Source organism: Sesamum indicum, linkage group LG6 (assembly GCF_026168435.1).
Source record: "Sesamum indicum cultivar Baizhima isolate 11 linkage group LG6, ASM2616843v1, whole genome shotgun sequence".
Taxonomy (NCBI): Eukaryota; Viridiplantae; Streptophyta; class Magnoliopsida; order Lamiales; family Pedaliaceae; genus Sesamum; species Sesamum indicum.
This window is the reverse complement of record NC_142662.1, coordinates 17,566,327-17,638,415: the sequence shown is the minus strand read 5'-3', so window position 1 is coordinate 17,638,415 and position 72,089 is coordinate 17,566,327. Positions and strand designations below refer to the sequence as shown.

At 31.6% G+C, this 72,089-nt stretch overlaps 5 protein-coding genes, 1 long non-coding RNA gene and 1 pseudogene across 10 annotated transcripts in view; 4 read left to right on the top strand and 3 right to left on the bottom strand.

Moving 5' to 3' along the window:
• The first annotated feature begins 2,632 nt into the window (after nucleotides 1-2,632).
• APT3 (adenine phosphoribosyl transferase 3) lies at nucleotides 2,633-7,607 on the top strand. The gene is made up of 6 exons (XM_011082914.3): nucleotides 2,633-2,987; nucleotides 3,183-3,293; nucleotides 5,271-5,363; nucleotides 5,814-5,963; nucleotides 6,968-7,026; nucleotides 7,374-7,607. Exons 1-6 carry the CDS (start codon nucleotides 2,906-2,908, stop codon nucleotides 7,425-7,427), a joined length of 549 nt encoding a protein of 182 aa, XP_011081216.1. The 5' UTR covers nucleotides 2,633-2,905; the 3' UTR covers nucleotides 7,428-7,607.
• A 5,513-nt stretch (nucleotides 7,608-13,120) lies between these two features.
• On the bottom strand, nucleotides 13,121-14,584 carry LOC105164293 (sulfated surface-like glycoprotein). The gene has a single exon (XM_020694509.2). It carries the CDS (start codon nucleotides 14,178-14,180, stop codon nucleotides 13,278-13,280), a length of 903 nt encoding a protein of 300 aa, XP_020550168.2. The 5' UTR covers nucleotides 14,181-14,584; the 3' UTR covers nucleotides 13,121-13,277.
• Nucleotides 14,585-39,632: 25,048 nt separating this feature from the next.
• On the top strand, nucleotides 39,633-40,371 carry LOC105164429 (uncharacterized). The gene is made up of 2 exons (XM_011083082.1): nucleotides 39,633-40,211; nucleotides 40,336-40,371. The coding sequence occupies exons 1-2, from the start codon at nucleotides 39,633-39,635 to the stop codon at nucleotides 40,369-40,371; spliced, it is 615 nt and encodes a 204-aa protein (XP_011081384.1).
• A 31-nt stretch (nucleotides 40,372-40,402) lies between these two features.
• LOC110012084 (uncharacterized) lies at nucleotides 40,403-43,096 on the bottom strand (annotated as a pseudogene).
• A 623-nt stretch (nucleotides 43,097-43,719) lies between these two features.
• Nucleotides 43,720-46,380, top strand: LOC148787870 (uncharacterized). Its single transcript, XM_088881423.1, has 6 exons — nucleotides 43,720-43,773; nucleotides 43,864-44,001; nucleotides 44,050-44,175; nucleotides 44,573-44,801; nucleotides 45,149-45,407; nucleotides 45,495-46,380. The coding sequence occupies exons 1-6, from the start codon at nucleotides 43,720-43,722 to the stop codon at nucleotides 46,378-46,380; spliced, it is 1,692 nt and encodes a 563-aa protein (XP_088737549.1).
• Nucleotides 46,381-63,646: 17,266 nt separating this feature from the next.
• LOC148787869 (uncharacterized) lies at nucleotides 63,647-64,543 on the bottom strand. Its single transcript, XR_016066015.1, has 2 exons — nucleotides 64,371-64,543; nucleotides 63,647-64,107 (listed from the first exon to the last, which is right to left on the bottom strand). It is a non-coding gene; the product is annotated as an uncharacterized LOC148787869 (long non-coding RNA).
• Nucleotides 63,764-72,089, top strand: part of LOC105164295 (oxysterol-binding protein-related protein 2A) — a 9,976-nt gene continuing 1,650 nt past the window's right edge. For 2 of the 5 annotated variants that reach the window (XR_016066014.1, XM_011082915.3), the window contains exons 1-9: nucleotides 63,764-64,138; nucleotides 65,383-65,742; nucleotides 67,131-67,227; nucleotides 67,806-68,248; nucleotides 70,297-70,452; nucleotides 70,836-71,003; nucleotides 71,108-71,248; nucleotides 71,346-71,567; nucleotides 71,673-71,786. Coding sequence is in view for 4 of the 5 variants with exons in the window: in XM_011082915.3 (XP_011081217.1) it covers nucleotides 63,764-64,138; nucleotides 65,383-65,742; nucleotides 67,131-67,227; nucleotides 67,806-68,248; nucleotides 70,297-70,452; nucleotides 70,836-71,003; nucleotides 71,108-71,248; nucleotides 71,346-71,567; nucleotides 71,673-71,786 (2,076 nt within the window). In the remaining variant the exon portion in view is untranslated. Of the gene's footprint in view, nucleotides 64,139-64,308; nucleotides 64,386-65,382; nucleotides 65,743-67,130; nucleotides 67,228-67,805; nucleotides 68,249-70,296; nucleotides 70,453-70,835; nucleotides 71,004-71,107; nucleotides 71,249-71,345; nucleotides 71,568-71,672; nucleotides 71,787-72,089 lie in introns of those variants that run through there. The other 3 variants (XM_088881928.1, XM_088881926.1, XM_088881927.1) reach the window with 3 other exon arrangements.

Sequence of the window (72,089 nt, the reverse complement as noted above, 5' to 3'; positions counted from 1 at the left end):
TTATATTAAAAATTTTTATAGCTTTTTATAATTTATGTAATACAAAAAATATTTACAAGCTAAATATATTTTACAAAGTAAATTATTTATGTTAAAAAATACATGTAAATATGTGTAAATACATAATGCATATAATTTTACAGAAAAAAAGAATGTTATATAACTTATAACTTTTATTCAATTACATGTACAAATAATTAAAATATATAATATTATTACTAAAAACTACAACATATTATAGATTAATTATATTATATATTTGTATATTTTACAGTGTATATATAGATGTTCAATGTAATATTTTGATAAAGACTATACTGATAATTTGTTTTTGAAAAAAGTTTAATATATATAATAATACAAGCAAAAACTATGTAAATATTGAACACATATGTAAAATATATAAAGATTGTAAATTGATAGAATTTATACAAATTCTATACTCATTATAAAAATCATAGATTTTGAATAGTATTTATTTTAAATAAAATTTTAATAATAATTTAAATTAAATTTTAGGGGTGTAAATAATAAAAATATTTTTATTATAAAAAATTGATTCATATCATGAATGGACATTTTATCATATTTTATTATTTGTAGAGATAAATACACTTAATGCAATATTCATGGTAAAAAATGCATTCAACCCTTCTTTTCCTCATAGAGAGAAGATGAAATCTGAAGCAATCTCTTTTCAGACATCTCATATTTATTATCAATAATATGGACATTTATAACACTTTAATTGATAAGAGTCACTGATTGCTCCAATATTTCTACTTCTAGGAAAGTAAACATTTAGGCCTACACGTAACGTGCTTTTTTGGGAGGCTTAGAGTTAATAACACGCTTCTTAAAACACACAACGATTTTATGTTTCAATGTGAAGTAGATTATTACTATGTACCATTAATAGAAAATTTTTATTAGCATTAAGTTTGATCTTATCCCATCAATTATGTGGAGAGTTATATTCACACTGGTTCTTAATGATATATGATAGGGAAAAATACACTAAATTTGTAAAAGGGCATAAAGACTTATGTGTGCATTAGACGGTTGACCTATTGATATGCGTCTGTATGAATTCTGACATATAAAGACTTATAAATATTTATAGGGTTCATTTAACAGGTATGCATTTATCGTACGAGAATGCACTCTCTAACGAGATCCCATTGTGAGATACTTATAACCCAAACCCCGACTAACTTAAGCTTCAAAGAATTTTAATTGAGGGACACTGCGACTAGGCCATCGATTCGTGTGTGCAGGCCAACCATTATTAATTCAACTCGGAATGCTCGTCGAACGTAACTTTCATATCGTTGTCAGGTCATCATCCAAATAAGCTCTAAGTAGCGAAGGACCTCGATTCAGGTCAATAACAAATTATGTCAATTATGTTGAGACCCGTGGTTATGAGGTTATGGGTTCGGATCCTATAAATATGAGTATTTTTCTATTTTAATGGTAGCTACGTATCTACTTTAATGGCAATGTTGTAAATGGTTTGAGTTGAACTAAATACATCATTGTTCAAGCTTGAAATTACCATTGAGCTTCAAAAGTTGTGTTTGAATTTGGTTTGTTTCTTAATCTAATTGAACTCAAACGAGATGTAATATGAATCGAGCTCGAGTTTTTCAATATTTTTATGTATATTTCATTTTTTTTGCACTAACTGTATCGAGTCGGCAAGTTTATCGAACATTTTTTTTTTCAACTTTTGTTTGTTAAATTGACATATTGAATTCAAACGAGCTTTTGTCGATCGATTTCAATCGAGTGTCAAACAATTTGATTTATTTTCAGCCCTGTTGTGATTTATGATATTTTTTTAGAAGCAATAATTATAGAGTTACATCAATATTTTAATAAAATTTGATGAACACATCGGTTCAGTCAATACATTAATATAACAAATAACATCGAAATAAATTATAATAAATTTCATAAAGTTATACAAATACTTACACAATCCATGGACTGAAACTCATGATTTTGAACGTGTTCGTAGGGCTTCATCCTCTCATTATATTTGATATATTAATAAAATAATTATAATTGTCTCTGATCGGGATTATCATGTCATTTTAATAAATTGTCTAAAAAATTCTACATAAATTGCATAATAAGTACAAGATACTCATCATATAATGAACTTTGCATTTGATCAAACTTGATTTAGACTAACATTTTTCAGTCTTAAAAAAGTTTGTTGAGAAAACGAACGCCCGATAAAATATTTATTTTAAAAAAGAACCGATCAAATATAATATTCAGTAAATCAAGATATTAAATGCTTATTAATAAATACATTAAAATAATTAAAAATACATCAAAACCTAACAAGTGACAACAAATATAAAAAAAATTTAAAAACCATTATACAAATAAGAAATACATATATATATATATATATAGGGGCCTCAAATTTAAAATTTCAATCAAACCAAGAATTTCGAGACTTGAACCTTATTATCGAGGCAAGACTTCGTTGGCCCATTAAAATACTATTTACTACTTCCACAAATGAAATTTTGTTTTAAATTATTTTTTTTGGAAAAGAAAAAAAGAAAAGGTAGAATTTCTTTGGAAGAAAAGCTAGTTTAAAAGAACATACGAAGTGCGAGATTTTACTATGATCCGGTTTGCTTATCGAGTAGATTTTTGCCTCTCTTGTGCAGAGCGCCCCGAAACACACACACATCTCCCTCTGTCCTATAAATAATTCCGAGTCCTTCTGAGGCTTTAATCTCCCTGCACCTACTGTTCTTTCTTCCATTTCATTCTTTACCTCAAAACACACACAAACACACAGAGCAGGGAGAGGGGATACAGCAAACACCACAACATTCAAAGAAAGCAAGTGAAATTAGCCTCCTTAACAGGACTCACAATGTCAGTTCTCAAAGCCGATGATCCACGTATTCCAGCCATTCAATCAAGAATCCGCGTTGTACCCAACTTCCCGAAACCAGGTTTTCACGCACACCCACTGTGTGTGCGCGCGTGTGTTCTTTTCTTCATATACATGTCATACACCCGCTCACTCGTACGGGTTGTTTTGTTCTTGAACTCTTCTTGGTTCAAGATTTTTCTTTTTTCATCCTTTTTCAATTCTTGAGTTCTTGTTTTGATTCTTATGATGTTAATTTTTTGTGGGTTCTTGACAGGGATAATGTTTCAAGACATCACCACACTCTTACTCGACCCAAAGGTCTTCAAAGACACCATTGATTTGTTCGTTGAGCGTTATAAAAGCAAGAACATTTCTGTTGTTGCTGGTATATATTTCTTTTATCTTTGTCTTCTTGCATTTGTTACTTGCGTATTTTACTTACCTTTGTCTTTCCACAGTATATCTTTTACTGTGTGGTCCCGTTTAATTTATTTATGCTGCTTTCTCTTGGGCTGGATGGAAATTTCATCTGATTCTGTCATTGTTACTGAATGAAACTGCTCTACATGTGGTCTTTTTTTTGTCTTCTTTTCCATTCTTAAAATGGACAGCTGAGCACTACTGTTGCTACATGGATGGGTTTGAAGAGATGGTGTAAAAAGACTCTGAATTTGGGAGTAATATTTTATGGGATTGGATTGGAGTGGGGAGAGGGGGAATTCATTTGTAAAGGTGGGGATGGGGGGGGGGGGGTGTTTTAGATTTCTTTTATGGAAACATGAATATGAGGGTTTCAGAGTGATGAATGTTGGCATGTGCTTCTTAAGTCCCATTTGGGCATCAAGGGTTAAATTGTGGTGATGGTGGTGGTTGGTGATGGGTTCCCACAATCCACATTGTTGTTTAAATAAGGGCGTAGGGCCCATCGGGCAAAATGATGGGCTTATTTCTTTCATTGTATCCGTTTAATTCTATTAAGATTATGAAGTCGGTTGGGGGTATTCACTGTTTGATGCATTGGTGTGAGCCTCATCGGAGTAACAAGCGAGCGACCGATCTGTGTATCATGATTATGAAATATGATTGTATGTGAGTGGCATTGGGTTTTTCTGATAAGCAATGATGAAAAATTATTGTAGGAAAGATTGTTTTTTGAGGTCCAGAGTCCACTATGATCGGTAGCACCTTTATCTACTTCCACTGGTATTGGTTTCACTATGTTATGTTATGGTTGTTGAAACTTTATTATACTACTAACTTTATGAAAGTGGGAATGAATAGTGTCCTTGCTGTTGCATCTTTCCGTTTATTCGGGATGTTTTGTCAATGTGATATTTAAGTGAACAAAGAATACAAATTTGATTTTCCGCAGTGCCAAACAATTTACCAAAAAACACGCCTAAGATAAACATATTATATGGCTTGATGTTTTTACACTTATTTTTGTTTCACCAGTAGAGTTTTTGTCAATCATGTATGTCGCTGTAGTGTCAATATATGATACCTATTGTTCCTTTTTTCATGCATTACTTTCGACATATTATGTGAACATTTTATGTTGGCGATTCTTTTTCCCTTTTTCTTTTGTTTGGGTTTGGGGGACCTTGTTCAACATGTTCTTTTTATAGATTTTATGAAAGTTGGAATTTCTGTATCTACTCCTTGTTTTGTCCTTTTGCGTTTCTCGATACATCTCATCTACTTTTTTCAACTGCAGATTACCATCTTCTTGAATTCATAGAAGTTTCATAAGCAGTTCTGGAATCTTTACTTGCCAACTTTTTATTGTTGATATACTAGTATCCTGCTGTGCACATGTCCGTTAATTTGATATATATCTGGTACCTTTTAAAGCAAACCACACACATACACACACACACACATATATATAGAAGAGTTATTTGCTGACTGTTATAATCGTCCGCAGCATTTTCTTGTTCAATGTATTAAGGGTGTTCAAATGATTAGAGGCATAGTGAGTGATATAAATGTAAAATATGTCTGAAATGTTGAACTGAATCTCATACCTTGTTAATGTAGGTCCATAGTTACTTTGATCTTCACAGTACGCTTTTTATTTATTTTTTGCTGCGTTCTAGATTTGCTCATCTCGTCAATCACAAACTTGTGTGTTATCTAATATTAGTATGGGTTTGTGCTGGTGCTTTACAGTTCTCACAAGGTCTGTTGCTCATTTTACATTCTTAGAAGAGCATGTCTAAGTTAGCAAAACCCTGACTTTTCTCTACTGGATATCAGTATTAAATATTTAAGAGAAAAACATTATAAGGTCACTTGAAAAAATTACTGCACATTCTTCATTTATGATTTTGATATACTAATTGTCCATTTCTGTACTCAGGTGTAGAGGCTCGCGGCTTTATATTTGGTCCTCCTATTGCATTAGCAATTGGAGCAAAGTTCGTTCCATTAAGAAAACCAAAGAAACTTCCAGGTAACCTTGTACTCTTTTATTGAATTTTTAATTCAATATTTAAATGAGTGAACTGCTTGACCAGTTGAAACAAGAACATCAGTCAACTTGTAGTTTGCTGCTGCGCCATGCCATTCATTTAGTTCTAGAGTTATTGATTTTCTTCCTCTCTTGACCAGTTCAATATAGTTTTTACTTACATTCTTGTGTGGTGAAAATTGTTCAGGTGTTTGATATTACCACCCTTCCTTTCTTGTACATTTTACCAGTCTTAATCAAGCTCAGTCCCCTTCTTGCGCCAATTAAAACTCTGCAACCCATAATAATCTCTGTTATTATGCCAGTCCCCTTCTTGCATGTTAATGAAAACTTCGCAACCCAAATAATCTGTATTCACGCATTACTTGCTGGATTTTTAATTGCATCATATTAGAAGCTTTACTCTTTAATTGAATGTTTGTCATACTACAGGTAAAGTTTTCAGACAAGAGTATGACTTGGAATATGGAAGCGATTGTCTCGAGATGCATGTTGGAGCGGTGGCTCCTGGTGAGCGTGCCTTGGTAGTTGATGATCTGATTGCTACCGGAGGCACTCTCTGTGCAGCCATGGACTTATTAGGTACTCTATTTATCTCTGGAGCATGACTATAATAGACAGGCCTTTGAAAATCAATTGAGCTGGAAAAGTCTTCTGTGGGCCACAGATATAGTTTTCGACGCAAGTACTCTTGGAAAAATATTGCTTCTACGAGTGTGGGAGATGAGATATTAAAGTATTAGTTGCTGTTCCTTTGTGCAGAACTCTCGAAATGGGAAAAATAAATAAATAACGGGAGCTTTCTTTTTGTTCCCTCTTGGACTACGTATTGAGATATTATCACTGTTTATTTGGGACCCGATCAATAATACAAAGATGGCTGTAGAAGCCTTAGGGTAACTGGAGTCTTTCATTTTATCATATTCATCGGTTAACAGAAAGGCCTTTCTTCGTATGGCATTTCTACTGCCCTTATCATAGATGTGGATAGAAAGAAAGGAAACTGTTTCGATGGCAGGCAACGACATATGTCTTCCTCAGTTCCTCCAACCACCCCACCTGGAGAAACTTTAGTCTGATTGGAACTTTGGAGGATAGCATGCAAGAAGCAGGTAATAGAGAGTGGAGAAACCTTGTGCACAGTTGGGGTTGAGGAGAAGTTTGTGTCAGCGTCGAGGGTGTGGCCGTGCTATATTCGAGCAAGAAGGAAAAAGAGAATCAGAGTCTCATTCTAGTTACCTGATCTCATTGCCCATGTGGCCTCTGAGAGCACTTAATAGACTTGAGTAGTTCCTCCATATACAGCAATGTTGAGCAATCGGCTCAAATTTAAAAAAATGGCGTACAAGCTTCTTCATTGAAGTGGAAGCACATTCTGCTAAAGTTATTACGTATATTTAAAAACGTTCCTATATCTCCATTTTCATTTCCCTGTTTGTACCAAATTTGGTTTCTGAAGCAGTTGAATCCATCCATGAAACACTCCATAAGCATAGTGCATGTCATAATCTAGCACTCTCTCAGTATTCAACCTTCTGAACCGTATGTCAATAGATATGTTTGATCTTTAAATTTTTGTTTTTCAGAACGTGCTGGTGCTGAAGTGCTCGAGTGTGCTTGCGTCATCGAAATACCAGCTCTGAAGGTCTGCTTTTCTTTTTCCCGTGTTCTCATTTAGTTCCAAGTTTATACTCGTTCAATCTCTTACAGCAGTTTCTCATCCCGCCCATTCCTGGCCAATTCTTGTTGTGTTATTTTGGTCTTCCAAGGTATTACTGAGATGTTACCCCCATAACTCCACTTGAACTGTGCTGACACAAACATCTGAACTGATCCGACGCCCAAGTTCTTCTAACTCACCTGAAAGCTTCTCAGAAATACTATAGTTTGCTGAAACGAAAATCTCCAATATAATACGTCTTTATGTTGCTGTTACTGTTTACAATACACTGTTCGACATTGTCTCGTGTCCTTTCCTATTTTCTGTTACAGGGACGTGAGAGATTGAACGGCAAGCCGGTATATGTACTTGTGGACTCGCAATAGTACTCTCAGACGGGGAACGTGACGACATCTGTCTCTATACATGAGAACTCTATTGTTTGGACTATCATCTGGAAATTTTCCATTTTTACCTCTCCATTTCTCTGATTAATTCTCATTATTCAGACAGTTGATTCTGCGTATCAGTCTAGGAAATTTATGGCGAAAAGGCTTCTTATTGAATACATTTCCTCAATATTTCTCCCCTATCTGTCGATGATGCGACGCTCACTGGTTCTTTGTTAAGTGATTCTTTTCCAAAGATAAGCACCGGTTTAGTGCTCGTGTCTGTCGGTGTCGAGTAACTGACTCCTCGACTTAACCAGTGCTTGCAATAGCTTAATTTAAATGCTTATTAGCTTTTTGTTAAAATTAAATTGAAAATAGTGTTTTTTTTTTTATTTTCATTTTATACTTTTGAACAGTTTAAATTAAAAACTCGTTTAAGTCAAAAGTTATACTTGGCTGCTTTTATTTAGTAACACTTGTAAAAATCATGACCAATAAACGTTACGTTATGTAACCGTGGTCATTAATTATTGATTATGCTTATTTAATTTTAGGGTAAATTATAATGACTTCTCTTGAAGTTTGACATAGTTACGAATAATCTCTTATTGTTTGAAAAATTATTAATACTTCCTTAATTTTAACAGTCGTCCAATAATTAGCCCATCCTTTAGATTTTCATTCATTTTTATGGTGAACTAACCAAAATGTCATTGTGGATTAAAAATTATAATTTTATTTATTTAAAATAAAAGTATATTTTTTATGAATTAAGTGAATAATTTTTTTATAATGTTTAAATTTTTTTCATCTATTCTGTTTGATTTTTTTTATAAGTTTTTAACTTTTTTTAAAAAAAAAATACAGTAATGGCAAGTTGATAATTTCATACTTCCATCTAAGGATAATATAATTTCATCAAACATTAGAAAGGTATTTTTAATTTTTCAAAACAATGAGGATATTCGTAATTATATCAAATTTCAGGAAAAGTCATTGTAATTTACTTTTAATTTTAATTAAATGCAATTATTCATGGTTAAATATTATACCTTTCGTAGTGTATGCATATTAAGCCCGCTATTTGAGTGCAAATTCCTTTTTTTTTTTTTTTTTTGTCCTTTGGGTTATTTTCAATAATCACTTTTTGATTTAAATTCCGTTAAAACCATGTTTCGATAAAAGTTTTGATAAAATAACAATTCTCTGCACTCCAACACAAAAGGCCTCCCTCTGTTCTGATTCATCGAGTTAATAATTTATTTATTATTAGAAAAGAAAAATTATAAAAATAATATTTTTTTTAAATGAATTAAAAAATTTATGTCGAGTTATGGATGCTGTCTACGACTCGACACATTTTTTTTTTTTTAAAAATATTCAATCATCGAATCGTGGTTGCCATCTACGGTTCAAGGGGTTTTTTTTTAAAAAAGAAATTTGGCCGTCTGTCCACAACTCGATGGCTGATTTTTTTTTTAAAAAAATTATGTGTCGTCCACAACTCGACATCAATTTGTTAAATTCATTTAAAAATTACAACCTAATATTGTCTCACACAACGACAATCTAACATTTGTACACAGCAAAAAAAGAGAAGAATAATTACATCTAAACCTCCTGGCACATAGTCTATTAACATTAGCCGTTCTTATGTTTTGAAAAATTACACTTACTCTTATAAAAAATATCAATATCATTTACATAAATTATCTCTATATTTGCATAATTGCACAACCTCCAGAAACATCAATATCATTCTAATACGACCCCTATTTTTTTATTATTATAAATAATTTTTGCAATTACATAAAAATAGGAACATAATTTATATAAATAAACCATAAATTAGATATGTAAATATAATTAAATAAACCATAAATTAGATATGTAAATATAATTATATAAAAAAGAATAAGGTAAGTTGTGAATGTTGATATATTGGTGAAAGGGTATTGTCACCTGATTGCATTAAATTTGGTTGTGAACATCTTTTTAGTATTTGTTCGACAACACAAAAATCAGTGGTTGGTTGATGATGTAAGAAGCAAAGTCCATTTCCGTGACAATTGAACTCCACATTTTACACACTTGGCCCATATTGTTTCTTCACTTTAAAGTTATATTTCCTTTATATTAATTAATTAGCATAACGTAATTAGGTAATTCATGTTTATATTTTTATTTATTTTATTTGTTTCTTTAATAACTTATAGGATATTTGGTTAAGTTTATAAAGTTTATAAAACTGTTCAGTATTTGTTTTGGCTAAATTGCATAATAGGCTTCTATGTTTTAATGAAATAGTATGAAATTTTCTTGTGTTAATTTAATAGGCAAAAATTCTCCTCTCTGTTAAAAACAAACGGAGAGTGGCTGACACTCGCCTGGCTTCATTTTTTACTTTTTCTATGGATTATTTTAAATATATAAATGTCCGTTTTGCCAATTTCTTTAGTATTTAAATACATTTTCAATTGATTTATTTATATAGTTAATTAATTTAAAGTATTTATTGAGTTCAAATATATTACAATAAATTATATTTATTACGAGATACATTAATTTATATCTAAAACAACTAAACAGTATAAAATTTTTAAAATTTAAAAAATACAATACAAATTTAATATTTTAAAATTATTTTTAAATTAAATATTCATATAAAATACAATTTAGATATAAAAACATCTAAACAGTATATAAAATTTTTAAAAATTAAAAATTTAAATTGAACACAATACAAATTTAATATACTAAAATTATTTTTAACTAATTAGAAATAATAAAAAATTACTTATAATAATTATATTTATTAATTGAAATATATTTTAATAAAATTTATTTCTTTTAAATATATTTATTAAATATCAATAACTTATTAATTATTTTTAAATTATATTATTTACTATAAATATTATTTAAAATATTTTTTATTTTTAAAAATTAAATTTTTTTCTTCTTCTTCGTCACCGGCCATGACTAATGACCAGGGGCGTCGACCTCGATCTTGGTGACCACCTGAATTTGGCTGCCGCCCCTTCCAAAAGGGGGAGGTGGAACGAGGGCGACGCGACGTTGTCCCCTTTTTGCAGGGCCAACAACGTCGCCGCCGCCTAAGCCATCGACGCCGATGTAGGTGGTGGTCGCCGTCGCTACGAGCACATATATATTATATTATATATATGTATATATGATTGTGTATATATATTATAATATACATTATATATAGTGTACATATAAATATATAAATAAAAAATATATTTAAATTACTGAAAATTTGAACCGTTCATTTCTTACATTCGAAGATCCATAATTGTTATAAGGATATAATAATCAATTCAACAAAAATTCAACATTCTTAGGGCTTACCTAAATGAAAGGGAGAGTATGCAACATTTTAAAAAATATTAAGGGGTTTTTTGCCTATATTTTTAATACAAAGAGTTTTTAACTAAATTTTAAAAATATAGAAAAATTTTATGCAATTTATCCATTTTTTTAAATAGCTTAAAATATCTCAAAGTAATTTATTTACAATTTTTGAGCACTTTTTTTTTTTAAAGAGTAAGCTCAGCACATTTTATCTTATAAGATATTTTAAGCTCTTAAATTAGCATTATAAGATATCTTATAAGATATTTTGTTAATATTACATTTTTAACCCTTCATATCATTTACGTTTTAACCGCAAAAGCAAAATGATCTATTTATCTGATTTTAAATTCTAATATTTTGATGTTGTTTTTGGTCATAATTTTAATTTGAAGAGCTTATTATGTCAAATACTCCAACATTTTATAAGATCTTCACAAGTTATTTTGACACCACAAATATATATATTTTGACAATAATTATCTATTGTCACCAGATGGTCACTGTACACATCACTAATTATTTCTAGCTAGTGATAATTTTGTGTTACTAATTATTGATAGAGACAATTTTATAAAATAATTGTAACTATTAAAATCATAACAAAATTCATTATTGTAAGGAATTATTACGCCGACCCCTCCCTAAAGTCGGTGTAATTATACGTAAATCCCTCATAGTTTGAGATATTATGTTTAGTACATTTGACGTTTGTTTTCGTCTAACAAATTGATCCCGACGTTTATTAAAATTCACCAAATTTATGGATATTAGCAAAAAAAATAAAAAAAGTCTATATTTATCCCCAATTGACTTATTATTAACTTATTAGACAAGAATTCTTTCTAACCAAATTTGGTGAATTTTTACTAATGGAGGATTCCGTTTATTAGACGGAAACAAACGTCAAAGAACTAACTAAATGCAATTTCCTAAATCATATGCGGGTAATTACATCAAAGCTTAGAAAATGACGATGTAATATCCGAAAGTTCTTATCACTTGATCCATATAATTACTGATATTACTAATAATATTATCACTTAAATTATTTCTTTTTTATCATTATACACTCTGTGTTTTTGTCGAATATATTTGGCATGGGCGAAAAACTCTAGAGCTGATGGATGCATATGCATTTGATACATGTTCTTGATTTTATATTAAGCGCTGATGATTAAAGTATGAGTAAGTTTTCTGTTTGTTTTGTTGAAGTCGGAGAATGCCAGTTTGTAACTAAGGTGGCTACCTTGTCTTAAACTGAACATAATTATAGAATTAGACACTTGATTTGTCATCTTCAACTATATATATATATATAAATGTATGTATGTGTGGATGGTTAGTCACTTTCATTTGTTGTTTCTACCATAAATTGCATTAGATTAGGCTTAACTATATAACACCTTGTAAAATTACAACAACATCACTTGAGGGAGTGTTGGTGTAATTAATGTAAAGGTTTCATCATTGAATAGAAGGTGTACTTTATTATAACTATGATTTTATGGGAGTAATTATAATTTTGCAAACGATAGAAGGTGTTTGTATAATTTAATCTAACTTTATGGGGGAAAATTGCAATTCTAGTATGTAAATTAGAGGGGTTGGCATTTTCAATCCCGTATGAATTGAGTTTTACAATTTAGTTTTGTAAGTTTAAAATTTTGGCAAATTTTAGTCTTTTTTCGGTCAATTTGATAGGAAAATTGCATGTGACTTATACATGATCCAATGAAATTGCAATTTTAGTCCTATAAATCAATGCGTGTACGACCAAAAAGGCCAACCACTTAAGTTATAAATTACAGGACCGAAATATTCTTTGTGTACAAATTACATACAATTTTTTCATCAAATTGATAGAAAAGGACTAGAATTATCAAAAATTTAAAATTACAGAATAAATTAAAAAAATTAATTCGTACAGGATGAAAAATATCACATCCGTGAATAACAGGACTAGAATTGTATTTTTCCTCCTCATAGAATATCAATGTGATTTACTCCGAAATAATATTATATTCTTTTTATTTAATACATATATGCATCCATGTATGAAAAATATCATTTAAGAAGTATTGATAGCGTATATTAAGCTCCTATTTGGGCTTTTGAATGAGCAATTCTCGAGCTTATAATATGTTAGTAATGACAAATTTATAAGTAAAGTGATCGATCTGTTCAAATTTTAATAATAAATTAAAAACTTCTACTACTTCTAAAAAAAACTTGTAAATTCCTAATATCTTGAAAAGTTTAGAGGGTCGGCCAAACACAGAACTCAACGTATCTTTTTGTGTGCAAGAAAATGGAGGAAGCATTTATCAATCCAATTTTCTATAATTACAGCCCAGAAAAATAGTCGCAAAGTACCCAAAAAATAAAAAAGAAGAGAAATTACAAAAAAAAAAAAAAATAGAAGAAAATTGGAGTTGATAAACGCCCGAAACGTAACTCCGTTTACTTTTACAATTTGTAGATGATCAGGAAACACGGTAACAACGAGCGGGTGTCAAATACAAACAATTCTCCGTTATCCCCACCAGCTGAGTCGTACCCGATTCGCCCTTCAAGCAGCGAGTCAAACCCCAGTTGCTTACAAACCCGACCCGCTATGACCCGGCAAACCAGCATGGCCCTCCGCCCTCTCCCACCACCCGCATTCTCATGAGCCACACCACTCCCCGAAAACGTACACACAGCCGCCCCTTTACCGCCGTGAAATGACCACGCGCCGCCGCAGGTCTCGTACGCGCCGCCTCCATTAGTGGTGGCTCCGAGGCAATAAAACCTCATAACCTCATTCCCATCTGCAACGCACCGCACGTGGTCCTCGCTGCCGTCGGCGCCCTTGGCTGCGCAGCTCGCCCGGGATTTCACCAATTCACGGTACTCCTCGAACCGGGTCACCGTCCTGGTCAAATTCTGGACCTTGAACACCATTTCCACCTGACCCGAGAAATTCTTCTCCCCCCAGCTGGTGTGGAAGATTATCTCCACCACATTACGCGACGGGTGGCCTTCGGGAAGCTCCACGAGCGACGGAGAGATTGATTCGGCGGTACCCGGCCTGGTTCTGATGGTGGGATGCGGGTCAGGTCCGGGTGCGGGCTTTCTTGAAACGGGTCGTTTAAACGGCGGCGCTTGAGGCGGTTTTGATGGCTTCGGCTTCTTGGGTTTGGACTCTTTGGTGGTTTCCACTACGTCTTTCAGACTCTGAAAGCTGTTTCTGCAGCTGGAGGAGTTGGACAACGAGCGGTGGTGATGGTGGTGGTTTTTAGGGTTTGAGTGGCGGTGGTGGTTGTGAACAACGACGTCGTCTAATGCTTTTGACTTGCATTGCAATGACTTCATCCATCCAGTCGCCATATCCCAGCCCCCTTCAAGCTTTCAGGGCCCTTTCTCTCTCTTTCTGTATTTATATATATACTACAAGTATATCTATGCATGTAAATGCGTATATATCCGTATCAATGCGTTTGGATACTAACAATCAGTGTGTGTAGTGCGTGTGAAATGGGGGTGGGGGGGGGTGAGGGAAGAGGGCTTGGAGCTAATGGAAAAACAGAGAATGTGGAATGGAGAAGACATGGCGCGATATTAAATGGGGAGCAAGCAAGCAAATATGACTGTATAACTCGATCAATATGTATGTATATGCGGATGAAATTACAAAAACACCCTTGTGATGGGCTCACAATTACCCATGCTTGGAGGGGTGAATGAGAGAAACAAGAGAACAGATTCTCATTAATACACACACTCTGGAAGAAAACAAGATCTCAGCGATCAATGATTATAAGGAGAAGAGAATCACAATTATGGTAAAATATTTGGTGGACCAACCAAATTAATAGAGCTGCATAGGGACAATTATGGTATTAATTACATTTGTTCGTATATTAGATTTAATTATATATATCGCTAATATGTCTGTATGTGATTGATCATTTTATTTAAATTGTGTATCAATAATATAATAAATATAGTTTATTTATTTTTTTATATAATTGGCTTTCAAATCAAGTGATAGTTCCAATATTATCATTAGCTATATTTATTCACTGACAAGAATTTTTATGTTGTCAAAATATTGAATTTATTAATTTTAATTAATTATAGGGATTACTATTTGTAAAAGTTATTGATCAGAGGTCTCACAATCATAAATTATTCATTTGAGCATTTTAATAATAATTTATTATTTATTTCTTTGAATGTATTTTTTAATTTAAGATTATTAATATGTTTAATCAAAGTTTTATGTCTTAATATATCAAGTCATTCAATAAATTTTGCCACACAAGCACCCTTTTTTTAAAAGAAAATAAAAATAAAAATTTAGATGAGTTTATATTATTTATTTTTATCTAAAATATTTATCAAATTTTTATTTCGTTAATTATCCTTTATCTTATTTAAGATTAGATAATTGTATAATAATTTATCTTTATTCAAGAGATTTAATTTTTTAAAAAAAATAAATTAATAAGCAACAAAATTCAAATTTATCTATTAATATTTTTCAAATTCAACTTTTTTTATTAAATTAAATTTTATACTTTTTCACCAATAGTTATTTCTATATTATAAATTTTAAATTACTCATAGTTTTTTATTCTATTTTACAAATTTTGTTAAAAATATAATTTTCGGTACTTTGCCACGAGGTACTAACTAGTTTATAAAAAAAAAAAAGTTAAATTAATCGTAGAAGAACATGGTGGGTTATATGGTCAGGTAATGATGATACAGTCCCATATGTTTTCTTCCTTAATCTCCTTTTATTCTACTTCTTCTTTCTTTTTGTACTAATATTGTCAAAAGAGTAATTAACGATTTGATCGAAAGTATTCCTTTTGCCGTTAATGATATCTCGTGTTTTACTTTGATTTTGAAGCTTAATTATGATGCTGAAATTCAACTATCATCATTTCATTTCAATCATTAGGTAAAAAGAATTGATCCCACAAGCATCCATTAATTCTCACTAGGGTAATAATTAGATAATTAATTACAAAGGTGTATTATAAAATATTTTTATTGACTTATAAATTGTGGAATTTTATTTTAAAAATAAACTTTTAAAATATTTGGATAAAATAAAATTAAAAAAATTATAACATGTAACTAATTATGGCAATTTTATAAGATATGATCAAAATTGAAGGGGTCCGCTACTTTTTTTTTAAAAAAAAAATAAGTAGGAAACTCCCTACTGAGTTTTAAAGGGTTAAATACAATTTACCCCCTATGATATGTGAAATAAGCAAATACCCTCTATAAAAAAAAAAGAATTAGCAAATTACCCCTTTGTGTTTCAAAAAGTGAAGCAAATTATCCCCCTGCCAATAGTTAATTTAGATAGGGTTGTAATTTGCTCATTTTCATAACACAGGGGGTAATTAACTATTTTGTTTTTCACAAGTTTTTTTTACTCATTTATCAAATGACAGGAGGGTAAATTGCATTTTCTTTCGAGTTTTAAAGAACTTTATAAGTTTATAACAACGATCTTAGAGAGTATTTAGCTAAATTTATTTGAAAAACATATTTTAAACTCTCGCGTCTTATGATTAGATGTTTAAGAGCTTAATTAAAGATATTTAATCTTATTTCAAGAATAAAAAAGTATTATTTAGATAAATAAAATGACCGAGTATTTGGCATGATAGACTCTTTATACTGTAATAATGATCAAAGAAAATATTAAACTATTAGAATTTAAAATTATACCAATTTATATTTGTGCGTCGGGGGACAATGTGAATTATACAAAAGGTAAAAATAAAATATCAAAAAAATTGTGAGAGCATTTTTGTCTATTGAATGTTAAGATTAAAGAGCTTAAATGATCTTATAAAAAAAATAGGTTAATCTTTTTTTTCAAAAAAAACTTATAAAATCTTGATCATCTTAATTTTCAAATTTTATAAACTCCTTAAAAAAATACCAAATAATTTTATATAATTTATAAGCATTCAAATATCTTATACGTTATTTTGAAAAATTTATAAATTCAGCCAACACTCTTTTAAGTTTTGATCATACAAACTCCTTTTTTATAAAAAATTTGTCAATATCTTATAAGTTTTTAAACAGCTGAATTACTGAAAATGGAAATCTGAATACTAATTGTGCATATGTATCTCCCAACCTGCATTATTTATATGGGAAATAATGTAAAATTATGCAAAATCTTTGGTACAAGGAAAGTACAAATAATCGAAAATAATGTAAAATATTTAAACAAAACTTTTGGTATAAAGGAAAGTACAAATAATTGAAGATAATGTAAAATTAAACAAAACTTTTGGTATAAGGAAAGTACGTACTATAATTCTAGGGTGAGCCAAATTGAAATTATCCAAGCACAACTTCAGCTTCGGTCCTCCACCTAAATTAGACTGCAGCTCAAATAAATATTAACTTTTTTTTCTTGTAATTAATTAAAAAAATTCGACACTAAAAGAAATATAATATTTTGTTATGATTAATTTTTATGATAGAAAGCAGCATCATGATTATACGGCGATGGTCCTAATGAACTAATTGTTCTAAATTTCTTGGTGTAGCTTGTTACAGGGGTCATGAGTGGAAAGTAAAAAAAAATAAAAAATTATGTCGAATACAAATTGATCGGGGTAAGCATCGCAATTAATCGTTGGTTTCGTAAATGATGTTAAAACATTAGTTATGGTTAAAATTCATAGCAAATGTTTCGGCTATTGCTAAAATAATGAAAAATGTTTATTAACTTTTGCTTTTGTTTGATGATGATAAATAATATTGATTTATCATGATTTTAAGTCATAGCTTGTTGTAATATCGGGGGAAAAAATCAATTTTTTTGTAATATCAATTCAATATTTTTGACGCTCCTAAAGTTTATGTTCACAATTGATGCTGATATGTGTCCTACATTGATTGCAGACTAGAAGCTTGAGAAGCTAATAATTTCCATAACCTTTTATTCTTGACATTCATCAGACGATACAATACCGCGAGTAATAATTAAAAAACTTGGGATGATCCCGACAAAATTTATCCAATAAACAAATAGAAAAAATGATGTAGAATAAGAGGCGGATATATTTTGGAAGCGTTTGGATAACCAAAAATTGAAAGTGTACTGTTTTACGTTGTGTGGTTTGACAGTAGAATTTCAAAGATCATAACTTTCGATTTATGAGAAGTTACGGAATGGTCTGCCTATCTTTTCGATCATCTTTTGGAGAAGAATCTAGCCCTCTTATTATTGTCATGAGAGTCTACTGTTTCGACCGCTGTCTACACATTTCTTTAAATATTTTTATTTTGGTTGATTTTAGTTAATTATATATTTTTTATAATTATTATTTTGGATCTGATATTTTATCAAGTTATTATTCAAATGTGAGGATTTTGTCCTTTTAAATAGCCACAAACTCTACTACGAGAGTTATTTAATAATAAAATATTTTACTTCAAATTCATGTTTTCAAAATATTGAAGAAGAGTTTTTTAATTTTTAATTTAATTTCGATATCTATTGTTTCGGTTCAATAAAACAAAAAAAATAAAATAAAATAATTCATTAGTCACTTGATCGTAAAAGATAAAAGAGTATTTCTTGGAGATGTGGAAATGAAAACATTAGCAACCACATAGGGTACAATACATAGTTGTCTGTGGTAGAAAAGGGACTTACTGGTCCCCAAGTGTTCGGTAGTTGAATTCCACGTCAGATCGCACAATTCACTGTAACACCCAACAATTTAATTTATGTCAAATTTTTTAATGATTTTTTCTTCTGACTTTGGATCATGGTTAATTTAATATAATTAAAATTTGTAATATTAATTAATTAATTATTGCCACACAACAATTATTAATCGTTTTGTAAACGACGCCAAAACATTAGCAATATTTTGATCATAACTTAATCCAAGAGGTGATTCTAAAAAAGGGCCAAACGATGTTAAAAATCGAATTTGCACTTGAAAAGTAGGTTTAGCCTACTTAATCCCATGGCCAAACACTATAGAAAAATGAATTATTCCCAATATTATAGTGATCATTAAATATTTTAAATCAATACTATTAAGAACAATCAAATATGATTGGTACAAAAAATTAAGTTTTTTTTTATCATGGTTAATGAATAGTTGCCATGATTTTAATTATTGTCAAAATATTTGTTGTAATTTTTAATTATGACTAATATTTTGGCCTTGCTTGTAGAAGTAATAATTTATAATCGTGTTGTGATTTGGATAAGGATACTAAGGTACCTAAAGGGCGTGGTATCATTGGTCATACGTTATATCAAATTTACTACTGTTCTTGAGGGATATAGTGGTGTTAGCTGGATAGCCAAAAATTCCAGTAGTAATGGGTGTTGTGGGGATGCAATCTCTTAGAAGTTTGCAAAACATATTTTGATAACCAGGTCTATTTTTGAAATCGAGTTACATGCGTTGGAAATGACTGGTACCGAGGCAGAATGGTTATGGGTTGTTATCACAACTTTCTATTGTAATTCAATCTCTTCCACTTATTGATATACATTATGATAGTCAAACCACAATTGCAAATATTTGGAGTCGCAAATACAATCAAAAGACCAAAAGATACATCCAAATTAGACTAAAGTCTATAAGGGCATTAGTGTCAGATAGAGTTACAGGTATTGATTTGTGGGAATAAAGGACAATGTGGTTGATCCTTTGACGAAAGGATTAGATTTGTCTCAAGTACAAAATTCAAATTGGGGATGGGACTGAAAATCCTTCAATAATATATCTATAATAGCAACCCAATCTTCTAAATAGAGATCCCACAAAGAAGGTTTAATGTGGTATTAACAAGTCATAGGATATGTCAGAGAATAAAAAATAGACAAAAATAGGGTATCACCTATAATTTTGGAAGGTGTTTATACTGCAAGTATATTAAGAGTTTAACTTTGAATGGGGCCAAGTCTATTACAAGATACTAGCAGTGCATCCATAGAGACACCCAACTAAGTGAATCCAATTGTTTGGCCGCAACTAAGAAATTGAGTTATTCCTAAAAGCATTTATGAATAGAATCTGGACACATAGCCTAAGTGTCAACCTTAAAGGTCAACACAAAGTCGATGGTTTGTTCTTACTGCAGACGTTGTCACACTCATAGGTTCAAATTCAAGGCTTAATTCTATTTGACCGGGTGATAGCTGACGTTAGATAACTTAGACACTAATTCAAACCGGAAGATACCATTGTTGAAAGCAAGCTACAAGAACTTAAGTTCAAATCTATGCATTTGTGAGGGAATGTTGTAATTTAAAAAAAAATTACATGTTAAAATCCATAGATTAGAAGTAAAAATTAAGAGATGTGGATATTCCACATAGGAAGATAATGCGGAATCAAAAGGGAATTGATATGTATATAAGGTAGATGTGGGGTGAATGTTCATACACTCAAGTTGTTCTCACATTGGAAGTTTATAACAAATATAAACTCCTTATATTAAGTTCAACTGTTCAAGTCCAAGTTGTGTTTGAAATATTATGGAGACTTGAGTGGACATGGAGTTGTCCCACACGCGGATGTAATTGCTTGCCTCAGATTTGGATTCCGGCATGGGTGCGGGCGTTAGGACGAATATCTCAATTTTAGGATATATCTTTTTGCAGCAGAAACATTTGAATTTAACCGGACATGAACAAAAATAGCCTTTCTTCAGGCAAAATAATTTTAAAATCTCATTTAAAATGGTTGACTGGCCGTTTTATAACTACCGACTGCTACCAGCCATTTTTGGTGGTTTTCGGCATGTTGGTTTCCGACGATTTTTTAAGGTTACCACTGGAAGTTTAATGTCCAGATGAATGCCTATAAAAGGGTGCTTCATTTTTCATTTTCAAACACACCTCAAACCAACAACAACCAAGTTCTCTCTTTTCTCTCTAGCTCTCGGATTTTCTTTAATTTCCAAAGTTTTAGCTTTAGTTTCGGTAAACGGCTACTGTGTGTTGTTCAAGGTGTTCACCAGTATAAGTGCTACACTGAACGAACAATAACCATCTTATCTTGGAAGAAGTATCACTGTACCTGAAGCACTTGATAAGGGGTGTTTTATTTCTTGAAGACAAGTAATTTTCCTGTGATTCGGTTAGTGTGAAATTTGGTTGTAAGATATTAACTTTAGTAATATGTTTTTAGTTAAGTTAATTAGTTGATCAGACATTTGGTTTTGATATCCCACAACCAATTAAACATCAATATAATTCCATTTAAATATTTTTCATGATTAAAATTTTAGCTATACTTGTAGAAACAACGATCCATAATCGTCGTGAAGCCGTAGTTAGTTTATATTTGACATAATTTTCTTCTTCTAACAATAGTAATTAACCATAGAAGGAAACTATATTTTTTTAGTGCTTCCAAATGAGACAAAAAAATTAACAATAAACCACAATTAGGAAATTATAATTTTTCCAGTGATTTCTCCATTAAATCATTTTAATCTTTAAATTATCAATTTGTAATTTAATATGATTTTTTGAATCCGATCATTTTAGTCAGAGGTTTTGAGTTCGAATATTACTTCCGCTCATTTTTGCAAAGGAGCTTTATATCCTAAAATATTTTAGAAAAAGAAAAATACATGAGTAGATCACTGAACGTGTTAAGAATATATAAGTTTTAAGTATATCTGCATCATAAAATAGAACCCTGATTTTATACCAATTTTTGAACGAATTTGCCTTTTAATGAGTTTATTAAAACACCCTTCAACTTTAAGCACATTTTATATTTTGATGCCATTATCCCATAATTGATAACCAACCCATCAATAAAAGAAATTAATTATTTATAATGTTTAAATTTTTTTGCACACACATCGACCATGCCGTGTACTGCTAGTGTACACAATGAGGATAAATTACATTGACACCTTTTAAAGTTAGACCAAAGTACACGACTCCTCCTGTCTTTTGTAAAATTATAGCTAAATCCCCTAAAGTAAGAGTTATAATTACAACTACACTCCCCGTTCAAAGGCAAAGACTACACAAGCTCCTCCCGAAAAATATTATACTAACAATCCTAAGGGGATGTAGACATAAATTTACAAAAGATAGGGGATGTTTTCGTAATTTAACCTAACAAATGGGAATATCTATATATATCAATGTAATTTATCCATATATATATATATATGTATGTTTGTATGTATACCTACTTGTTGATGAAATAGAAGAGAGTGATCATTTATGGAAATACAAGTTCCAAAAAAATACAATTTGATGTGTAGTCAGCCTCAAAGAACTGAATCAGCATTAATGCCCTCTCAATGTTGGGTTGGTGGACATATATTCATTTAGCTGCACTCCTACTTACATGTTTGCTCTTCAACTACTACTACTTGTATGTATATATATGTTCCCTGCCTTTCTTAGTTGTTGCTTACACACAACTCACAAACTGAGAACATTTTCACTTCATATATATATACATATAAATCTTTTAGGTAAGACTGAGATCTCAAACAAATTGAGTAGAGTGTTGATGATCAGATTGCCAAAAGTGAGTTTCTCTGCAAACTATATTCTTACACTTGTTTTCCTTTGCTATACATGGAAAAGTGGAGATGGTATCCACATACGCATCAGGAAGGATTGCGTCTACGAAATGTGTGCCGGCTAAGGTCTATATAATTGTCTAATCATGTGTAGAAATTGACGTACGTAGAGGTTAGGACGTATGTTTAACCCCATCAAATACCTTGGCAAAAATTTTAATAGCGACGTTCGGCCTTAACTATCGGTCACAACAACTGGTGATCTTTCGTTCATTAGTAACTACATTTACAAATGATATACATAGAATATACATGAACATATATACAATTAAAATTTTTCATGTGTTTATTTATTATTTAAAACTGTTACGAGTTTAAGGTTTCGTCCATGGTTGATTAGAATTAGATTTTACTAGGACTATTTAAGCGAATTACAACAAAAGAATATTACCTATCAACTATTCATATTAGAATACCTATAAAATATTACAAATGATCAAGTACTCTACATTTCAACAAAATCCACTTCAAATGACCTCTCATATATATATTTCATCTTCAATACTTTCAATTTCTTTTTTCCTCCCTTCTTCGGACATATTTTAATCGTTTTGAGGATATTTTTCTAACAACATGGGTGAGTCCCATGTGTTCCATCTCATGTCCCACAATAAAATAAACCATGAACAAATTATGGGTTGGAATCTTCTATAGGAGTTTGAAATGAAACATGTGCCACACATATGTATATATATATATACATAAGAAGAATAGAAAGAGAATGGAAACTGGCAAAAAGAATATAATATAAATACATTATTACATCTCAAAAGCACTGAAATTTAAACTAAGTATGGAAGCAGCAGCATGCACTGGTAGTAGTGAAATAATTTCTTCGTCTTTTCCCAGTGGCAAAAGGCATTTGTTTTCATTGGGAAAATGTGTCTCTACCTTCACTTCAAATCGACAACATTGGTATATGCAAACCCCTATTCATGCTCTATGACTAGCTACAATTGCTTTCCTTCATAAATTACAAGAGGCTTTTTTTAAATTTTGCATAATCATCTATATTTTTTTATTATTTAAACAATCGCAAATAATTTTTTTTTTAAATTAAAGACCGTCCAACAAATATTTTTTATAGTGAACTGTCCCGAGAGATATTTATTAGACCGTCATTACTTTTTTAGAGTATTTGTAATTTTTCAAATAAGGAGTATTTATAAATATGACAAATTTTTGGGAGACCCATTTAATTTTCCCTTGCTTTTTGTAGTTGATTTGATTGGTTTGTGAAGTACGCTTTCAGAATTATTGAATCAAACACACACATAAGGAGTTGTATTTAATTAAGTTTTAATGGATTAAAGGCATGGTAAATAACTATTATTACCCACAATTTAATAAAATCGATGAAAAACTCAACTTATTCACCAAGAAAATTACTTTTGGCAGGACTATGAGTTATGACATATTTTTTGACATGATTTTTAACCATGACGAATTTATTAGCTACACTCGCAAAAACCACGGTCAATAATCATCACGTGGTTGTGTCCATGACTTTTTACAACGACTGTTAAGTTTTAACTATGACAATTAACTATGATTAAATATTATTTTTTTTTTGTAGAATTTACATATATTTGTATATATATATATTAAAAACGCGACTTTTTGAGGTCTAATTATTTCTTCTTGGTATTGGGAAAAATTCAAAATTCTTTGACTATTGCATGGTTTCACTAAATGCTAGTCTCAAATATCAAAGGCTGCCATCTTTCAAGAATGTAGCTATTATGCTAGAATTTTATTTGTTTGGCAAACTAGGCCTTGCATTCTATTAAAAAAATTAATAATAATTCTGATGACACTACAATAAATAATATTATTAGCAATAACACAATTTTTTTTTGTAAAATATTAAAATTCGTTGCTAATTTCTGTCAGTAATGAATTTAGCAAGAACAATTGATTTTAGAATTTGATTTGTATTTTTTTTGCTAAGACCAGCTATGAAGTTTCGCAATATTAAATTTTTTTCTGTTTATAGCAAAAGAAATTTCATTTCTAATCTTTAAAATAAAAAAAAGTAGTTAAAATTCTTATTCTTTGCTAAATATCCTTTCTAATTTTTTTTTAACTATTGCCATAATTTGTTAGTGCGAAAATTTGCGATGGATAATTAAGAAAATCCTTGCAAAATAAATGTTGCAATGAATCTTCCACGACAGACAGACGCAGCAAAACAACCCATATTTATCTCTCTTTTCTGGGAAAAATGAAATTTCCGTGCACCATGTTGGATAGGTACTCAGATGGGGTATAATTTATAAGTCATTAAATGTAATGACACAATGATGTGAAATACCGATATCATTACACAAGAAAAAATATAATTCTTTATCGTAATTAATTATTTTATGGCGAAAAATAAAAGTGAGTGGTGGATACTAATAAATTACGGTTAAGTCATCAGACGACGTTTTTGCATTCAAGACTAAATATTAACGTTAGATAAAATTATGACAAATGTTTTGGTTATAGCCAAAATCATGACAAATGTTGATTAAACGTATACAAAACGTAAATTTTCGCATTAATTTTATAAATGTAGTAAATAATATTGATTTTTAATGATTATTCATATTGTCAGAAATAATTCACTTTTCCGTATTATGTTTTTGTAAGAATTTAAATTTAATCAACCTTGTAATTTACATGTGAATGCAATACTTGTATGTGCATGCACTAACATTCTGATGATAGAAATCGATCTAATTCCCAAAACGGATAGGCATATATGTGTTAGTTAATTTTTTTTTTAGAAGCATCTAATCAATTATACAATTCATTAAATCAGATATCAAGAATTAAATTTATACAACCAACAGCTATAAATTAAACATAAAACTTATTAGAAAACAAGTCATATATATATATATATATATAAATAATTCAAACTTAAATAAAAAAAAAATAACTTTTTAAAGTGGAAAAGCTTGGTGCCCTTTTGTGGACTTTAGGTAGTTCCAACTTCTCATTCAAGAACATTTATTTGGATTTAAGTCATCCCCACTTTATAATCTTTTAGGTCAAGTTTCTTTTAAATTTTGTGAATTCTTGTAATTAAATCTAGGGTGGTTCTGTTGATAAGGCAATTTTGGGTTTGGTGCCGACTTTTTAATTTCTGCTTTTTATTTATTCTTTTAGGGGGTGTGTCCTCATTTTATATTAAAAATTAATTCTGTTTGAGACGAGGCGAAAGAGTTAAACCACTTACAATAACTACAATTCTAAGGTTTCAAAAAACTACAAGAAATATAACACTTAACTATGGTTAATTATCATAGTTAATAATAAATATCTGTAACAAATAGTTATTAAGCACAGTCACGCAACGATTGTTGGTCGGGGTTTTTGCGAGAGTGTAAAAAAGTCATGATAAATATTTTTATCATGACTCTTAACTATGACAAATAATTTTTTTATGATGAGAAAGCTAATTTGTTGTATTGTTTTAATTAATCATGATTAATAATAGTTATTTATCATAATTATTAGCCATAATTATTAATGTTGTAGTCAATAATATTTTTTTACAGTAAACCCTATTGATGATGAACATCGACAAGAATTCGCTTTAAAATTCAGGTCCTGTACCTCTAATTAACCAACAATTTGTTGGTAGTGGGGGCCTTTTAGTTTCTAACCTATATTGGACATAAAACTAATTCTGTTGCGGAGCGGGAATGAAAGAGTTAAACTCAAAAGAACTGTATAAGTACTCTAAGGTATCAGACCCTAATCGTCGACAAGAATTCACCTTAACACTACAAGAAAATAGCTCAATAGCTACAAAAAAAAACTGATGCTAACAAGTAAACAATTCGTCGCTAAATTTATCAGTAAAAATTTTTTTCATTACCAAAAAGTAAATTTCTTGTATTAATATTTTAAATTAATAACAAAAATTTTTTACTTACTAATTAACTCAACGTGAATTTATTTCCATAATTATTAAGCCATTTTTTACAATGTAAAATTCAGCAATTTGTTGGTGGTGGGGACTTTTAGGGTGTAATCAAGAATGTGGGAGGGGTTTGCCAGCCTTTGACCTCACGCATGCAGAATCTATTGGAATCCCAGTTGTGTATCTTGGCGTGCTGCTACGTACCTCTGTGTATATATATATATATACTTGTCTCTTTTTATTCCTTTTGCCTCTTGCCTTTATTTCATCCTTAGTTTGGACAAAAATTGCTAATTTCCACACCAATGAGAGAGACAACAACCTAAACATTGTTGGGGAAGCCCCATAATTTTGTTTCCTGGTTGTGCTCAGTTTTTGTTTTCTCCTGATATGGGCAATTTACATCTTTCTATACAACTGCTGCATGCATACCTACAAGAAATTACTACCGGAAAGCTGTAATGCATGCACATATATATGGATATCAGACTGTCGGAAATTTAACTATTTCACTCAAAAATCAATTAATATTTAATATTGTTTTATAAAAATAAAATGAGTTATTCCGGACACCGTAAATCACCATGATTTAAGAATTCTGACATAGCGAGTTCTCTCTTCTCTCGCAAAAAAATTGAATCATATCCTTCCTTATTTTTATAAGTTGAAGCTTAGTAGAAGCAACACAATATTATATTTTCTACAAGTGAATCAAATAGGTCAAATGAAACACTCATATGCTACTACTGAAGAAAGGGCTAATTTTTCCTCCAATCAAAAGTACTTAACGGCAACGTGCTAGGCACATGACCTACATCGTTAAATTGTGGATGGAAAAGTGCATGAGGACTAAAAATTGCTAATTTTTGTAAGTAACGGGATTAAAAAAGCTAAGCCCATAACAAATGAGACCAAAAGTTACATAGGTCTAACTTACGAGACTAAAAATATTATTTCCCCATCTGTTGGTAATTAACATTTACCACGTTTACTTTTAACTATGATAATTAACCATAAAAAAATGATATATCTTCTAGTGTATGTCTAACACGTCCCCTGATGTACACGTTGGGTTCTTTTTGTCAAATTTTGACGTGAAACTCTTTTTTTTTTCATAAATAAGGGGGCTGGGGTGGGGTGAGATTTGTACCTAAAACTTCTTGTTTGGGCTTAGTTTTATACTGTGTTGAATGACCACTTTATTTAAAAATTTAAACTGTTAAAAATGAGATCTAATATCTCTTAACACAAATATTGCTATACGTAAATCTTAATTTTGATTGGGATACATTGCTCAAATATGAATATCCTATAAAAATCATATAACAAAAAATATAAATATAACTGGTAAATAATTTATATAAATACAAAAATACAACTAGAAGGAGAACAACATTTATTTCGGCTATGGGTTAAAGGAACTACAGAACATTGTCAGCAATACAAAGTCGAATCATGCTTGATGGGGATCCACAAGAAAGGCATTTAAAAGACAAAAATACCCTCCACAGAATTTCAAATGCCCAAACTAGGATCAAAGATTTGTGTATTTTTATTTGAATCAAGATCGAGTGATGATCAGTATTCACAACCGGTAAACATTCAACACTCAAATGGTGGAGACTTCGACACGTGAATTCTCATAAATACAGATATTATGGACCTATAAATACTCAAGATTCAACAATCTCGAATTCAAAAATCAATCCTAATGCAACACGATTCCAAATCTTTCTACCGCGCATCAATCCTTCATATGCAATTGCTATCCCTCCTTCCTTCTGAATATTTTCTATTAGTCGACAGTCGAATTTCCAACAAGTGCAAAATGAAAAACTTTTTTAAAAATAAGCGCGACGAATAAACTAAATTACTAATTTATATAATGAAATATATATAATCCTCTGAAATATGAGAAAACTGTGGGTGAAAAACAAGCAACATTCTTAACAACACGACTAGCATAAATTGACCAAACAACAACCTCTTAAAACACAAACAAAAATTTAAGCATTTATGTCATTTGTTGGTGTTCTGCATCAACCTACGTACCCCCATGTTCTCTTCTATAGATATATGTAACTTGACGATTGTTTCTTTCCCCACCCTCTTAATTACTACAGAAACCTGTTTTCTTCGTTTATTGTCTGCTTTTGGAGATAATGTTAAACCCCATCATTTTTATGGTCCCATTTTTATTTATTGTCCTAAATTTAAATTAATTTTCTCACATAAAATGACAATATATTTATATAATTCTCAGGTCCTCTTTAAATTTGTGAAATCTCACAACAGACAGTGCAATGATTGTGTGGTTTGTTTTACTCGTAGGCTGTGTATCATTTAAAGAATTAGTAGAGATCGACAGAAGTTTGATGTGATATATATATATATATATATATATATATATATTAATTTAAAGACAACTTTGGAAGCACGAACTCATTAATGCATTTTAATTAATTAAAGAGTTGGGAATATCGAATTTCAAATGTGAGTTAAATATATGTGAGCCACCTTCTCCAATTAATGCATCAAAATTTTATAATATTTGAGCCATAAATGCAATTAAGTATTCACATATATATATATATATATGTATTTATTTTTTTTCTTAGAGGTAAGCTGTCAAGAACTTGGACTTTGTGCCAGTAACTAATTAATAGGGTAAATTAAATTGACATATACTCAAATTGTGTCAAGATACATTTACGCTATTTCTTTTATTTTGTTTTTTTTTTTTTGTAAAATTACAGTTACAAATTTCTGAGATTATAATTGTAATTGCCACTATAATTCTTATTTAAAAGCAAAATTTACACACTTTCTGAAAAATATTATATGTAGCTCTCATGAGTATAGCTGTAATTTTACAAAAAAATAGAGAGTATTTATGTATTTTTTACCTAATTTTATAGAGTGTTAGTGTCATTTATATAATTAATGATTGATATGTGTAATCCATTTATTGATTTTTTTTTCTAAGTCATATGTAGCGGCCAACTTATAATTCGATATATGTGATAATGGGAGTCATACTAAACAAAAAAAAATCATGAATTCAGATAATGTATTGGGTTGTTTATATTTTTCTTTAAAATAAAACGCGCATGATTATAACCTTTTTGGTATAAATCCAACATCAAGAATTCCTTATAATTAGGGTAATAAATCAATTGAATTGTGAAAAGCTGAAGTATGGGATGTAGAATTTAAAATGTGGAGTCCAGAAATGCTCGCCACATGATTTATGTTTTCTCCAATACTTGAGCATTCAATGCACGTACATATTTAAGACTCGAATACAAGACTTTTATAAAAAAATCTTATGCCTGAGTCGTAAAACACCTGATTTATGCATATGTGGAGCTGTTTAATTCGTTAACCCCCCAATCAAATGATTAATATGGACAAACTCATGCAAATACAAATTAATTATGTATATATACGTGTATGTATATACAAAAAGCTATCAACCGTTGTTTTTGTAAATGAGATCAAAATATTAGCTATAGTTAAAGACCATTATTAAATATTTTGGTTATAACGGTTACGAAATTCTTATTTTTGGTCCCATAACTTTCAAAAAATAACATTGTTGGTCCCAACACTTAATGAGCCCCACGTGGTCTTTTTTGTTAAATATCTAATGAAAAGGTACCATGGGACAAAAAAATGTTGCTTTTTGAAAGTTAAGGGACCAAAAGTGAGAACTTCGTAACAAATGAGATAAAAAGTGAAAAGATCCTAAATTATGAGATAAAAAAATATTATTTTCCTAATTTATAATAATGTTGAAGTCATAGTCATTTATAATATTCTCTTTTTTTTTTTTTTTTTTTTTCTAATACTTTCCAGCAATCCTATAGTAACAGGATTTGGTGCTTGTGGGGGGTTTTGGCAAAATAGTAAATTAAGGTGATGGATTTTTACTTAGAGAAAATGCAAAATTGAGTTATGTATAGGCACCAACATATGTTTCCCACTTGGATGAAAGTTGCAAAACATTATTGATAGCATGTGGTGGTTCATGTGGTCAACACATTTCTGATTGGTGGGGAATTCAAGAATTCAAAATTCAATTTTTATTATTGTCCACGAAAATAACTGCATCTGTAATGATACGATAGCTGGAAGAGTTCAACTTTTCTATTATTTTATCACTATGTTTTCTACTCACACTTGAATTTTGGTCAAACTCTTCTATGTTTCACAAGCTAGCTTTTAGTCAAGAAAAAAATATATCAATTATTATTGTTATTAGGGTTCATTACATTTAAACCCTCTAAAGATATAAATTTTGACTTTTATGTAAAAAAATTTAAATTATAATTACGTCCTGTTTGATAATTTTACGTTTACAACTGTATCAGCGAAGATATCGTAAAATTACTTTACACTTGTGATGGAGTAATGTATTATATATAAAGTCTAAATAGTGTAGTTGTAATAAAATATTATTTTTGAATTAATTTATTTGATAAAAAATAGTTGTTGATAAATGAAAAAATTAGTTATATTATCGATAATTTATAAGGAATGCTAAATGAATTAAGTATAAAATTAGAAATTTATGGATCTTTTTTGTGAGGTAAGCATTTTCTATTAAAACCCTAACAAAAATGCTGCAGTTGTAAATGAAGAATTTTTGGAGGCGATGCAGATACAATTTCAAATTTTTTTGACAGGGTGTATGTAATTTTGCATTTTATGATGGGGCCTAAGTGTAATTAACCCTTACTACTACTATTATTATTATTATTCTAAAAAAGTTTGATGTGTGAAGTTCTATAATGATGTAGGCACACTATATGGACAAAATGCATAAAATCCCCCTATATTTTAAAAAATTTGCAAAAAAAACCCTCTTGTTATGAGAATAAGCTAAAAGCCCCCTTGTATTTTGTAAAACTCAGCTCAATCGTTTCCTCTCTATTAAATTCAATTAACAATGTTAATTTTTTAAAAAATAACCGTTATACCCTTACTTAGTATATATTATTTCTTATTTTATGATCGTTGAATATTTTTTGATCAAATACTGATCGTTAGATTTAATCAATTCATTTTAACCGTTAGATTTTTAAAAACTAACTTAAAATTAATAAATATTATATATATATATATATAATAACTACCCACGCCCCACCCCTTTCCCCCACTGCCATCGGCTGGCGGTCGGAGAACGCTTGAGCATCTCCCGTCACAACTACCACCGTTCGACTCGCCGTATCACGACCGGTCCAGCCATAGTGCCCATGTCATGAAATTTCTCCGGACTCGCCGTCTCACGACAGGTCCAGCCATAATGCCCATGTCATGAAATTTCTCCGCACACGCCGTCATGGCACCCTTGAAATCTGTTGGTTCGCCCAACATTTCGCCTCCACATTCTCTCTAAAATTTTGGTGGCGTCACGATGAGTCATCGAGCGCCACATATATCATTCGACTCCCCTTCATGATGCAAACATTTCCCCTCAAATAATTTAGGATTTCATCAATTATAGACGTTGGGCTACCACCACGACCACCGAAGCTTTCTGCTAACGGTTCTCCGTCACTGGAGCGACCCACGGTCGCGGACCACCACCAATCACTTCGCCTCTTCCTTGCGAATCGAATGAGCCCCCTCCCACCGATTTTCATCAACTCTATGCATAGATCTCGATTTTTCGATCGCCGGCCGCCACCAATCGCTCGCCTTCTGAATTTTTTTAATTTTTTAATTAATTTTAATTATATTAATTAAAATATATTTTAGTTAATTAAGAATATTTTAAATAATTACAATTATTAAATATTTTAACTGATTAAGAATAATTATAATGATAATTATTATAATTAAATATATATTTTAATTAATTAAAATAATTTTAAATTTAACAGTTAACAAATAATTTTAAAAAATGACTATGAAACGCAGTAGACGCGCGTCTCCTCTACTTCCTATTAATTGCTAACAGAATGTGGGTTTTTTGCTGATTAAAATAAAACAGGAGAGGGTTTTTAGCCTATTCTGAAAACAGAGGAATGTTTTTTGCATACTTTCTAAAACACAGGGGGGTTTTATACATTTTGTCCCATACTATATTTATTGCAAACAATGGGCTAGCTTGAGTGACTTATAAGCCTAACATCTCGCCTTTCTAGTGAAACGTTTTTATAAGAACAAAATCGTGAAATTTATATAAAGTCAGAGTAGACAATATCTCTACAACGAGGCGCCAACCGCGTCGCACGTCATATCATTTGGCATCGTGATGGGTAATTATAATTCTATGTGCCTGTCCATGTCCTTCTTCTAAGGCGACTAATGTTATAGGCTTACGTCTCACATTGATTGCAAATACAGAGTTTGAATGATTTATAAACACTAAAAAACCTATTTTTGATTAGCATCTGTCACTCTTATATTTTTAAATACATATAATTTTAAATCTATATAAATGCATTTACTTTGGAGGTGCGTCTGGATTCATAGATTATAAGTCATGATTTTCAAATTCTTTGTAACAAATGATTTGGATTTGTTTGAATTAATTCTAAATTCGGAGAATTTTAAATCTTTGGACTTTCATTTTAAAATGTATTTTATTAAATAGTGATAAATTTCAAATTCTTATAATATAAAATTATTTTTCCAAATTCATCGTTCAAATCTAAATTTGAATTATTTAAGAAAATTAAGCGAGGTCTTACATTTTGATTTGCTTTTATTTTTCTGGGTTGGTGGACATGACACGTATTGGACTGAAGCCCATATCTGGAAGCCCAACTGTCTTATGCATTGAAAAAGCCCATTTTGGGTCAGCCCAATAACCCACTTGTCCCTTAGTCCATCACTCTACCCTTATTAAATAGTGTTGGGAAAAAAGGAAAAAAAATTTAGGTCCTTTTGTTTTAAGGATAAATTATAACAAGCTCAAAATTTTTCACGTAATTATAAATATTTTTTTATTATTTAAAAAATTATTAATACTTTCATTATGTTTGGTCACATTATGTAAATGTTGAATGGAGGTTTGAAATTGTTAACTTTATACTTTTTTTTCCTAAAATATATAAAAGAATAAGGAAAAAAAAATCTCAAACGAGGTAGATGAAAAAATCTAAAAGCTCTCGTAACAATTGTTCACTTAGTCTATAAAAATTTTAAATAATAAATCAAATTATAGTGTATATTCAAAAAGACATTTGAGTCAAATAACCACAAAAAACGAATGAAAATCTTACAAAAACTAACGAATTATCCATGGAATCACCATCTTCCTCTACCCTCCATATTATTTTCTACTATATTCCTCCGTTAATGTCTTGACCTCTTCAATCACGGCCACCTCATCTTACAGGACGAAAATCGAGAAGGAATAAAATATGAATAATAATAATATAAATAATAATATATTTTTATAAAAATAGGTTAAATTGTATAAAATTTCGTATGTTTTAAAAAGTCGGCTAAAAAATTTTCTTTCTTTTAAAAATCGGCAAAAGACCCCCTCTCTATTTTATTAAATATAGCCCAATTGTCCCTCTTCATTAAATATAACTAATATCGTTAATTTTTTTACAAATCACCATTATAATATTATTTCTTATTTTAATAACTGATAGATCTGTATTGATTATATCAAAACTGACAGATTTAACTAATTAATTTTAATCATTGGATCTGAAATTTATAAAAAAAATCAAGAATTACATATATTTATAAAAAAAAATATCATTTAAAAAAATAAATTAAATAAAATTAAAGCACCCCCACCGCCACCCCCCTGCCCTCTCCACACCCCCCAAACCCCTGCCACCCTCCCCAGCCCCCATCCCCACCCGCCGCGACCCTCCCCACCTTCTATCCTCATTGTTGCCTCCCACAAAAGGGGACAACGGCGTCTGGACGACTCGCCGTCACCCAAATTCGCACTGTTTTGAACGATGGTGGACGCCCTCAATTTAACGTCAATTTTTTTAAATTTTAAATTTTAAAATAATTACAAAATTATATTAATTAAACTAAAACTAATTCATTGATATTTTTAACATAATTAAAGGAAAGTTTTAATAATAATTATAAAAATTATTTAAATTTAAATAAATTTATGTAAATATTTTTAACTAAATAATAACCTAAATCATTAATATTATATAGTATTTATAATATTATATAATTATAATTCAAATTATTAATATAATATAATTTCTATAATATTTATTTAAATATTATAATTATTAACATTTACATTAGTTAAGATAATTTAAATTTGAAAAATGAATTTATTATTAATTTTTATACTGTGATTTTAATATAATATTTCAATTCAAATTATAAAACTTAAAATTTTTTATTTTTTTTTCATATTTTTAAGTAAATATATTTCAAAAAATATTTTATCTTTTGGTAGATGAAAAATGCAAAAAAAAAAATTTAAAACAAGTAAAAATATACATGTGAAATATATAAACACTATGAGGGTATTTTAATCAAAAGCACTAAAAAACAAAGTTAAAAGCAGCTAAAAAATACCCCCAAATGCATAAGAAGCGCGTGTAATGCACCTTGTGTTAATTACTAATGGAATGAGTATTTTTTGCTGAATTTTACAAAATACAGGTAGATTTTTAGCTTATTTCAAAAATATATGAAGGTTTTTAGCTATTTCAACAAAATATGGGAGAGTAAAATGCATTTTAGTCAATAAATATATTACAATAGTTCTATTATTAGTTGCAATGCCATAGTAATTAGAATTCATTACGTATTTAATTTCTTTCTTTATTATTGAATGAATATTTTTTCTTTAGAAATCCTAGATTTCAGCATAGTTAATTAGTTTAATCTAATTTAATTTTTGATTAGTTTGTCTTACATCAATTGCTCTTTCTTCTTCGATTACATTAATCATAATAGTTAATAATAAATAGTAACAACAAATAGTTATTAATCAAGACATGTAAGTCGTTGGTCGTGGTTGTGCTAGGGTAGCTAAAACATTTGTTATGGCTAAAAGTCATGACAAATATTTTTACCATGGCTTTTAGTTGTGGCAAATAGTTTTTTCATGATAAAAAATTAGTTTTTTACATCGATTTTATTTAAGCATAATTAATAAACTTATTTACCTAATTTTAGTTATTAATATTATCGTCAATAATAATATTTTTCTCCAAAAATATATTGTACACACATCGAGCTTTGTCCGTCTCCTATTGTCATTTATCAGGCCCAGGCCATGACATCTGATGAAATTTCACTATGCAAAGAAGCTACCATATACAGTGATCCATGGAATTTTACAAATCGTTAGAGGTTGTTTCCTAATGAGATATGAGTTATATAGGAAATTTTAGTCCGGATTCGATCTGGTTAAATTTAAATTTATTGTATGGCAAGTGCAATATGCTTGTTGTGTGATTAGTATACAGTTTAGGAAAAATAATCAATTAAATAGCAAGTATAGTACAATTACTTTGTGATTGATTTGATTCGACCAAATCTGGTCCAAATAAGAATTTTTTGAGTTATATATGCTTATTTGCTAAATAGAAAATTAGGGCCTAATTTTCAACTTTTGGGTGAGTTATTCCGACACATCTGAACTAGTAATAGTTTAGTATAAGTTACTAATCCTCTTCATCAGGGTTCAAAAATAAGGAAAAATGCTACCAATAATCCTCCTGATTTTATTGATTCCGAAAGTTAAATCACCGCAGTTTGTTTCTCAGTTTCGTCCTATTAGCTTATGTAATGTTATTTATATAGTTGTGTCAAATGTTATTGCAAATGTATTGAGTGTTTGTATAGATTCACTTATCTATGTAGTTCAGTCTGATTTCCGTTGGTGGTCGGCTTATTATGGATAATGTCTTATTTGATTATGAATGTAACAACTATTTGAAAAAGTAAGAGGAAAGGTAAGAAGGGTTTTGTTGCATTAAAATTTGATACTGGTAAGGCGTACGATAGAATTGAATAGGCTTTTATTGAAGCCACTTTGACAAAGATTAGTAATGAATACCTGTGTCGGACATTGTTCATATGATTTTGTTAAAATAATATTTAAATTTTATAATTTTTTATAAATGAGATATTTGTTAGTTTTGAATCTAAAGAAATTAATTCTGAAATCAACTCGAAACAATTCCTAATATATAGTAAAATTCAGACAAAGTAAAAATACTAAGTTTAAATAATAATAATAATATAATATACATATATTAAAGTAATTTTAATTAGTCTTTCTAATTTTTTATCTTGGTTCTTGGTAATGTGTTCTTCTTGCTCCCCTTAATGGATTTTGTATATCAAAATTGTTCTTGTTTTTTCTTCTTGTGCAGTCCACTTTTATTCTTCTGACTTATTTCAGTTGGGATCTCTTCATCTTTGTTATCAATCTGAACTTTAGTGTTGCCTTTCTCACTCGGAAGTTCTGTGTTTGATTCATCATCTTGTATTGCTTTAGCTAATGGATGTATATGTTCAATTACCTCTACTATGACTTTCAATATGGAAAAACTGCTATTTAGCCCCATGTGATATTACAAATATGCAATTTACCCCTTGTATTTTTTAAAATGAAACAATTTATCTTCCTGACTGCTTCATTTTAAAAAATAAAGGGGGTAAATTGCTATTTTTTTTTCCATAGATGGGTAATTTATTCATTTATAATATCACAGGAGAGTAAATTGCATTAAACCCCTTTCAATATTGGTTACTTCCACCTTTTTGTTGACTGCAGTGAGGAACTACTGAAATATCTCAAAATTGTACAACTGTTTTGCTGTCCGTAAATAGGAGTTCTCAAATTATGTCATATGTCATCATTGTCTACTCCAATATCTTGCAAATATAGTCATGACAGATAGGTGTTGCAAGATTTGCAATTTCCGTAACTGCTCCGCAAAACTGCGTGGGTAGACGACGACGTTTTCCGTCAAACCATGGACTCTCGCAATTCTATTCCTTCTCTCTCACACACATCCACTCCAACAGCCGGCGAAGATGGAGGCACTCCGGCCGGCGACGATGACATCAACGGTGATGGGGGCTGCGACGATGAGAGATGTTGTGCTGTTTTTTCAAACGTTATAAGGCTGTTAGAGAGTGGATCGAACCCGGCGATAGACGCGAATCAGGTCACGATTGTAGATTTGGTCGGTGACAATGATTGCTTATCCTTCATGGAGAGGGCAGAACTTGAATCCATATCATTCAACTTTTTGGAGTTTTTGAAACTTGCTCACACAGTTATTAATTTTGGCGACTTGCAATCGATGGAGGCTCTTAGAGAACTCAAACACAAGTGGACTACGCGCTTTGGAGAAGAAGCTTCGAAGAGGTGTTTTCCGACTGTTATGGCGCGACCTGCTACACCGATGGTTAACAGGGAGCGGAAAAAGGAGAACCCAATCGGGAAGATGAACAGTTTGTAGGAAACTACAATTTTCGATCAGACTGCAGGTGATCAGATTCTGATGACTGTTGTTTGCCAGTTGGATACTGCTAAACGTACTACTGATGTGGGAACGCATGAGGCTGATGAAGCTGCTGTGGATGATGTGGCAGTGGCAACGAGCGAATTGGCTGCTGATTTGGCAGCAGTAAACGGGACGTGGAACGGTCCTATGACGTGGAGTTCACGAAATATAACATGGCACGAGTTGGGAATGATGTGGTAGTGGATGGGGATGTGGAAATGGGCGCTAATAGAGTTCCACATATCAATAAGATGAACACGGGTCGTGCTGATGTGACAGTTGAACAAAATAAAAAATTCAAGGTATCTGCTCCTACTCGTATATTTGTTGGCAAGCGTGTTCGAATTCTATTGTTGACGACAAAATTGCTGATGCTTTCAATAATTCCTCGCGAAAGACTCTCTTATATATCCCGCCTACTATACAAAATGGTGAAGTAGTAGTGCGACCTACAATGGAATCTATTCATAACGGTTCTATTAAATGAAAAACTATTGTATTTGGGTATTTTCATATAAAAAATGCCATATTTTTATGATGTCAAAGAATTTGCCTTGTCAGTTTGGTCTGGTTTACAGGAGGTCAAGGAAAGGAAGAACAGATTTTTCTTCTTCCAGTTTAAAACAGTTGTGTATATGGAAGAGGTAATTGAAAGTGGACCATGGTTATTCCAAGGACAACCAATTGTGCTACAAAAATGGGAACCAGGGATGGTGATGCAGAAACTAAAGCATACGCAAGTTCTGATGTGGATTAAATTGAGACATTTACCGATTGAATTGTGGATAAAGGAGGGCCTAAGCACCGTGGCTAGTGGTATTGGCAAACCCCTATATCCGGACGCGATTACGAAAGCATGCACGAGACTGGACTTTGCTCGTGTATGCGTCATGCTGGATTTGAGCTCCAAACTTCCAAAACATATTATCATCATGACACCTGATGAGGAAAGAGGCGAATCACCGTGTAAAATTGATGTGGAGTTTGAATGGGTCCCACTCAAATGTACCAGTGGTATGACGTTAGGTTATTCGGCCAAGAATTGTGTGCACAACAAGCCACCGGTATCTGTTTACATTCCTAAAACAGGACCATCCGAACTGCCACAACTGCATGATCGGGGGATGAGTAGACCAACACCAAATCGAGAAGCGGATAAGTAGAGAGAAGGACATACCACTCCTAGAATGAATGCAGGCCCTAGTCAAGAGGAGAAGGGTAAGGTGATTGTAGTATATAATTAATTTAATACTCTACATATGCTCGATGATACAGATAAATTGTCTGGGGGTTCTAAGCATAGCAGCCCCATGGCAGGTGACCCATGTTGAATACAGCAATTTGGAATGTTCGTGCCTGAACAAACGAAACCATCAGCTAGCTGTAAAAGATCTTGTTGCTGAGTTCAGGTTACATTTTATTGGTCTCTTAAAAACTCGTATTCGCTTACATAATGTTACGTATATTCAGACCTGTTTGATGCCTCACTGAAAATGGTTCATGGATCTTGTTGCTATTGGTAACCGTATATGGATTGCTTGGGATGCGAATCATGTGGATGTTAATATTATCGATGTGGGTCCCCAGCTTATACACTGTCGGGTCACTGTTAAAGCTTTACATGAATCTATTGCTTTTTCCGTTGTGTATAGTGCTAATGGTGCCCCTGATAAAAGGAACCTATGGATTGCTCTAGAATCCTTAGCACCATAATGTGTGGATATCCCGTGGTTGGTGGGAGGAGATTTAAATGCGGTCAGGGACGAGAGTGAGGTGTGTGGCACATCTGGCGATATTAGGTTAGCGATGGAGGAATTTAATTCTTGTATCCAGAATTCCACCCTATTACCATTACCTATGCAGGGAGAATGGTATACATGGCCTAACAGGAGCACTGGTCCACGAAATCTTTGGAAGCGCCTTGATAAGATGCTAACGAATGATACATGGACAACGAGGTTCCCGAAGACTCTCTATATATGCCTCACCCCCCGAATGTTGGATCACTCGCCTATGGTGATACACGGGGACAATCAGCAACAGTTTAGAGATATGCTCCGATTTGACAATTATCTCATACGCTCACCAGAATTTATACCTGCTGTACAGAGTATTTGGCAACATGAGATAGTAGGTGCCCCCATGTTCTCGATCACAACGAAACTTGAAGCATTAAAGCATGTCTTTCAAGAGCAAAGGAGTAAGAAAGGGAATTTATCGCATAATGTGCAGTTGGCAAAGGGATTTCTCGACGCGGCCCAAAACTTGGTTAGTTCGGATCGTGAGGATAAACTATTTCTTTTTCTGGAGCATTGTTGTCGGGGCACGACGGCGCCAAGGGCTCCTGGAGCCATGGCGCACGGCGCGACGCTCGCCTTTTCGAAAGTTGGCGCAAAAATAACAAATAATCTATATATTTATATAATTAGTTAAATAAGACATATAAAACAACAAATTCAACATAACAAAACTTCATATAAGTAAAATGACCAATGTTGAACCATTGAAGGATAGCAAAAGTCATAAAGGTTCAAATAAATCCTAAATAGTTTATCAAAAAACAAATAAGCCTAAATCTAATCATCTGATTCTACTAGATAATCTTCAGATTCTTCACTTTCATTTCCATTATTTTCATTTTCGTCAGTAGATATATACTCAGCCTCTTCTTCAAAATCATTGAAGTTTTCTTCTTCGTCCTCTTCTTCTTCTTCATCAATTAGATTTAGACTGCGTCCACTATTTAGATGCAGAGGCCTTTTTGCTAGCTTTTGAAGAAGACGCTTTTAATTTACCCCTTGGTTCTATTGTAGATTGAGATCGCAAACTATAAGCATCTTCATCAACCCCGGCAGCTCGTGCAACATCACCCCAAGTCAAGTCATTATCTTCAAATACTGTAGCATTCTCTTCATCACTATCAAGAGTCAATCTCCATAACAACCACTCATTACTCTCATCAATTTCATCCAAAATAATAGGATCTATTGCATCACGTGCATCATATCGCCTCTTCAAAGTTCTATTATACTTGATGAAAACTAAATCATTGAGGCGTTTTTGCTCAAATTTATTTCTTTTCTTAGAATGAAGCTGCATAAATTTAAATTTGTAATTTAGTAACACTGAAATAAAAATTATATCTATCAAATATCAATAAATAGTAGCATACTTACATGTTAAAAAACACTCCAGTTTCGCTCACAACCCGATGAACTACAGGTTAGGCTCAAAATTTTGATTGTAAAATTTTGCAAATTCGGAGCTGATCCTCCAAAATTAGTCCACCATTCAGCTAGACATTTCAAAAATTAAAAAACTTAATATAAGTAGCATATAGTTCAAAAATGAACTTTTATTAAAATTATAAAATATAGTTCTCATTACCTGGTGTTTTTGTAGTCCTATGTCTTATTGCAAAAGGCATCCCAAAAAGTCCTTCTACGTTTTTGTACGTTGAAAATTCACTAATAATCTTATCTTGCAATTCAGTAGTTGGAACTAGTCTCCAAATGGAACTATATAAACCTTGCATAACCTCTGTATCTTGTTCTATATTAGGATGTGCATAAAAGAACTCTAGGTTCAAGTAGTAACCAGCTGCATGCAAAGGCCTATGAAGTTGAACATTCCATCTAGCATCAATCAATGCAAACACATCTTTATACTTCTCTTCATTGTTGGAAAATGAAGCAGCAATAGCTTCCTTGGCTCGGTCCATGGCTTCATAAATATAACCCATTGGTGGTTTTCTTTCACCATCTACCAATTGAAGCACCTTGACTAGTGGACCAGCAATTTTAATAATGTAAAGGACATGGTTCCAAAAGGAAGGCATCAAAATGACACTTGCTACTAATTTGCCTTGTGCTTCTCTCGCATACCTACTCTTAGTCCACTGTTCAGATGTAAACATCTTCCTCAAATTCCCCTTTTGAATATGGAATCGCTTCAAAGTTAGAAATGCAGTGGCAAAGCGAGTTTTTGCTGGCCTAACCATCTCTCTACTCTTAGTAAAATCTCTCATAATATCTAAGAGAGGTGGCCTATTATATATGTAGGCATTAATCATCACACCCCGCTCATATGTCTTTTTCAAATTAGGAAGTTTGAAAATATCTTCAAACATCAAATCTATATAATGAGCTGCACAAGGCGACCAGTATAAATGTGGGTATTTTGCTTCTAATATTTTTCCTGTTATTTAATAATAAGTAAAGAATTAAAAAATAAAATATTAAATAATAAAATTAGATAATAAGTAAAAGAACGTAAAGTATATAAATTATTTTTAAAAGAACTCTCACCAGCTAAAACGTTTGCGCTTGCATTGTCTATGACCACTTGAATCACATTTTTCTCCCCAACAAGTTGCACATACTTATCTAGCAACTCAAACATTTTTTCGCCCGTATGAGCATACGATGATCCATCCACAGATTCTATGAATTTGCTTCCTTTTGGGCTATTCACCAAAAAATTAATGAGCCTCATTTGTCTTGTATCAGTCCAACCATTTGCCATTAACGTGCAACTGTATTTAGCCTGAATCTCATCATAGTCTTTCAAAATGAGACGAGTGTGTTCCAATTCCTTTTTAAATAAGTGACCCTAACCTCATGATAGCTAGAGGGCTTCATACCAGGGCCAAATTGGCCAAGAGCTTCAATTGCTGGTCCAAAACTATCTGCTCTTACGGTGTTGAATGGGATCCCGGTATCGTACATCCACCGACAAAACTTTTGTACGGCATACTCCCCCATTTTCTTCCTATTCTCATCAAACAACTTCCCACCGTCTATGTTTTTCCTTTGTTTCACTACCTCATCAGCATCTTTCATAAAATATAGGTCAATAGGATCCATTGATCTTGGCTTTCTTTGTTGTATTTTTTGTGCAACAGAGAAAGATTGAGTAGATGAGCCTCCTTCAGATGGACGCTTGCCATGACTAATATCTTTTATTTGAGTTTCCCAGTTCCACTGCTCTTGTTCTTCAGCAATATCATCAAAATGTGGTATTGCATCCATCTGGTCTTTCAGTTGTTTCTTTTTTTCCACATATTCTCTAATCTCAGCCCTCACATGCTCGGGACATTTCGGACACGGTTTGCTATTACGAAAACCACCAATAAGGTGTTGTTTGTGTCTCGTAATCCCTCCTTTGTGTACTTTTGCACAAAAGTTACACTTAACAGTATTTGTGTTGTTAGGATCAGGTAAGGATGCATAATTCCATCCTGGATCCTTTTGGTTTGAAGCTTCAGACATTCTTAAATAAACAAAGATTAATCTGAAAATAAAATAAAAAACTAAGTTTGGATGTATCATGTATTATATGATAAAAATTAATATAGATTACAGATTTATAAGAACTTAAAAAATACAGTTTATAGAATTCAAAAAAAAAAAAATACAGATTACAGATTTTCAAAAAAAAAATACAGATTATTACAAATTTAAAAAAAATTACATTAATTAAATAAATATTTTAAGAACTTTAAGTATGTTGCATCATGCATGCAGTTTTGACTTTTGAGTTTCATGATTTTTGGCAAAAATCTAGAATACCGTTGAAGTGTGAACAGCAGCGGCAAGAAAGAAGATGCTTATAAGAAGAGAAGATGCTTATAAGCAGAGAAGATGAGAACTAGAGAAGAAAAGAAAAAGTGTTGGCAATGACAGAGGATTCGTAGAAGAGAAAAACTGAAAGAGAGAACTGAAGAGTCTCATGCATGGCAAATTCCTTTTTTAAAATAGGGTTTTTTTTTTTTTAAATTCATGGGCCTGGGCGGGCTGCAGCCCATCCAGCAGCCCGCTGCCCAAGCTCCTTCACTATGGCGCGCGTCTGGGCAATGCTGAAATAGCGCCCAGGCGCACGCTAAGGCGACGCCATGGTGAAGGCGGCCTTTAACTACACTGGTTGTCGGCTTGTTTATGCCAAAGCGGCAAAACTCGAACAGATTATGTTACATCAGCGGGCAAAACTCCAATGGATGAAGGGTGGTGACTAGTGCTCTCGGGTTTTCTTTCGCAAGATTGCTCAGCGTCGGACAGGTCGAAGAGTAGTACAAATTATAGATGCACATGGAATCACACACAGGGAACCAAATGCAGTGACTCAGGAATTTGTGTCCTACTATCAATCCTTGCTAGGAGGTGATAGGCGCAAACAGGTGATGAATCTACCGTTTCTCAGACCTTGGGCATGACATATATTGGAGGATGAGGAGCGCACCCAGTTTGTGCAGTCCTTCAGTGTTGATGATGTTAAAAATGTCATTTTTGATATTGATGAGGACAGCTCCGGGACCGGATGGATACTCATTCGGGTTCTACAAAGCAGCTTGGTTAGTAGTGGGGCAGGAGGTGACAAAGGCGGTACTGGATTTATTTTCCATGGGGAAGCTACTTAAACAAATCAATTGTACACTTCTGGCGCTTATTCCCAAGGTACATTCTCCGATTACTGTTAGTGATTTTAGACCTATTTCATGTTGCAATGTGCTGTATAAAATTATTGCAAAATTCATTGTCCAAAGACTGAGTGGGGTCTTGGATAAAATTATTAGCCCTTGCCAGCGTGCGTTTGTTCCTAGACGGAGTATATGAGATAATATTATGTTAGCACAAGAATTATTTGGGGGCTATAATCATACACGGTCGCCACCGAAATGTGCATTGAAAGTGGATATTCGAAAGGCCTATGATACTGTTGAGTGGGACTTCTTATACGTGGTTTTATAGCTTTTCGATTTCCCAGAGGCATTTAATGGGTGGATCATGGAGTTTGTCACTTCAGCCTCATTCTCCGTTAGCATAAATAGGAAACCACATAGGTTCTTTGTGGGTGCTAGAGGACTTAGACAGGAGGATCCTTTGTCACCATACCTCTTTGTGCTTGTGATGGAGGTACTGCGTATTGGATTCTTGCAACTAATTGAGCAGGATATGAGATTCACATTCCATTGGAAATGTGAAACTTCATGGGTTTTTCAGTTGGGATTTGCGGATGACCTATTACTATTTTTTCGGCAAACATTGAGTCGATCAGCGTGCTAAAAGATGGGATGGATCTTTTCTCCTCATGGTCCGGACTATGACTCAATTTTGAAAAGAGCCGTGTCATTATATCACGATCAGCCCAGGGTGTGAAGGAGGAAATCCTAGACGTGCTGGGATTCTAGGAGGGTCATCTCCCGATAAGGTATTTGAGACTCCCTTTATTATCCTCTAGATTAACTATTTCTGATTTCCAACCACTACTTAGTAAGACTAATGAACATATTAATGGTTGGGATGGCTTGGCACTCTCGTATGCAGGGAGGGTGCAAATCATTAAATCTGTTCTTATGGCATTGAGTGTGTATTGGGGCTCTGCTTTCATACTTCCAAAGGGGATCATCAAAGAAATCGAAAAGCGTCTAAGAAATTTTCAGTTGAAAGGTATGGGCAACAGTGGATATGCCAAAGTAGCATGGAAGGAAGTATGCAAGCTTAAGGACGAGGGAGGTCAAGGGCTGAGAGACATCGATACACTCAATCGTGCACTGATGTGTAAGAAGCTTTGTGAAGTCATAAGGTGTGAGAGAACTTTCATATGGGTGGATTGGCTGTTTCATGAGCGCCTATGAAATACATCTATTTGGACCATATCGGAGCAACGAAGACCATGGGGATGGAGAAAACTTCTGCGCCTACGACATTGGTTGCGTTCAGTAGTAGAATACCGAATTGGTGATGGTAGTACCTTCTACTTGTGGAAGGACCCTTGGCATCACTTGGGAGCTCTCATAAACAAATTTTCGCTGGGACCTATCACCATGGGATTGGATGCTTCTATTCCATTGTGCTCGGTTATACATGATGGCCAGTGGTACTGGCTAATGATCACGGACAGAGAGTATTTAGAGATTACACTCATGTTACCCCAAATATTTGGAGGTGATGACCGCATAGTATGGAGATTCCCTAGGAGCAGTCCTACGACCCAGGACATTTATCTCCTTATAATGTCGCCTGGATCAAAAGTAGGTTGGACTTCGCTACTTTCGGGTTCTTTGAAGATCCCTCGACATATGTTCATATTATGGCTAGCGATCTTGGAAAAGTTGGCCACTACGGACAAGCCGTGGTTGTCCCACCTCTGCAACTGTGTACTTTGTAATGAGGATATGGTGGAATCACATACCCACTTATTCTTCCGATGCAGATATAACAGACGTTGCATTAGCTCTATCAGACAGCTGACCCGGTTCCCTTGGCCCAATAGGGATTGGGCAAGGGATATTGATTGGGGGACGAAAAAGTGGAGAGGGAAGCACATCATCAATGTCGCCTACCGTGCATTACTTGGCTCGTGCATTTATCATATATGGAAGGAGCGGAATATGAGAAAATTCGAGCATGAGGAGAGACTGCCTTCTACATTGGCTAGGTTAATTGTAGAGGATATTCGGTACCGAATAATTAGCATTGAGTTAGCTAGTTTTGTGCGTACACGTGCATTATACAGACAATGGCGTATTTCTTGGCCTATTGAGAATAGTGCCTAGATGAGAACGTTGTTATACTATAATTTTACACATTTATGAAGATTACATTTTTTCAAAAAAAAAAAAAAAGTATAGCAATGACTAATTAATGGGATAATTATACATCTATCTTCCTCACGTATAATCTATTTATATAAATTCTTTTTATTTTTTAAAAATTTATAATAATATTATTTATATAAATCATTCTTATTTTTTAAAAATTACACATACACTCTCATAAACATCAACAATATTACACAAACTACTCTTATTTTTTTATTATCTGAGATGATTTATATAATTACAAAAAATATGAATGATTCTACAAATAGATCATAAAAAGGAGCGTAAATGTAATAATTCCTGAATTAATTTTCATTTCTTAATAATTTGAGCCATATTAGAAACAACTAGAACAAAAATCGGATTATTGAATTATATATATTATTTTGGAAAATTTGCAAGCAAATCTCCTGTGATATTACAAATGAGCAAATTACTCTTATGAAAAAAAATAGCAATTCCTTTTTTATATTTTGTAAAATACAATAATTTACCTCCCTTATTTTTAAAATAAAATAATTTACCTTCTTAAACGGAGAGGTAAATAAAGTACATGGAGTAAATATTAGGATTAATAATATTTTAACTCCCTATAAAACTATAAGTTAGCAAAAAATTCCCTAAACAAGAAAAGCGCAAATAGGGAGGGTTATTCAACATTAATATGCTTATATATGTAAATGAGGACAAAACAGATATTACACATGTCAGAAGTCATGTAATAATTACATTTTGTGTGTCTTTTTTTTTTCTTTTTAGGAGTTTTTGTTCATTAAAATTTTAATCTAATTTGAACATATTAAATTGTGCGAATTAGACATATAAATCAATAGTGAAATAATTCATATTCTTTAATATTTTTTACTCAATATAAAATAATCAGTAGTGGTCTTCAAACATTTGGTCAACATAAACAGTCGACGATAAAACTCGTTATGATATGATTAATATTTGTTGCTTAAAATTAGTATATACATAACGAAGTCACTCCATGTTGGATATAATTGAATATTAAAATTCAAGTATGCAATTTAATTATATAATTCAATATATTTAAATTTTAAATTTTATATTCAGTCGAGACAAAAAAATAATATATTATTTTAAAATTAAGTCAAACTGAAATATTGATTCAGATCAAGAAATGTGTTTCGATGAGCCAAAAAAAAATTTACGATGAAGGTAAACATATACTTATGTTTGTGGGATTAGAACTCACAATTTTTTGATCTTAAGACACGTTACACCCTCAAATTCATAAATATAGCTTTATGAACCAATGATGTCTTAGCTAAGGTTAAGATTGAGTCCTATTAATAAATTCAAGGTTATAGGTTTGAGTCCCACCGAACATGTGAATATTTGTCATTTTATGTAAGTGATTGTCTTATTGTAATTTGTTAATATTTTTAATCATATTGATGTATTACATCGACTAAATTGATATAAATTATTACTATTCTTAGTTATATTAATACAGTGGTTAGATCAATATATTACTAAAAAAAGTTAAAAATAAAACTTCTGAAATTATAATTAAAACTTAGATACATCTCTCGAAGTAAATCGATATCCTCATTTATAATTTATAAAAAAATATATATATTTATCTAATTAAATTTAATTTTAAAAAATATCGACTCAGTTTATCTAAAAAAATTAGTAATTGTTAATTGTTTCGAATGACAGATCAGAAAGAGTACATGGACACGTGCCAACGTGTTAACATTTATTGTGGTGCTGGTAGCTACACCAGCATAGTTCTTGAACAAATTCATCTTCAAGTCTTGCTGTATGCCACAAAAATTGCCAATTTTTTTTATATTAAAATGACTGTTCTTCACGTCCTTGTGAACAGTGAGACGTGCCTAAAAATATGGGCGTGACTTACATCATGCTATTTGAATTCATAAATTTAGATATGTGAATTTTAAATTTATAATTTAAATCAAAAGAAATATAATTTTTTTTAGATTTAAATGCAAGTTCTTTGGTGATAAGAAAAATGAATAAAAAACTTTCAAATAAAAAAAAAGTAATTTATATCTCTATATTTTTTTTAAAAATAAAGAACATATTTGATGAATTTCACACGTGATTTTTTTATTTTTTGTGAAATGGGCATGAGAGGAGGGGAAGGGGGAGGGTGGCGACGGGGGAGATGAGGGGTCGTGTACAAAAAATAGGAAGAAGGGAAAAGATAATATCTCCATTCTCAAAGTGATATGATGGAAGAATGATTCATTCATCATCAAAGAGAACCATACAATGAAACTTATATAAATACAACAAAAAGGAATTTAATTAACCGAATTCTAACTAACAAAAAATTATACAATAACTGAAAAACCAACAACTTACAGAAAAAGACAAAATAGTAAAACTGTACAAAACAGATCACAGGAGATGACAGTGATGCAACCTTGAGTTTGAGTAGCGATCTTCGAGGACTTGCAGGCATAGTTGATGCGACCTGATGAGCGGACACGACCTCGAGTCCAGACAAACGACCTTGAGGTCGTATGTATATATACTTTACAGGTCGGCAGCAACTTTAAGGGGAGGGAGAGGGGGGCAATGGTCCAACGAGGGTGGAGGAAAAGAATGGAAAAAATATATAAATTATTTTTTATACATAGTTATATATATTAATGAATTTAATATATAATATTATATATATAATAATATTTTTATTGGTTATCATCAAATCCAAATGCAGAGGCGAGTGTAGTGCACCACCCATTATTGGGGATTTTTACTTCATTTTCAAAAATACAAGAGTATTTTGTTGATATATATATGTATATATTATTTTTCTTTTACCCACAGGGTGGCTTTTATGCATTTATCATATCATAATAGGGTAAATTATATTTTTTTTTCTATTTTTCATCATTAAATATTATAGTAAAAGTTAAAAAAAAACATGGAATTAACTAGGAGTGTGCAATGACTATTAACCACTGTTTTTGCAATTAGTTGAAACCATTTATTATAGTTAAAAACCACAGCAAATATTTTAGACATAAGTAAAATCACAGCAGATGTTGATTAATCGTGGTCAAAATTTAAGTTTTCACATTGCTTTTGTCTGATTGTAGTAAATATTATTGATTTATTATGATTTTTAAGCCGTTGTGATTTATAATAAAAAAAGTAATTAAGTTTTCTATAGTGTTAATTTGATTTATTTCGATAATTACCTCATATAATAAAAAAAATTATTTTTAAATTTATTTTGTAATATTATAATAAATTTCAAATGCATTTAACACATCTCTGGACTTTTTTTTTCTCGAATTCAAATTCTTACATTCAAATATTACCTCAGTTAATTTAGAAGGTGTAAATAAATAGAATGATTGGTGTTTAATTATTATTCCACTTCTTTATATACAATACAATACAAGATAATACTAATGATAAAATATCAAATTATAATTTAAAATTATCGCTAAAGATATACTAAAACATAATAATTTTGATTTTATCATTAATTAGTAATAAAATGTTATTACTATAAATAACACGTGTTATGCACGAAAAATTTATAAAGTCAGATATTTTTATAAATTTCGAGTTATATATATAGAGGTACATCATGTTTTTAATTATCGGAAATCTTGCTATATTCAATAGTGCAAAATTATTTATACAAAATTCAATATTGATTCTTTATTAAGTTTATATACTGATTATTTTGAAAATAAATAATTAAATATTATCATATTTTTAGACATTGAGAGAATTATCTTATAAGTTTCAAATACTATATATATTTTCACATTCAATTTATATATTTTAAGTAAAATAAAAAATATTAATACTTAAATATATTATATATATGTAAAATATACTATTGTGATATAAGAAAAAAAAAATGCAAGCAACCCCTCCGTGCTATTACAAATGAGTAAATTACCCTACTATGAAAAAATAAATAGCAATTTATTTATCTATATTTTTTATAATACAACAATTTACCTCCCTATGTTTTTTAAAATGCAGCAATCTACCTCCCTATTTAGGGAGGTAAATTGCTTCATTTTAAAAAGTATAGAGAGGTAAATTGCTATATTTTTTTCATAAGGGGGTAATTTGCTCATTTTCAATATTACAGAAGTTCACCCATAATATAAATGAATTTTTCTTAAAAAAATTGTAATATTGGTAAATAGTTAGTGACACGTGTAAGTACAATGAGGATTTAGTAACTGGTCATGTATTACTAATTATTTTCAATAACAATTTAATGACAATAAATAATATTATTATTGAGTTTTCACAATGCATATATCACTAATTATTTTTAATAACAAGTTTAATATGTATGCAATTCTTGTCACTAGTAATTATATGATCTTTAATAAAGTACAGATAAATAATATATTCCAAGTCTAACTTTTATTTAAAGCATACGCATTGAAAAAAACCTTTGGCTTTGGACTTTCTGCTTTGATAGATCTTTCCTCTCAAATTTGACCTAACCCACTATGTCCTTTGTTTAATACCCATTTCCAGGAGCCGGAACCTTGAATTGAAAACCCTTTCTTCTGCCCTCGACACTTCTTTCGCTGACCCTATCCACCTCCTTTGCGGAATACCAGATCAGGAGATGAATTAGCGGATCACAGGGCTAAGTCGAAGCATGCCTGAACCTTCTTTAGTAGTGAGCCGTACCGAGTAGCTCCTAGCAAGGGCTTCAAGATCACAGTAATAAGTGATCATAGAAACAAGTCGCAGCTAAGAAGGGATATGCTAAAGGTTCTCGGGCCGCCCTGCTCGCCTATTGGAGAACTGCCAAAGTATTAGCATCGAGACTTGACGAGACGGCTATGATTGGTACAAAGCAGCTGTGAGAGTAAGGAGTGGGGAGCTAGCTGCGTACCGTTCATTCCAAAAAGGGATGGGCATGTCGGACGAAGAAAATGGCTCCATACGGGATGATGGTGCTTGTTTTTGTAAGATAAAGCTAAAAGAGGAAAGGCTGCAATAGCAAGGGATAGAGGCATCTAGTCCTCGTTATTGCCCAGAGGAGAAGAATAGGTAGGGATGACAGGATTGGAACCCGTGACATTTTTTCTTTTTTTCTTATTAGTCAAGCGCTAGCGCCCCTATAGAGTCCGTTTTTCTGCTATCAATGAAACAAAAAACCAGTGCCTTTCGTATAGATCGAGACTTGTAGCTTGATTCTTTACTCATTCCATACTGGAAAGAATTGCAGGAAATCGTTCGATAACACTTCTTCCTATTTCTTTCTCATGATATCCGACGATCAAGACACATCCAAGGAATGCAGTAAGGCTCGTACTGATCTATCCCCGACCAGCTCTATTCTGACTGCAAGGAAGAATAGAGTAAGCTGGTCTACTGCTCTATCTCTCTTGGACTATGAGTTAGATGTTTAGCTGCTCTGAGTTCCTTGTTCCTTCTTTGAGCTATGTCGCCCATCCCATAACCCGCTTCCCTCGACTGCCTTCAGAGGTAGGAGGGGTTGTCATTTTCACAATGCATATATCACTAATTATTTTTAATAACAAGTTTAATATGTATGCAATTCTTGTCACTAGTAATTATATAATGATAAGATCAAATTTATTATTGTTTAATTTATATTTTCATTGACAACTCTAAAGCTATATTTGGATGGACAGATTTAGATTTCAACGAGGATTTGGAAAAAGATTTTCAAAGTTTCTATGTTAAATGGATTTAAAATACATCATAACGTTACTAAAAAGCTCAAAAAGAGAATCGAAGGATTTCAAAAAATTTGAAGCATAGAAATTATTCAAACAAGTGCAGGGAATTTATTATTATGGACTTGAAATTCTCAGCTCCAAATATATTAATCTAAACACAACATAAAACACGATATTTTGTCATTGGTATTAGGATAAATCATGATTACCTCTCTCAATTTTAGCATAATTACAAATAAACCCTTCTTGATTGAAAACTTATAAATACCATTTTACTTATTGAAAAATTATCAATACCCCTTCACATGAAAAATAATTATGTTGCTCCTAGATGGTGAGGTGAAAATTACTACTTTACCCTTATTATTTTTTTTAAAAAACAAAGTTTAAAAATATATAAAAAAATTTAAGGGTGGATAAACAAACTAATACATAGGGCATACTTGTCTATAAAAATATATTAAAAAATTCTAAAAAAATGGTATTATGGTCAATTCGTCATAAAAATTGCATGAAAACTTAATAAACACGAACAAAAGGACTATTTATTATACAGACGTTAAAATGAGGGAAAGGAGGATATGTAATATTCTAAACGACGAGGAGTCATTTAGAATTATGTCAAATATCATGAAAAGCGATAGTAACTTATCCTTTCATATTATATTTTGTTGCGGTTGAACCACTATGATTTGCTGATTGGATCTTTCTTTTTTTTTTTTAATTCCAAATCCTATTGTATCATTTATTTCATTTGACATATACCCCACTTATATAGATTAAACTATTTATTTATTTATTTAAAATTGATAAAATTATATTTTTGGTCCTGTAACTATAGGTCGATAGTACTTTTAGTTTTGTAATTTACTCCATTCACATATTTATTTTTTTCCCCGACGAATTTAGTTCTGAACATATCAAATTTAGTCCTTTTTTTTTTCAAATTTAATCTTGTGTTGACAATTTTTATGCTAACTACCTATAGTTACAGGACAAAAAAAGATACTTAATCTAGTGTAAAGAGAACCAAAATTGCCAAAATATGAGTAAATTTGTCAAAAAGGACCAAATATAAGATGTTGAAAACAAAATTTATAAAAAAAAAAGAATTATATATAAACACAGTAAGTTACAAGACAAAAAATGCTGACGACATATAGTGATATGACTAAAAATGTAATTTTACATAAAAAAAAATTATACACATTAAATTAAACAAAAACCACACAAATATTTGAAATAAAAAAAAAATCCAATCGTAATTGATCATGATTCAGGGCTTCGATCACATAACAATCAAAATTCAATAAACCCAGAAATCAAGATTCCTCCACTACAATATTCCTAATTGGGCAAGTAAATGATGTAATTATATATGTAGCCGGCCACATCTAGGAATTCCCAATTGGGGAACTAAATATGTAGTCTACTTTATGGAAAAGATGAGTGAGCATGCAATTATGAGAAGGTGGAGTCCCACAAGCATAGGCCTCAAAGATCTCCCCTAAGCACCCCCTTTATTGGAAATATATATATCTTATTGATTGTATAAAACAAACACAATGCCCATCCCAAACTGTGGAAGTAGGCCTCAGAATAATGAATGGGATGTGCTGAATTATTGGCTTTGTTTTGGGATAAAGAAACTGATGTAATCTCTAACCATGTGAGGAATTTTCAAAATTGATTCTTTGTATTTTAAATCTTGTTGTATTTTTTTATTGCATTTGGTATATGCATACGTACATTGTGTATAAAGATCGCGTCATTTATTGCCTTTAAAAAAATATTATAAATGTAGTGTGTATATATTTATATTGAAATAGAAGGTAACATGAATTAGAAAATCTAATCGAGGAAGTTTGGAGTTGATGATGCCCTCAACCATGTGAGGGATTTTTCAATTGAATTTTTTATTTAAATTTTGTTGCATCTTTTATTATATTTGATATACACAAGCCGCGTGAATAAAGATGGTGTTATTTATTATATTTAAGAAGGATTTATATATTTATAGCGTATATATATTTATTGAAATAGAATATAAAACATGATTTGAAATTGAAAATCTAATCCGAAGAATTTTGGAATCATTTTTTTTTTTTTGAGTCAGTCTATAACTCAGAGAGTGTTTGATTAAATATATTTAAAATAATTATAAATTCATATATTTTATAAAGTATTTGTAAAACTTATAAGATGTGAAAATCTTATTCTAAAAGTAAGTTTTTAAAGTGTTTGAAAAATTAAGGTTATAAAACTTATAAGATGTAATTAGTATTGATAATTTTGTAATTGATACGATCCAAATTGGACGAATTTGTCAAAAATTTAAAAATGAGTTGAGAACTTCTTACTATTTTTTTATAGGAGCTTATTATAAGCTTTTTATATCTTATTTTTGCATTTTATATGATCATTCTTTAAAAGATATTATCAAATATTTTTCAGTATCTTATAAACTTTCAAATATGTTATCATATGTTCTCACTATAATTCTTAAATACTCGGATTCGCCTCAATTTTGAAGCAAATTAGAAAATATAATGATGATACCGAGAAAATAATGAATTGTATACATGCGATCCCAACAAGAAAAGTAAATTACAATTTTATCTTTCATTAATTATAAAAAAAATCGGTAAGAATTACATCACAAGTCTAAGGAACATTTAGGAAATCTACTATTTGATATTTTTGAATTATTTCCTTTTCAATTATCACTATGCATTTTATAGTCTTTTTGAGATAATTCAATTATAATTACACAATAAATCTCAATTATAATTAATATATCAATACTCAATATCAAATATCTATAATTATCTAGCAACTATTATGAAATTAAATCAATAATTATTACTAAAATAAAACAACACCGGCACATTAATTAATAAGGTTTGAACCCACATATAATTACGCATCTTCATCTTTACCAATTGAGCTATACTTCACTGATACCGTACATTTTTAAAGTTTTGTTAATACTTTGGGTAAAAGAAAGAAATGAAAAGATTGTGGTGTTTTCATGTGCACTAGAAATATAATATTTTGCTATAACTAATTACAATAGTTAAAAAAAAAAAGAAAATAATTCGTAGTAAATGCAAATTAACCACGGCTCTACAATGATCATTACCCATTATTTCCGCAAGTGAGGTCAAAATATTAGTCATACATAGTTCAAACCATGGAAAATATTTTGATCATAGTTAAAAATCATGACAAATATTGATTAACAGTAACAAAAATTTATAAAATTTTTGTATTAATTTTGTTTGACCGTAGTTAATTTTTCATAATTTTAGAATCATGATCATTTATATTAGAGCGAAAAATTATTATTATTATTATTATTATTATTATTTTTCAATGGTGATTTTGAAGTGAGATTTGATGCTCCTTTATGTGACCAGAAAACGTGTTTAGATTGAGGCATCTATATTGGAAAATTGGTCGTGATTGTGACTAAGTTAAGCTTTTGGTGGACCCGTAATTACTAGGGAGTTAGCACACAAACTTTAGCTCCAGCCACATGGGGGCTGGAATAAAGAAACTAGGGCTTGTCCCATAAAGGGTTGGCACATAGGGAAGATTTACTATTAATGTGGTTGCCACAATTGCCAAAAATGCTTAGTGGAAGTAAGCTACTTTTGCTCATTTATAGGGAGTTTGATGTCACTTTTGGGTATTATTTCTTGAAAATATGAGGAGGAAATCAAATTATCTTTATATGGGCTTCTCTACTCTAGTCCTTTCATGGGAAGAAATAAGTCTTTTTGATATGGTTAATTATCGAATTAAAATAAAAATTTTGTGATAAATATTAATTAATTATGACTGTGTAATAATTATGAGTCGTTGTTTCTACAAGTAATATCAAAACATTAGCTACAGTTAAAAACTACAACAAATGCTTTTGCTATAAGCAAAATCATGCATGGAGAATATTAATTAATTGTGGCCAAAACTTAAATTTCACATTAATTTTGTTTGACTGTGATAGATAATATTAATTTGACATAATTTTTAAGTTGTAGTATTTATAATATAGACAAATAGTTATTTTTTATTTTGTTTTAGTGTTTGTTTGTTAGGGAAAGGGGATTTTTTTAGAGAATTTAATTGCAAAATAACATATATATATATATATATATATTCAATTTGGTAACATTATTTTTATATTGGGAAAGGATATATATATTTGTAAAAATTGGAGATATTGTTATAGTATTATTTTGATGGTATTCTTATTTTTTTCTGTGAAAATATGCTAAATAGACATTGTTACCTTATATATTACAGTGAAAAAGTGCTGATGCGGTTCACATTTTTCTGATTGTATGTACTGTACAACATGCCATCATCTCTAAGGATTTTGATTCATCTTCCTATTTAAATGTTGTAATGCTATCTAACAATTGAAATGGGCAATGACGTATTGCTCAAGTGATAAAGTTGAGGTTGTATGATTAAATGGTTGTTTTCTGAAATTTCACGTATGTGTATATATTCTATTTTTATAGTAGTTTCTTATTTCTTGTTTCTTTGTTCATTTGAACTTGTTCGTTGATTTGGAGGGGAATACCTATGTTGTTGTCATGAGCTCTGTCTTGTAGGATCCTTTGGAGCTTTTGGAGAGATCGTTTAACCGGATATAGGATTTATAAACACTAAGGACTTAATCAAATTCGACTTTGAGTTTAATGACGATTAATTTTATATATATATATATATATTAATATAGCGATTGGGTAGGTGAAGCCGGAGTTAGAATTTGGGATCTCTACTACAAATAAAAGAGGTAATGCAAATTCAAGCAATTGATTATGGACTATGCAAAACTTTTTATAATTAATTACTGCTAATGACAATTTTTATGTCATAACCATACTATTAAAATTATGAAATTAGGAAAACTTACAATTTTGATCCTATAAGTATAGGGGATTAGTGTTTTTAGTCTTATATGATTCTATTTTATCATTTTGATCCTGAAAGTAAATAATTTTCTCGTTATTAGTCCTATTCTGACGAAAATGGCTGGAAAAAGTCATGTGCGAGGCACATCACCATATTTTAAAAAAAAATTCAATCATTTCGCTGACTTGGCCGTTCAACTATGCTCTATTTTTATTTTTACTAAATGACGTGGCATTTAAATGTCAACTTGGCGAAGTCAACTAGTTATTCCTTCCAAAACATACTATGTAGGATTAAATTGGAGGAAAAGTTACCAACCACTTTTCCCTCTTTTATTTAACCCCAATTTGCAAGGTAAAAGCCCTAAAATAGCATCTGTCATTGTTCCAGTTGGGGAGGAGTTATGGGTGAAGGTTTCTGTTGATAAAGTCAAGTATAACAGCCTCTACCCGACAGTTATTGTGGGAGGAGAGTCATGCTACCAACATCATGGACAATCAAAAATTTCTGTCAGAAAATCAAAATATGTTTTTTGAAGTTCTGGTTATATCGAAATGTTGCAGAAATTAGTATAACTCAGAAACTTCACATAAATAATAATGTAGAAATTGCATAAAAAAGATTGATAAGTGATGTAAAGTTGTGATAGAAATTACATAACTGCAGAAATTTTACATCGTTTTGTAAAACTGTTGATATCACAAAAACTTCATGAATTGCTAATGTAACTCCTTGCTAGGCACTAATTACAAAAGCTGATAGCAAAACTAATCATAGAAGTTGATCACAAAAATTGATCTCTGCAGTAATTGGTCCTAATCACAAAAACTTCATCAAAATATATTTTAACTTTTAGACTGAGAAGGCCACTTGGAAACATCCACATACTTCTTGCCCCTCTCCAGAACTATGGATTTTTTTCCCTCAGGCATGCTGACACGTCTTGTAGAAAAAGAAGGAACCACTCCGGTGATAGGTGGTGGTGCTCTAATATTCAACCTACTATGGAGGACAGGTTGTGATTCTGTTGGCAAGCTTGGACTACTTATTTATAGTTGAGTGAACATTGATGGTCCTATTGTTGGCAACACTTGGGATTGTTGAGATGCTATTATATTAAGCTCTTGTTGTTGATAAGGCACCTCAATTTCGATAGGTAATGTTGAAGGTAATATCACTAGAGGTGTAGAAACAACCTGTGTTTGAAGGTTAAGTTCAATTAGTACTTAGTCACCAGAAATTAGTAAAACTTACACTTATTTCAAAAAATAATATATTTAGAGTTAATTCAAACATTCAAACAAATCAACTCTCATTTAACAAATAGATAAATAAATAAAATAAAATAAAGTTGGTGGCTAAGTCTAAATTTACACTTACATTTTCAGCCATCATGTTGGCATTCATCAAACTTGTATTGCTTCTTGGACCTGTGACTTCTTCTTTACCTAAAGGGATTTAAACACTATTTCGTAAGAAAAGTGTTATACCAAAAACTACATAAATGAATTAGTACAAAACCTGCATTTTTCCTTTTGAGTTCCTTGCCTTTTGATTTATTTGACTTGTATTTTTTCTCAACTTACAGACAACATTCAATAGTATATATTAATCATCAATTCATTGTGTTAAATTTTTTTTTTTTTTATATAATTGCTTGTTGCTATAGTTCAGCGACTAAGGATTCTTCGTGTGTTATGTCTTCTGAGCCTGTCTTGAATGGACATATCCTTTGATTATGCCCTTCCTCACTAGGGGTGGGCGATCGAGTCGGGTAATTCGGATCCCGATCCGACCTGACCCGATCGGGTAGTTTTTTTTTTTTTTTTTTTCCCTCGGATTTTCTTTAAAAGAATATTGGGTATTGGGTAACCAGATACCCAAATTAAAAAAATCGGGTCGGATTTCGGGTAGGATATCCCTATCTGAATTACACGATCGGGTACTCGAAATTTTTAAAAAGAATTATGTATTTTATGCTTTTTTCTAGCATTCCTCTCCTTCTCCACTCTTCCTCCGTCTTCTCCTTTATTCTTCTTCTCCAAACTCCCAACTCCTAACTCTCCCAATCATCCAATCCCAACAAGAAATCCATCATCTTTCTCTCAACTCTCAAGCTCTAAATTTCAAAGTGTCACAAGAAGATGATGGAATTAGATAGCCAAATCCAAAGATCAGTATTATTTTTAATTTCTTTTATTATTTAGCTTATTGTATATTCAAATTGTACTATGACCCAAAACATATAACAAGAAACAAAATAGAAGTGCAAAATATATATCAAGATGCAAAATTAAGAAATTAAAAAAAAATGACTGAAAACAGACTGTTTTCTGCTTCTATTTACAATTACAGTTTCTATTGTAAATAGAAGCTATTTCGAAAAATTGAAACAGCAAGAGCTGTTTCGAATTTTCGAAACACTCGGAAGTTCATTTTTTATATTTTTAATTTAATTTTTCAATTACTTTTTTTAAAATTTATATTATATTAATTTGTAATATTAAATTTATTAATAATTTAGCATCGATGGCCGTGTTCTTGATGCATTTTGGAATTCATTATCTCTTAAAATAGAACAAGCCCTTATTTGTACTCAAGATTGGCTTCGTATGGATTCTACGCCTATAAATGTTGAAAAAGATTTATATGAAATTGAAACAATTGAAAGAAGTATTTCTTTTCGCTCTTTTGACTTTTATATATATTTTTTATTTTGATACTTATTAATAATAATTACTGTGTTGTAGGAATACTCAACTTTGGGATTGATTCAACTATTGTCGATATTTGATGGTCTACGACTCCATTAGCAACTTGACATGCTTTAAGATTTAAAATATGAGTCTATAATTCTTTTTTATTTTGGATGAATGTAAAAATTGAATGATGTGTTGATTTTCATTTCATTTGGTTGATTATAAAACTTGGATTGTTGTTTTATTTTTATTGTGATTTGTGAATTTGTTAAGTTGAATGCTACCACTTTTATTTATTATTAGTCGCAAAAGAAATCAAAATCAATGAAGTTTGTTTAAAAAAAAAGGGAAGGGGGGGTGGGGGGGTTGAATTTCGGGTACCCAACAAGAATAACATCCAAAAACCAACTCGACCTCCACCCCTATTCGGCGCCAGAAATGCTACAATGCACTTTTGTTTGCTGCCTCTTCAACCTCTGTGCCTTCCTTCCAAGGCCTCTTTTTCTCTTGTTTGTAGCTTCATCAGGTTTCCTTCTCCATGCATTTGAAGGTCTACCAGGGTCTCTTCCAAAATTTGGTGGCAGCGGAGGAATAAACAAAGAGTGTACCCCACAATATTTTCCCACTAATTTCCATTATCATAGGTGTATAAACTTTCTTATACATGTTAACAGAGTAATAATTATGCACACAGTCTTTAGGTATCTCATTTTACTTAAAAATTGAACTCTGGATATGCTTGCAATGGATGCCACTAATGTCCAACTTTGTACATGTATAAGTCATTTTCTCCAAATCCACACAAAATTGTGACCCATCAGAGCATGATATTTGATAATGCTTATCATCAGCTTTTGTAGGGATGTAATCTCCAACTTTGTCCACATGCTTTTGAAGTAATTTTTTGATCTTAGGCCACACCCTTCCCTTCCATTTCTTATCAGCTCTTTCCCTATTCTCTTGAAGTCTTTTCATCAGAAACTCTCTAACCCACACAAGTATGGTGATTATGGATTTGTCCCTCCTCTCCAAAATGTTGTTGTTGAAGGTCTCACAACAATTGTTCAATACGTCACATTTTGGAGCCTTTGTGAAATGTGACCAACTCCATGTATGTGGTGGTTTATCATCAAACCAAGCATCTGTGTTTTGATCAACATTGTTAGTTCCTCCATTCTGGTTTTAAACTCACAATAGTGCTTGCCTTAGCTGCCATCCACAATGTATTCTTAAATGTTAATCCCCTAAAATCAGCTATTTTTAAGTTATTGTGTAGATGCCTAACACAATATCTACGCACACTTTGATAAAAAACACTCCGAAATGCATTCAACAATCCATAATGCACGTGCTCTTTTTGTTAATAATTTAACAAAAATGGGTAATGAGACGTAAATTACAACTTTTTTGAACTTGTGGGACTAAATTTGTTGAGTCGTAAAATAATGGGACCAAAATCGCAAATGCGTAAGTTATGGGATGTAAATTACAATTTTTTCGACAGATGGCAAATGAAAAATAAAAAATAGGGTTGTGATCTTGTACAAAAAATATTTATATGGCTCATACCCGATTTCACATACTAGTTGTTGTTGTGTCCTCCTTACCTGCTTTCAAATCATATGATTTATTAATATTTCAGAAGTTGGGTTACTTTCATGTAATATACACGTCCGCCTAATTCATACCAAAATATTTTTTCCTTCTCTCTTCTTCCCTCTTTAATAAAATTTTGATTTCAACAAAATAATTGTTGTGTGTGTATATTTTTATATAGTTATTCTTTGAAGTAGTTGTAATTAGTTAGTTGTTTTAGTCCAAAAAAAATTACTTATTTTTAAAATTGAATAGGATGTTAGTTGCTTTAACCCATTAGATAAAGTACAATAATATCTCTTGAAATTTATTATTTACAAATATTTTCTCATTATTTGAAAACTTATAAATACAGTAAAAAACCTTTATAAATTAATAACCTTGGGACCATGAAATTTTATTAATTTAGAGAGGTATTAATTTATCGATAAATTAATATTTTATTAATTAAAAGAGAATTTTTTTAAATTCAGCAAATTTAGTACATATGTATTGAAAATAAATGAATTCATATATGTTTCATTGATTACATTCATGCATCAATCAATTCTTTGTAACTAATTGAATATATTCATGTATAATATCAATTCATTGAATACAATTAACTATTATATTCATAGATGCATGTATCAATTCATTAAAATTACTTAAACATACATATTTACATTAATTCGTTGCACTTAAATAACTATTATAGTCAATTAATATATTCATGCATGATGATTGAAACATATACTATATAAATCTCAATATGAAAATAAAATAATTCATAACACCCAACCATGTCTTCTCATCTAAAAGGTATCGCAAAATCATCCATGAATGATGAAATGCATAAAGCATTACGGACTTCATATTTTACCAAATTACCATAATATTTATAATTGTAATATTTATGAATTATTAATTTAGAGTTTTAATGGGACCTAATATTTATAAAGGAATTTTTTAAAAAATTATTATCTTATTATCTTATCGAATTTGATGATTTTTTACAAAGGCTCAAGTCGGGACCGAAAGATTTTATTATTTTGGAGAGTTTATTAATTTATAAATATTTTACTGTACGCCTCTAATTTTAGCATTCATCTAATACTGGAGTTTGTTCCGTTAGCCTCCATTATATATATAGAAAGCTGAAAAAAAAAAAAAAACCTAAAAGATGACTAATTTTTTATTGAATAACAACTACTTTTGATCAAATGGATATGATTCGAGAATAATATTTGATTTGAGTTACATTCTTTTAACTTTATATATATTGTATTTACCCCTTATAAGTATAAACTATCATAATGTTGGATGAAAGGTAAAATTAAAGATTTATATAATTGTTTTTTCTTATTGTTGTAAGCACTTTCAATTAGAACTCTAACTAGAAAGGGATCAGTTGTAAACGAAAATTTTTCGATGAGGGTGTAAATGTAATTTTTAAGCTTTTTTTTGGGGAAAATGTAATTTTAAATTTTCAAAAAGGTCCAAGTATAATTAACCGTATAATCAATTATAGAATAGAACAAATTACGTCGACGCCTCATGAGGTTAAGCCAAATTACATAAATACCATTATCCTTTATAAAATTATAGGTATGCCTCTTGAGAGGTTGTTAGTGCAACGTATCTAGTGGGTGTTTGTGTATCATTTCGTTATTGAATAGGCGGGCTGCTTATTACTACGACTACAATACTAAAAGTTGAACTTATAATTTTATAAAGAGTAAAGAGTATTTGTGTAATTAGACATAATTTTAGAAAAAATATCAATATAATTAACCCTATATAATAAGAATTTTAACACTATAATCACTTTTGTTTAAAACTAATTAATTACTTAATAATCAATAACTGAACATAAAAACATGATGAAAAGAACATAAATGGTTAAAAATGTAATCTACCTTGAAATTTTATCTCCGACCTCCAAATCTCCGCATAAAAACACAAATAGGAGAATTCGTTTCTCCTCCAAACCATTTCTTGGAGAGGAATTTGACCCTTTTTATAACCACCACCACTACACACACAAACAAGCACTATATATAATCACAACTCCTACTATTATTTTATCTTCATCTTCTTCACAATTTCAATACCAGAACACTCTCTTTTTTTTTTTTTTTTCTTTTTCTCTGTGAGTGATTCTCTCTCTATCTCTCTATACTCCTCAGTTTCAGAGCTCCCTCATTTCTGTTTCTCTCTCTTCATTTACTATCCTACATATATATATATGGATATTTGTGTATGTATGTTGGTTTATGTTCAGAGATATGTAAACCCAAGTTTGTCATGACACATCACTTTCATGTTGCAGAAATTGGTCAGAGGGTCATAATTAAATCACCTGAACATCATTAAAATGCGAAGATGGATGTTCATTGTAATTAGTCTACTGTTGGAGTAAACGCGATCAGAAAAATGCGGGTAAAGGAACTCCACCCGCTATGCTGCATACCGCTTGAAAGCCCGGAAATCGGGGCTGAATCGCCGGAGCCGACCCTTTTGAGAACTGGGTCGGCGGTCAATTTTTCCGGCGGTGGATCTGACTTCAATGACAGAGGATCTGACGTCAGTACCAGCACTAGCGTGGCTGGGGTTCTATACAAGTGGACCAACTACGGCAAGGGCTGGCGATCCCGGTGGTTCACCCTCCGCAGTAACGGCGTCCTCTCTTACTCCAAGACGCGCCGCCCCGACTCTCCAGAGAACGACGTCGTTGTTATTGGCTCCGCGATCGCGAACCGCCGGAACGCCAGTAAACACTGCAAAAATGTCGGCATTGTGCATTTAAAGGTCGGTAAATAGCAGTCTTTAACAGAAAACACATACGCAACGCATAAACCGCAAAACTGAGTTGGAGATGAAAAAACAAAAACTGGCATGTAGAGAAATTGGGGGGTGGCAAAGGTGAGGGGTTCGGAGTGGGCCGAAATGGGGGCTGTCTTTTATTAGGAGTACTACAGAAAGAGATTTCTGCTATAGTGCAAAGGATTTTGTTCCGGAAATATTACTGGGGATCTTTTACCATTATTCCATGCCTGTGAGAACTTTCTGCAGGAATTAGCCACCAAATTAGCTTTGATATCTGAGCCTTTTCTCCCTATTTTCCAACTTTTACTTTCTATGAACCATGGGTTTGCAAAACTATCTTGAAATGTGCTTTCTTTTTTCACAATTAACTGGGTGTTAATTTAAAGTGGGTCACATCAGCAGGTGAGTTTCATTATAGGCCAAATATAGGGGAGGTGGTGTAGGCCTAGGTAGGTTTTCTTTCCTATTCTTGCATTTTAATGTCTAGTCACATCGACATTTTGGCATCTGGGTTTTTGAGTAACATGTTTCTGTAAGTTTTTCTTGTCCGGCTTGAAGAACTGATGCCATTTCTTTTTGCCTCTTGAGAAAAAAATTCCACTTGACTAATTCTACAGTTATCATGCCATATGGGGTAGGGTATAATATTACAACTTCGGATCTTCTTGACTAATTCAACTTGGAAATGTAAAAGTTTGTTCTTTTTTCAACCCTTTTTACGCCCTTTATTAATGTATGTATTCCGAGTAAAAAATAGCAGATCTAAGCTTATTGAACTGGTGGTGCACTGGTTTGTTTCCTTGACCCTTTTCTAGTCTACTGGGAACTACAGTAATGAACTGACAATTTAAGGAAAAAAACTACTGTTTTCTTAAAATTAAGGAATAAGGAACCGAGAAAGGATATTCTTGCATTCCTTTTTGTTCATGGTGAGTTCGCATGAGAGTAAAAAAATCGCATTTATCTACTCAAAGAACTATTAACCGATGATTTGGTTGATCCTGTTAAATTGGTTTGCATTCTGGGCATCTCCTGTATCTCTTTTGATGTTATTGATACTTGTGGGGTCGCAACGGTTCTCTCTATTTGAAGCTTGTTTATTTATTTTGACAAGTACATTATTAAGTGCTTCAAAGTTAGCTTATATATTGTGTGATATGTGAATGAGATGCAAATTGATGGGGAAATGCATGAGAAACTTGACTTGTTGATGTGTTTGTTTGCAGGTCTCATCATTTCGTGAGAGTAAGGCTGATGATAGGAGATTTTACATATTTACCGCAACAAAGACGCTTCATTTAAGGACGAACACGAAGAAAGAAAAAGTGTCCTGGATACAAGCTTTAATATCAATAAGAAGCCCTTTTCAATTGAGACTACAGATTGGAGTCACACCCCATCTAACTAGAAATTTATCAATATCAACTGAAAGGCTCAAGCGGCGTTTGCTCGAGGAGGGAATTGGTGAAGGGCTCGTTAAGGAGTGTGAGCAGATCATGCTTTCTGAATTTTCACACGTAGAAGGACAATTTCAAGTTCTTTGTGAGGAGCGTTCCAATTTGCTGGTTACATTGAGACAATTAGAGGTAATCTTTACTGTTAATAGATTAAAGAGATCACATTTTGATGCCAGAGTTAAATACCAACATATTCAATAAATTTACAATTGCCCGTGAAATATGGGACTAACTATTGCATTTGAAGAAAGTATTTGCATTACCACGATATTAGAAAACTAAATTGGCTTGAATGACAAAATAAGCGCCCGTAATATAATCTAGGTATGGTCCATAGGACACCTTTCAATGTTTGCCTCCCAATACGTGTTTTATTGCGCATTGTTGGAGTAACTTGTATATTATATTCTTGAGGTTCATTTCTTGTCTTGCATTGCATTGTTTGACATCGAGTTAGTTTTTTCTAGTGTTTGACATACAACTTTATTTTCAAAGAAGAGTGAATACTAAAAGTTTCTTGTGTTAACTGGAGATGGAATTGAAGTACATTTCTATGGACAGACTCGTGAACTTCAATGATTTTGAGTTACAAATATAAATAGTGTTATGAGGAATATCTCTTCAAGAGAAGTTGTACAAGTGTTCCATAACTTTTGGCGTACTTGGGATGTAGGAAATACTCTTCCATCCCCAGCATAATATAGAGTATAAGGAAGGTCTATGCAGATTAAGAAAGATTCTAATTTTAACTTTTTGCCCCCATAGGAGCAACCAATTCATAATCTCATTAGAAAGAGATCATTCAGTGAATAACATGTGGCAGAATTGTTTATTATGCTCTATCCTTGTGAAATACTCACTTACAGAGGTGAGCATATGCAGATTAAGTAAGATTCTAATTTTAACTTTTTGCACCTATAGGAGCAACCATATCATGAATCTCTTTAGAAAAAGATCATTCAGTTATAACATGTGGCAAAATTGTTTGTTATGCTCTATCCTTGTGCTATACTGACTTAGCAGAGGTGTAGTGATCAAATTATTATGTAGAGGTCAAATTTTATTTTATTTTTTGTGACTCTGGTTATCAAGTGAATTGGCAGTCGTTTAGTAGGCAGTGCTTTTTGGATTTCTCTAAGTCCAGTGTGAAGCTTGTCTTTTCACATCTCAAAATTTTCTTGCGGAATGACGTTAGTTACGAGGAGAATTGCTCTTTTTTCTTGTTAGGAAAGCTGTTTGTCATCCATTTTACTGCAGAGACTCATTCTTCTGATCTGTCTTTTTTATCAACTTCCTATCTAGTTTTAGTAAGTAGCATTTATTGCTCCATATGCTATATTTGTTCCTTCTGTCATGAAAGAAAGAAATTTGGAATCTAGAGTAAGTTGGTTTATTCATTTTGGCATATGTATTCTAGATTTTCCTGATTCTTGTATGAATTCTGTGGCCTATAATTCTTAAATGCTAGTTTTACTAGGAAACTTTGGCAATTGAAGAATACAATTCTGCATTTCCAGGCAACGAATATTGAAGCTGAAGTCTCTGGAATCAATGTCAGAGAATATGAGTTGATGAAGCAAGAGTACACGAATTTAGCAAGGGGAAAATACAGTGGTATAAAATATCTCCTTCACTGCTTTTTGCTCTGAATTAAGCCAGAAATCCTTGACATAATGCATCTTCTATTGCAGTGGTTTAACTTCTGTTCTATTGTCTGAGTTTCTTATATGTTCTAACAGATCTACGATCTGTAATCCAACGCTCAAATCTTATTTTATCATAAATAATTTCATCATGGTTGCTTTTCCTTTTTGCATTCCCCCATGTTTGCACTAGTTTACTGTTAAACAATAATGTTATTTCTATCTGCAAGAAGAGAGGGCACAATTTCTTGTTTCAACTGATACTACATTATTTTATTTTATATTTGAAAAAGAGTAACACTGTCATTTTAATCATTAATGGGCAATTTGAAAACTCTATGTTATGTGAAATCACTAAATTGTTTAGATATTGTTGGCAGGAAGACGAATGTTTTTCCTCTTACATTTCTTGTGCTATTGTAATCTCACAAGGATGTTTTCTGTATACATAGCTGAACATGATCCACGTGCAATCATATATTGTTGTAGAACTAGCATAATTCTTCTAGATATATGTTATGTTGTATTTGACATCCAGTTTGGTAACAGAATGGAGCACCACAGAATCATCAGATGATGTAGGAAAGCAAGAGCTTGAGGAAGCATCAGATGAAGAGGAAAGCCACTTCTTTGATACAAATGACTATTTCCTTGAACCAACTTTTGGTTCTGGGCTAATAGGTACGGGTCACATGGATGATTATGAGAGATTGGAAAGTCATCAAACTGATGATGTGGTGAAGGCAGATGTAAACAAGAATATATTAGACTCTAGATATCCACATGTTGAAAGAAGGAAAAGGCTACCAGATCCAATTGAGAAGGAGAAACGGGTCAGTCTGTGGTCTATGATCAAGGACAACATTGGGAAAGATTTGACTCGAGTTTGTCTACCTGTATACTTTAACGAGCCAATCTCGTCTTTGCAAAAGTGTTTTGAAGACCTAGAGTATTCTCATCTTTTGGATCAGGCATACAAGCATGGGAAAGAGGTACAATGTGTTTAGTTCGCAAGTTATTTATCTTCTTGCTGTTTTATTCTATAATGATACTTTCTTTTATATGCTTCCAAAGTACTTGCAGAACATCTTAATGATTTATTCCCCTATGTAGATTGATCGATGTAGTTGTTATAGTTGGTAAAATTCTGCGGGATCAGATGACACCACTTATCATCTGAGTTCCTGAATGTTTTTTTGGACAAAAAAATCTAAGTCTGCATCATGTTTCACAAAATTTATAATTTCATGTGTTAGTTACACTTAGCCCCCCGAGAAAATAGCCAAATTAAATTTTTAACCCTTGAACTTTAGAAATTACACTTAGATTACTTTGAAAATAACTAGTATCATCAACTTTCTTGCTGATAACTTGTAGGACATTATGTGAATTGCCTTTCAGGATATGTTGCTTTCTTAAAAGTATCATCATGGTCGTTCTTTTTCCAGATTACTTTTGTATACATTCTTCCTTTTATATTTCAATCCTACAATACTAGGAGATTGAACTAGATATTTTTATGTAAATGCAAGAATGGTCTGTAACCTCACTTTAGATAACATAGAACAATAATGAACCACCAAAAACCAGCTACAGTAAAACCTCTATAAATTAATACTCTATAAATTAATAAACTCTATAAAATAATAAAATCTTCTGGTCCCGACTTGGGCCTTTGTAAAAAATCATCAAATTCGATAAGATAATAAAATAATATTTTTTTGAAAAATTCCTTTATAAATATTAGGTCCCATTAAAACTCTAAATTAATAATTCATAAATATTACAATTATAAATATTATGGTAATTTACTAAAATGTGAAGTCTGTAATGCTTTACGCATTTGATCATTCATGGATGATTTTGTGATGTCTTTTAGATGAGAAGACATGGTTGGGTGTTATGAATTATTTTATTATCATATTGAGATTTATGTAGTATATGTTTCATTCATCATGCATGAATATATTTAATTGGGTATAATAGTTATTCAAGTGCAACGAATTAATGTAAACATATATATTTAAGTTATTCCAATGAATTGATACATGTGTCTATGAATATTATAGTTAATTGTAAATAATGAATTGATATTATACATTAATATATTTAATTAGTTATAAAAAATTAATTGATGCATGAATATAATCAATGAAACATATATGAATTCATTTATTTTCAATACATATGTACTAAATTTGCTGAATTTAAAAAATCTCTCTTTTAATTAATAAAATATTAATTTATCGATAAATTAATATCTCTCTAAATTAATAAAATTTCATGGTCCCAAGATTATTAATTTATAGAGGTTTTACTGTATTTTTCCATCTCCAATGGCCATAATCCCATAATAATGCTTACTCCATTATATATTCATTTCACTCTGTAACTTCTACAAATATCAAATTAATACTAAAAATATTTTGGTCAATAAAATATAAAACCACTGGATGAGGTACGAAATTGGAATTTCACTTAATTTTTCTAATGACGTCTGCATTGTCCATCTAAAATCCTGATATCAGGGGTGTGATTATAAACACAGATTTCTGGAGGGGGTTTAGGTATAATTTTAAAACTTTTAAGCAGGCAAAGTATATTAATGCTATTTTTTAGGGGATCTTTTTGTACTTAACCCTTAATTCGTCAAAATCTTTTTGGCTATTGGAACATGACAATGATTTAGGATCTACAAATGGATTAAGTTTACCACTGTTCCAAATGATGCTTCTAAAATTAATGTTGCCATCATAATAAAATGACTGCATTATGTAGTTTTCCATGTGACCATTTCCTGTGCTGATGTTAAAGGAAGGTTTTTGACCTCCTTGGAACTATGGTTTTTCTGGTTTTTAATTTGTTCATTGTTAATGCACCAAAAAAGCTATGCACTTATCCCCATAAAACTTAAGCCTAAACTCCAGAAGCTTTGTTGTTAGTTCAGATGAAATGGTCATTCGATATTCATTTACGAGCTAGAATGTGAATTATGTATTAGAGTGTGAGATTGTGATTAAACATGATGCTGTTACTCCAGGGAAACAGTGTCATGAGGATTCTGAGTGTTGCTGCTTTTGCTGTTTCTGGATATGCTTCATCTGAAGGCCGCCACTGTAAACCCTTCAATCCTTTACTTGGTGAAACTTATGAAGCTGATTATCCTGAAAAAGGAATTCGCTTCTTCTCTGAGAAGGTGTCTGTGCAAAACATTTCTCCATTATAGGATTTAATTGGATATGTGATGCATGATTCTCTTTCCCTACACCACCAGCTATTCTAGAATGCTGATTCATTCAAAATGGTAAAACCAAATTTTCACATTTGAACTACTCTAACCTCGTCTTGTGCACTCTGGTTATCTATAGTTAGCTGACCTTCCCTTTCTTTGAGCAATCAACAAATTGCAGCCAACAAATATCCCTCACCTTTTGAAATGATTTTGTAACAACTTGATATTTACCAGCAAAACTATTTTCTTAGCTTATTTTCTGCCCAATCTTCGAAATTAATGGTATCTTGTCAATTACTTTTTTTTTCTAGAAAACATTGGTTTTAACTATCTTATTCTTGAAATAGGTCAGTCACCACCCCACAGTCATTGCTTGTCACTGTGAAGGTAAAGGCTGGAAATTCTGGGGTGACACTAACCTTAAATCAAAATTTTGGGGGAGATCAATCCAACTTGATCCTGTTGGAACTCTTAATCTGGAGTTTGATGATGGGGAGATTTTCCAGTGGAGCAAGGTGCAGTCACATGTTCATACACGAGCACTTAAACTGTTGACTATATTCCGGTAGTTTGTTTATTCCTGGAAACACTACATTGATATTAGTGGTATTTTCTGCAGGTCACAACGAGCATCTACAATCTAATCCTTGGTAATATATATTGCGACCACCATGGGACAATGCATATACGGGGTAATCGTGAGTACTCGTGCAAGCTCAAGTTCAAGGAACAGTCAATTCTAGACCGCAATCCTCACCAGGTAAATGCAATATATTTGTACTATAATTCCTCCTTACTGTTATGAAGTCAATCAACTGATATGAATGAATTTTAAGAGAACCATACTAACTGGACAGGTTCATGGATTTGTTGAAGATGCCACTGGCAAGAAAGTTGCTCAGTTGTTTGGAAAGTGGGATGATAGCATGTGTTTTATAAACGGAGACGGAACTGGCAATGTAAAAGGCAGGTCGGAGGCATCTTTGTTATGGAAAAGGAATAAGCCGTCTCCAAACCCCACCCGCTACAACCTAACTTCTTTTGCAATTACACTCAATGAGTTGACACCAGGACTGAAGGTATGGGCGACATATTGGCTAATCCTCTTCCCTTTCTGCTATTTTTCTGATATGTACATCTAATTGTATGTTATACTGATTCCAAGTGTTTGATCATGGTTGAAGGAGAAGCTCCCACCTACAGATTCAAGACTGAGACCAGACCAGCGGTATTTGGAGAATGGGGAATATGACAAAGCAAATGTAGAGAAGCTCCGGTTGGAAATGCGCCAGAGAATGGTATGTGAACCTTCTTTTTGCTATGTGAATACACATGCAGCAACTCCAATGCTCTTTTGCTGTCTTAGGACACCACATGAAAATATGCTTGCCTATTCTTTTAGCAATACATGTAAGCTAAATTATACGTTTTGCCAAAAACTATCTATAAAGCTCATGATATTCAGGTAGCAGAAGAGACCTATTTGGGAGAAGAGAATGGGGTTGGAGTTGGACATAATCTTGTGTGATATCAGTTTGTTAGATGAACTTCTCTTTGGTTGATTTAGAATTCTCTTTTGATGAAAGTATAGAATGGGTTCA

Bases quoted from the DNA above. Each gene is read 5' to 3' on its own strand.
- LOC148787870 (XM_088881423.1), top strand. From the start codon at position 43,720: ATGGTGAAGGCGGCCTTTAACTACACTGGTTGTCGGCTTGTTTATGCC. The intron at 44,002-44,049 runs GTGATGAATCTA...CATATATTGGAG, and splicing joins GAGGTGATAGGCGCAAACAG to GATGAGGAGCGCACCCAGTT. The intron at 44,802-45,148 runs GTGAAACTTCAT...TCTCGTATGCAG, and splicing joins ATTCACATTCCATTGGAAAT to GGAGGGTGCAAATCATTAAA.
- APT3 (XM_011082914.3), top strand. From the start codon at position 2,906: ATGTCAGTTCTCAAAGCCGATGATCCACGTATTCCAGCCATTCAATCA. The intron at 2,988-3,182 runs GTTTTCACGCAC...GGTTCTTGACAG, and splicing joins ACCCAACTTCCCGAAACCAG to GGATAATGTTTCAAGACATC. The intron at 3,294-5,270 runs GTATATATTTCT...TTCTGTACTCAG, and splicing joins GAACATTTCTGTTGTTGCTG to GTGTAGAGGCTCGCGGCTTT.
- LOC105164293 (XM_020694509.2), bottom strand. From the start codon at position 14,180: ATGGCGACTGGATGGATGAAGTCATTGCAATGCAAGTCAAAAGCATTA.
- LOC105164429 (XM_011083082.1), top strand. From the start codon at position 39,633: ATGGAGGAATTTAATTCTTGTATCCAGAATTCCACCCTATTACCATTA. The intron at 40,212-40,335 runs GTTGGCGCAAAA...GAACCATTGAAG, and splicing joins CGACGCTCGCCTTTTCGAAA to GATAGCAAAAGTCATAAAGG.